This window comes from Musca autumnalis, unplaced genomic scaffold, assembly GCF_047663935.1.
Source record: "Musca autumnalis isolate F117 unplaced genomic scaffold, ASM4766393v1 scaffold_4, whole genome shotgun sequence".
Classification (NCBI taxonomy): domain Eukaryota; kingdom Metazoa; phylum Arthropoda; class Insecta; order Diptera; family Muscidae; genus Musca; species Musca autumnalis.
The window spans coordinates 14,239,592-14,311,680 of record NW_027411977.1 but is presented as its reverse complement, the minus strand read 5'-3'; positions in this window follow the sequence as shown (position 1 = coordinate 14,311,680).

Sequence of the window (72,089 nt, the reverse complement as noted above, 5' to 3'; positions counted from 1 at the left end):
TAAGTGGCTTGACCACCCACCTTATTCTCCTGATTTAGCTCCCAGTGACTTTTACTTGTTCCCAAATCTAATAAAATTCCTTGCTGGCAAGCGTTTTACCTCAAATGAAGATGCAATTACAGTTGTAAACCACTATTTTGAAGACCTTGAGGAAAACTATTTTAATCAAGGGACAGAATTGCTAGAAAAGCGTTGGACTTAGTGTATTGAAGTTTCAGGAGATTATATTGAAAAATAAAAATATTTTTGAAAAACTATCTATTCTCTTTCATTGATAGGCTAAGAAGTTTCCGAACCGCCCTCGTACATTTCGCATCATATCTCCAAAACCTTTAATTTTTTCTTAATGTTTTCTTTTGGAAAAATATTCGCTGGAATGTAGTACACAACTCTTCAGAACATGCTATTGTTGTAAAATGCCTCTATAACGTTGTTTTCAGTTTATTTTTAAATGACGATTTAATAAATATGTCAATAATGTGGTGAAATCCGAAATGCGAAAATAGACTGTTGGTGTGAGCTGTGTTTGAAATGCGTGTTGTAAAATATATGATGCAAAATACCGCTGAGACAAGTGAAGTGAGCATTTTAGAGTTTCAGAATGTTCTGAAGAATTGTTGAGAATTTTATTTGGAAGATTTTTGCAAAGGGTTACTTGGTTCAACTCCCAACAGTTTAGCTGATACTGACCAGAATTTCAGCAATTATGTAAAATGTTCTATATTTATCGATTTTGATGCCCTAGGTGGAGTTTTTCTTATGTGGTCTGTTCAAACGATAAGTTTTACTAGTTTAGGACTACAATATTGCCAAAGACAGCAAAGAGAAATTCCTATGCGTTTCTGAGGTAAAGCCCGGATAAATGCAAAAAACTGTAGTTGATGTGTTTGACAGAAAGATTCTTGGAAAAGATCTACGGCATTGAAGGTAATTATCGACGACGTATGAAGCACGACTTGCATCGGCTATACAACGACATCAGTATAGTTAAACGTATCGAGAAAGATAACGATTACGTTAGCCAGACCATGACAAAAGAATGAGCGATGATGAACCCGCTACAAATGCGTATAAATACATACCACATGGCGGTACACACAGAACCGGAAGGCCAAGGCTTCGATGGAGTAAACAAGTGGAAGACGAGATCGAAAGCGCGGTATTCCAAATTGGAGAACTAAAGCAACAAATAGAGAGGAATGGAAATTTTTTCTTAGTTTGGCTTATATGACAAATGCTCTGTAGTGGGCCTGGTTACCCACTCCCTACCACTCATCTCAAGTTACCATGCACAACAACGACACTTGACAATATTGCGTAAAAAGTGAATGCTTTCCAACTGAACGAAAAGAGGCCACAAGGCAGATATAAATTCTTGGTTAACATCCGCACACCAACCAGGCATAAAATCCCATTATTTTACACAACACTGCTGGCGATCATTGAAATCCTCCCAAAAGATAGATGGAGGAAATATCATGTTGTAGTTTTTGCAATCTGTGTAAAACAAAAATGTATAATATTCGCACTGTTCTTCCGTGCTTTAACTTAAAATTTGCCATTTTTCATAAAATTTGTTTGTATAAAACCAAGCCTTTGGCAGCCGTATAGTGTTACTAGACAATAAAATCTATTTTATTGAGCGTTTTACACAGAATTTTATTGCAAACGAAGTTTGTTAAAGGCAACTAAGAGGCGTAAGTTTTGGTTTTTCCAGCATGAATGCAGATTGACTGGGCACCAACAACTGGGTCGTTGATTTAATTGGAGAAAATCCAAAATCGATAAAAAAAATTGTTGGGAATATAAAATAAACGTTGGAAATATTGTATTTCCGTTATATATACATTGTTGTTCACTTCAGTAGCTCCACACCAACCATTCCAATGGCATATTTTACTAAACCGTTTTAATGTTGGTGCTTGTTTTGCCCGCAAATTATAGTGAAAATACATAATGGGGAGTTAGAGATCATTCCCTTGGACTTACGGATAGAAACGACGTTGTTAACTTATATTTATCCTCGTTAGCCTAATGGCTGAGGTTTTAATTAACTTAAGTATGATGAAGTCCTAATTTACGGGAGTTATCAAAAGTCCAAGCCAAAATAACAGTGATGACTTCCCTAACGAGGGTATATACACTAGGGTTATAACTTTTCTGAATTTTTTGCAAATATTAAGAAGTAAAAAAGTATCAGTCGACTTTGCCTCAGCCTATGTGAATTAAAATTTTCATCTACGGACAAGACAGATCAAAACAATTGTTGAACTTTTGTGGGGGAGGTAACATAAAGAGAAGATCGATATCGGCATTTTAGAAGTTAAACTAAATTTGGACAAAATATTAGGAAATCCAACGTTTGGATAAATTTGGTTGCACCCTTCAACGGATATCGTGCATACCATTTCAGTGACATTTTTTTAAATATTGGAGGGAAGTACAGGACTTTGTTACCAATCTTTAAACTGAAACTAAGTTTGGACACCTTTTGGGCTGTTTTCTTAAATGCTTTGCCCCTGAAAAAGCATTTACCGTCGTAATTGAGGCAGCGAATGCAAGTTGCTTCAACAGAAATCAATATGTTTTGAGAGCAGGTCTTAAAGTGAATTTATCCAAAATTTTGTGTGGGAGATACCCGAATGAGTGGACAAATATAGTCCATATTCTAACCTGATATACATATGGCAGATGTACTAAGATGTGTAAAGTATGGACCAAATTGGTCATTCCCTTCAAGAGTTATCGTGCGCACAATTTTTCCGAACATTTTTGAACTATTGTGGGGGAGGTACCTGAAGGTGTGGACCAATATGGCTTATCTTCGAACATAAACTATATTTGGACATTTTGGACCGAATCGGCAGATTCAGTCGAGAGCTATATTGCGCTCCAACCACTACACACGGTGTCATAGGTTTTTTTTTTTTGCACCTTTCCGGCTATTTTCTCAGGAAGTATGGACTTGCCCCTGATGAAACTTGTATTGTCGTATGGGGGACAGTGAATACAAGTTGTTACACCAAAAATCAAAGCGATTCAGGGCAGGTCCTAAACATAAGAAGTGGACCAAATGAGTCCATATTGGAACTTCATCTAAGTCTGGTAGAAATTTCACGATGTGCAAATTATGGGCCAAATCACAAAATATCCGAACATTTTCGAACTTTTGTGGAGGAGGTACAGGAAGAAGTTGACCGATCCCAGCAAAAATTCGGATCCAGTAGTTAGTAGTGCGACATGCCATTGTAAAAATAATGGGGAAGAAAGGGGGTTTGCGAGTAGGTACGGCTGCCAAAAATCCCTTACAAAACCCATGATTTTGGGAGGACTTTTTTTGCTGGGATATAACCCGAACTTAAACTAAGTTTGGGCAAAATATTACGAAAGCCAAATTTTGAACAGACAGACGGACGGACAGTGCTAAATCAACACCAAATTGTCTGAAACGGATTTCGTCCAAACATACTTGGGTTTAAAACCATTATTTCTATGATGAGGCTCATTTTGCCCAGCATAATGCTGAGGGTATAAAAATACCACCACGTATCCATGTAGAGCATGGAAAAATATTAAGAAGTGCGTTATCAATTTCCCACTCTCGTTAAAATTGAATGTAATCTTCAATATCGAACTATTCTACATATGTCTCATAAAGAATTGTGCTCAAATCGCAAAAATTAAGCGCCTATTAAACTCAAGTAAGTCATTTGTATACATATAAATGTTCATAAAATTAAAATCACATTCTTTACAAAGAAAGAATTATGCGGAGACCTTTAGAAATCTGGGTCGGTACGAGAACTTTTTTGACCGAATCGAACTGACAATGTTCCGCACATGGTATTTTTTGGTTATAGCCCTAATATACACTTTTATACGATCAAAATATTGACTCATCAAAACAGTGGTTTAAAATCTCAGGTATGTTTATGTGAAATCCGTTTCATACAATTTGGAACGATTTGGCCCTGTCCTCCATCTGCCTGACTGACTGATGCACTCGGTAGCTCTTGAACGGATAAACCAATTTGATCTCAATAATAAATCAGATTCGAACATGGATTATATCGATCCACTCAATGGGTACCTCCCACAACATTTCAACAATTTTCGCAAAAATGGAGTTTAATGACATGTTTTGAAATTTTTACGCAGGTTGTATCCGGGGTCCCCATTGCGACGGTACAACTTTTTCTAGAACAAGTTCATGCTTCATTAGATATGAATCAAAAGCTTTAAACTTCTGCACGCACCAATTATATGACACCGGCATGCCCATCTGCATTGCCTCTGTCCCACCAATGCTTTCGGATCTATGTATGCTCTATAATTTTTTCTGTTGAAATACATCAGCAGGAGTCGATGTATGGTATTGACGCGAAATACGCCCACAGAACTCCGACCAGTTGATATATAAATGGTAGTTAAATGGTCTGTTCCTTTACTTAAGAAAAACCTGGCCAAAACTCTAAAAATGAATGGATTTCGACCTAACCTTTGGTTCTTATGTTTTTCGAGCCGCTGATTACATTTTTGATATTATTTAAACCTCAGACGGTCATTTTGGTCTCTCCTCATATAAAATGTGATCTTGTCGGATCAAAATATTCTACAAATTTGTTCGCCAATAATTTTTACTATGGGTCCTAGAATACACCAAAACTCTATACCGTACCCAAACTCCAGAAATATGCAAAATTATAAACACATTTTAGGGTTAAGGGCGTACTTCATGTGAGTTTTGGAAAAATTGTCATACAAAGCATCGTTTTAGAAGAATGCCGTCAAAGACAAAAATATTCTTTAAAGTTGTAAACTGCTACCATATGAATTTTATGGTGCCTGAAGTAAAGGTACGCTTTTCTAGTAAAAAGTGGTAAAACTTGACGATTATGCACGTAAAGGAACAGAGCTAAAGACTTCGTCTATTACGGTACTGCCATAAACACAACAGACAACATCAGTTGTGAAATAAGAAGAAGAATTGTAGGTAAGCACATTAAAAACAAAGCCACAATTCGTCGAACAAAAATCACACTTTACAAAACACTGATGCTCCCTGTGCTAATGTATGGTTCCGAAGCATGGGTACTTGCGCAAGCAGATAAAGGCAGTGTTTGGTGTGTTTGAGAGAAACAATTTTGGAAAAGATCTACGAGCCATTATGAGTTGATGGAAAATATTGACATCGTATAAACTACGAGCTGTATCGGCTATACAACGACACCAGGGGCCTAATTACGTGATTCGATTCGATCGAGAAATTGCTCGTGAATAAGATTTCGACACGATAAAAAAAACGGCATGACAAGACTCGATCGAAAACGTTGTAGCAATGTTATCGATTTTTCGATAGTAAGCGGTAATCGATCAGGTAATCTTCAGGGATAATTATGAAGGTAGACGTCAAAAAATGTGTAGTTGTAAAACAAAAACTAAACTTAAGAATGAAAAAATGTAAATATTTGTGGAATTTGTTGGGCAATACATTGAATAATAATATCAGAATGACGTAGTGCTAAGAAAATAAGAACATTTTTTATGTTTTCAAAACCTTTTTGACATTGTATTAATAGATTGCTAATACACCTACCTTCATAGTTCTCTCTCAAAATAAATGAGAGAGAATTTGGTGGGAATGCTTACCTTTTTTAAATTATTTTTAAAAACAGCTATCAGTAAATTTCGGCTAATGAATGCATACATTTGTATATATTTTTTAATTCTAATTTTATTGCCATTTCTCAAACGAGTGCAAGCAATATTTCCCAATTTTTTCTTGTTATTTTGTGTTAAAAAATTCTGAGATTTTTTAACTAGTTTTATTTTTCTTTTACAAACAACAATTTTTACATTTTATACAAAAATACATTAAGAAGTCTTTCATTTTGTTGGTTTACGATAGACAATTTAGCTACGAGTAATTTCTCGCAAATTTATGCTCAATAACTTGATAATTTTACTCGATAACGAATGTTGTCATCCCAACTTTGAGTACTCGGTTCGAAAAAACTCCATATAGAATCACATAATTATGCCCCAGTATAGTTAAACGTATCGAGATACAACCATTGCGTTGGTTAGGCCATGACATAAGAATTAGCGATGATGAATCCGCTAAAAATGCGTATAAATACATACCGCATGGCAGTACATGCAGAACTGGAATACCAAGGCTTCGATGGAGTAAACAAGCGGAATTCCAAAAGTCCTACGCAACTAGTTACCCTCTCACTACTTATCTCAAATTACTATTCACAACAACGACACTTAACAATATTGACATTGTGTTGCATAAAAAAGTGAATGCTTTGCCACTGAGCGGAAAAACGCCATGAGGCAGATATAAATCCTTGTTTAACATCCGCACACCAACGAGGCATAAAATCATTATTTTGCACAACACTGCCGGTGGTCATTGAAGCCCTCCCTAAGGATAGATAGTGGCAATGTAATGTTGTAGTTTTGCAATCTGTGTAAAACAAAAATGTATAATATTCGCACTGTTTTTCCGGGGTTCAACTTAAAGTTGCCATTTTGCATAAAGTTTGTATGTATAAAGCCATGCCTTTGACAGCAGTATAGTGTTATTTGACAATAACGTCTATTTTATTAAGAGTTTTACACAACCAATTTTGTTAAAGCCAACTGAAAAGGGTATTTTCGGGTCTTTTCATGCATAAAAGCACATTGACTGGGTCACAAGAGCTGGGTCGTTGATTTCATTGGAGAGAAAGCAAAATCTACAAAAGTGTTGGGATTACAAAATAAAAATTTAAAATATTATATTTCAGTTGAATACACTGTTGTTCACTTGAATTACACTTATGGATGGAAACGACGTTGTTAACATATATTTACCATCGTTAGCCTAATGACTGAGGATGTAATTAACTTAAGTAGGATAAAGTCTTAATTAACTGGAGTTATCAAAATTCAAAACCAAATAAGCAGTGCTCACTCGTTGTACCCTCATACACTAGGGTTATAACTTTTCTGTATTTTTTGCAAATATTAAAAATACCACCACATAACCCACTCTCGCTAAAAAAAAGTTCCCGCACCGATTGAATACAACTTTTCCATTGCAGCTATTTCTTATATTTCTTTCATTGTGATAGAAAATTATTCTTAAATAAGACATTTGTTATTAAAACTGAATAAAGTCTTCAATATCGAACTATTATACATGAGTCTTGTATAGAATTTTGCCCAAATCGTGATAATTAAGCGTCTATAAAACTTAAATAAGTCATATGTATACATATGTGTTCAATAAAATAAAATCAAAATTTTTACAAAGAAAAAATTATGCAGAGATCTTTTCGAAATGGTCCTCGAACAGCCCATTAACTGCACCTAAGGAAAAATAGTGAAATTTAATGGGGGAGGACCCGAAAATGTATTCTAATACAGGCCTTCTTGAAACTTAAAGAAATTTTACGATAGGCACAGTTTCAGCCAGATGGAATACTCAATTTCAAAGTTGTCGTCTTTTGCATCAGTCACATGAGTAGGTGCCGGCAGGGTTATTTAGAGCTTTTGGAACATTATCTCAATAAAAAAAACGACCAGCCCCCAAAAAAAATTCCCCGTCATAAAGGTGGCGATCCGACGACGTGTTCTTGAACTGTCCTTGTGCCAACAATTTTGAAAATTTGTGTGGCAAAAATTTTGTGCCCAAAAAGGTGGACAACATGTTTCGAAGACCAAATGTTGACCAAATCAGTTGATCTGTTCGAAAGTTATCGTGTGCTCCAACCAGCCGGACAGGCGGATATGGCTAAATCGGCTCCAAATTGTCTGAAACGTATTTCATCCAAACATACTTGGGGTCCAATGTTTAGACCATTAAAATTTGTCATCATATAAAAGTGAATAAGAGTGAAAGTCAAAAAAATTAATATTGATGAAGCCAAGGTTTGTACTATTATAAAATGCGAAATATTGCAGTATACCATGAACTAGGACCATAGTTGGATCAAACGAAGTGTTTTTGATCAAAGCTCAAAAATGTGGTTAAAAAGTTAATTTGCGCGAAAGCTATGGCCGCGTACATGAATTAAAATAGGTAAAAAAACGTTGAAACAAAAGAGTTTTTATACCCTACACCACACTGTGGTAAGGGGTATTATGTCTTTGTGCATTTGTATGTAACATACAAAAGGAAACGAAATAGACCCATAGTTCCTTTTAGGGATATACATTAGGGTTATGACTTTTTGACATTTTTTTCTCAAAAATGATTTCCTGTAGCAGGGATGATTGAACTTTTGCCTAATAATCACTACGCTATCGTTTATTCCATTCAAATATAAAAAAGTTCACGCACAAATCGATTTTAAAAATATAATTTTTTTAAAAAATTTATGAAATGAAAAAAAAAATTTTTCAAACATTATTTTTTGTTGCACGAATGAATAAATATAAGCCGACTAATAACTATAATAATGTTTATTTCATTCAAATTTTGAAAATGGCCATGCACAAACCACTTTGGAAAAAATTTAAATTTTTTGTTTTTTGTTAAAAAATTATATCTTTAAATAAAAGCGTTTACAACATTTTTACGATTCTCAGAATTGAAGAAAATTAGTGAGAAATAAATGTTATGTCATTTTAATTATCTCATGTGACCAATGAACGGAAACAAACACTTTTCAGCTTCTCTGAATCGTTTCATTCTCACAACCAAAACAAAAACACAAACTTTTCAATGTAAAAGGATGGAAACCGTACGATTGCGGAAATGTAACTTCGGTTATGCTTTGCCGAGTTGTTTCATTCACCACCGAAACAAGAAGTATTTTTGGGAAACGTTTGCCGTGCGTATTGTCAATGACACACTCAGACACACACACATGTGATTGCTTAACAACCCTATAAGATAGCATCAGCATACCACAGTGAATTTTATCAACCACCAATCAGCATACCACAGTGAATTTTATCAACCACCAAACGTTTTTGATTTATTCACATGTGTTTAGTACTATTCCGTTTTCTATCTGTTCTTGTGGAGTTGAGTACTTTTCGCTTTTCGTTTTGTTCGCACTCACGAATATAAACAAAACAAAACTAAACAGCGAGCTCGGCCAACGAGGGTTATGTTTCGTTTTGTATTGTTCCTATGGAAAATACGAAACGAAACGATTGGAAATGTTATTTAAAGTATTTTTACGTACTCTGCATGTGACTCTAAAGTTTATTTTCAATTGTATATCTGCTTACACACACACACATTGTTCCACAACATCCCATACGGGACAAGGGAGACTTCTCTCATATCAATGAGTGCACCCCGATTCATATTTAGCTCAATGATATGGGACCTACTGTTTATCGCCGAGTCCGAACGGCGTGTCTTAAGACACCACTTATGGAGAAGTTTTTCAAGGCTGAAATACTCAGGAAATGTCGCCAACATTACTGAGGGGTATTTTGCCACCGTTGAAAAATGTTTGATGTTGCTTGGCCGGGAAATCGAACCCCCGACCTTATGCGTGCAAAGCGGGCGTGCATACCATTGCACCACGGTGGCTTACAGTGACTTCAAAAAATTGTCCATAATTTTGATAAATTCAAATTTTAAAATCAGTTTTTTCACCGAATCACCTTATAATTATGATTTTATGTAATCTTATGGCAAAACTCATCACGCTATGATACAGGGATGTGAGGTTGTAAAAAAGTCATAACCCTAATATACATATAATCTCTTTTTGAGTTGATTTATGCATGTCCGTCCGTCTGTCCATGTATTTTTGTTCGCAACGTACAGGTCGCATTTTTTGTCCGATACAGGGACTAACATTTTTTAGCAATAGGAGGAACGCTATTGCTTTTGGTGCAAATCGGTTCAGATTTGGATATAGCTCCCATATATATTTTCGGCCGATTTGACGTATTTGCTGCACCAAACGCGCTATATACATCAGATTTTGATGAAACTTTGAATGTGTGACTGAATTCCGTCTAGAAATATGTGTGCTAAATTATATCGATATCGGTTCAGATTTGGATATAGCTCCCATATATATTTTCGGCCGATTTCACGTATATTCTGTACCAAACACGCTATATATGTCCGATGTCGATGAAATTAGAAATGTGTGACTAAATTTGGTCTAGAAATAAATGTGCCAAATTATATCGAAATCAGTTAAGATTTAGATATAGCTCCCATATAAATTTACGCGTGATTTCAGGTATTTGCTGCACCAAACACCCTATATACGTCCGATTTTGATAAAATTTGGAATGTTTGACTGAATTCGGTCTAGAAATAAGTGTGTCAAAGTATATTGAAATCGGGTTATATTTGAATATAGCTCACATATATATTTTCGCCCGATTTGACGTATTTGCTGCACCAAACACGCTATATACGTCCGATTTCGATGAAATTTGAAAAGTATGACTAAATTCGGTCTAGAAATAAATGTGCCAAAGTATATCGAAATCGGTTCAGATTTGGATATAGCTCCCATATATATGTTCGGCCGATTTGACGTATTTGCTGCACCAAACACGCTATATACGTCCGATTTTAATGAAATTTTGAATTTTGAACAGAATTCCGTCTAGAAATAAGTGTGCTAAATTATATCGATATCGGTTCAGATTTGGATATAGCTCCCATATATATTTTCGGCCGATTTCACGTATATTCTGTACCAAACACGCTATATATGTCCGATGTCGATGAAATTAGGAATGTGTGACTAAATTTGGTCTAGAAATAAATGTGCCAAATTATATCGAAATCAGTTAAGATTTAGATATAGCTCCCATATATATTTACGCGCGATTTCAGGTATTTGCTGCACCAAACACCCTATATACGTCCGATTTCGATGAAATTTGAAAAGTATGACTAAATTTGGTCTAGAAATAAATGTGCCAAATTATATCGAAATCAGTTAAGATTTAGATATAGCTCCCATATATATTTACGCGCTATTTCAGGTATTTGCTGCACCAAACACCCTATATACGTCCGATTTCGATGAAATTTGAAAAGTATGACTAAATTCGGTCTAGAAATAAGTGTGCAAAATTATATCGAAATCGGTTCAAATTTCGATATAGCTCCCATATATATTTTCGACCGATTTCACGTATATTCTGTACCAAATACGCTATATAGGTCCGATTTCGATGAAATTTGGAATGTGTGACTGAATTTTGTCTAGAAATAAATGTGCAAAATTGTATCGAAATCGGTTCAGATTTGGATATAGCTCCCATCTATATTTTACATATTCACAGTGATGTAGGGTATCATATAGTCGGCCACGCCCGACTTTGATCCTTTCATTACTGGTTTTACGTTGTATTCGATTGCCGGTCAAAACGTTTAAATTACGGATATATCTAAACTACGGATATCTGGGTGTGCTGGTACGTTAATGCAGTTTTTTGCACACTAAACTGCAGACGATGCTACATCTTAGCGGCCAAAGTAAATCCTGGCAAATGTGTACAAAATAAAGGAGAACAATTCGCTGTATTGATAAACCGCATGCGCATCAAGTGATTTTGAGGATTTAGCGATTTACACGCATTTCAAAATACAGTTTTATTTCAAGAGTATACCCCATTTAAAGGAACCCAACATATATTTTAACGATACCCATATCTTCCGCTGGATGTTAGCGTGTATTCGAGAAGTGATTAGAATAAAAAAGAGTGATTTTTTGCGTGAAATTTAACTAAAATAAAAGAATCACTCCGACCTATTTTTCCCACTTTTTTAATCAACTAACTCACAAAATAAATTTTAATAAATATTTTCTCTTACAAAAATTTTATAAATTTTCTCAATATACTTTTTTGTTTTTGCTATAATATGCAAACCACGGATTTGTATAGCTTTGGTTTCATTTGGATCTTCGCGATGTTTAGATTACGTACATATTTTCTATATATTTTTCAGATGCGTAAACAGGTTGAATTTTATTAAAACATGTTGCAAACTACCAATTGTTTGGAATTCTTTCCTAATTTCCGCGATAATGTACAAAATTATCACTAAAGTTATGGGACCTCAGAAAACATATAGTACGTAGGAAGCCATAAATTAACAATGTTTCTCATTTTTACAAGATTTTTTCTAATAATCAGAATTGAAACCGCCACAACTTTTGCGCGCAATATCCAAAATTAGTAGCTCGAACAGATTTGAGAATGGGAATTTTTTTCTTAATCCATGTACCAAAAATCGTTCATGTAGCGTAAACATTTTTTTTAAATGGAATATTAAAAAATTCTGACTTTTCCTCATAAACCCTCGTTAGCATAAATGATGAGGGTATAAAAATACCACCACATAGCCATGTAGAGCATGGAAAATTATAAAGAAGTGCGTTATAAATTTCCCACTCTCGTTAAAAAGTTCCCGCACCGATTGTATAGAACTTTTCCATTGCATATTTCTTTCATTGCGATAAAAAAATATTCTTAAATAAGTTATTTCTTCTTGAATGTGAATATAATCTTCAATATCGAACCATTCTACATATGTCTCATACAGAATTGAGCTCAAATCGCGATAATTAAGCGTCTATTAAACTCAAATAAGTCATATGTATACATATAAATGTTCATAAAATTAAAATCACATTTTTTACAAAGAAAGAATTATGCGGAGACCTTTAGAAATCGGGGTCGGTACGAGAACTTTTTTGACCGAATCGAACTGACAATGTTCCGCACATGGTATTTTTTGGTTGTAGCCCTAATATACACTTTTATACGATCAAAATATTGACTCATCAAAACAGTGGTTTAAAATCTCAGGTATGTTTATGTGAAATCCGTTTCATACAATTTGGAACGATTTGGCCCTGTACTCCATCTGCCTGACTGACTGATGCATCCGGTAGATAAACCAATTTGATCTCAATAATAAATCAGATTCGAACATGGATTATATCGATCCACTCAATGGGGTACCTCCCACAACATTTCAACAATTTTCGCAAAAATGGAGTTTAATGACATGTTTTGAATTTTTTCCGCAGGTTGTAGCAGTGGTCCCTATTACGACGGTACAACTTTTTCGAGAACAAGTTCATGCTTCATAAGATATGAATCAAAAGCTTTAAACTTCTGCATGCACCAATTATATGAGTCATATAATACACATATTTATACCCTATACCACAATGTGGAAAAGGGTATTATAAGTTTGTTTTGGTAAAAATTCATGTAACACCGCGAAATATTCGTCGGAGAAATATTTATCTCGACGAGATAAAGCGATTTTGAGATGTGTGTCCGTCCGTCCGTCCGTCTGTCCATTATAAATTGTAAACACGCTCCAGGCCGCAATTATGGACCGATCGTCACGAAATTTTGTATGGAGGTCGGGTTCAGATCAGAATAGATCCCTATCCTTATTGGTGATGATCGTGAAATATTTAGCGGGTGAAATGGACCAAAAACATAATATTTATCTAATTTTGTAGCGGCTCTGTAGGTCTCAATAATAGTCCGATCAACGCGTAATTTTAAATAAGGTAAGAGTATATCACAAAGGAGAAGCTTGCAGTTTGAGATGGCGATCGGATAATATTTAGAGGGTTAAATGGACCAAAACTTTTGTGTAAAAATTGTGAAAAATTTTAATATACAGCTTATATCTTAATTGCTGGAAGTGACATTCCGGACAAGTGAGATATACTTGAAAGTGGAACGCTTGACCTTTCAATTGATGCCAATTAGTTACAGAGTTACAGCCTAATATATGCCGTTATTTGTTTGTAGTGTAATAATAAACTCGCTAGAAGTCGCAATTATACATCAATAGTCACGAAATTTTGCACCGGGTAAGAGTATAGGTCGAAAAAGATGCCTACATTTTTGAATGATGATCTGATATTCTTTAGCGGGTGAAATGGACCATTACTTTTGTATGAAAAATATAAACATTTTATTTTTGGTCGATATTTTAATTCCTTGAGGACATATATATTTCGCAAAGTAGCCTACATATGGAAAAAAAACTACTGACCTTTCCTCTGATAAATTGCAATAAAGTGTTTGCTAGATTACAGGCCTACTGCCTAATATATAATGGGTTCTGAGTTAAGAACCACATTTTATCCCTTGCTACATATTGTCTCTCCAAAAGTTTATGTAACACCACGAAATATTCGTCCTAGACCCCTTATTTGGTATGCCAAAATTCATATCTCGACGAGATAAAGCGATTTAGTGATGTGTGTCCGTCCATTAAAAATTTGTAAACAAGCTTTTAAGGTCGCAATTATGGACCGATTGTAACAAATTTTTTAAGGAGATTGGGTTCGGGCCAGAATAGAAATGATTAGTTTTTGGTGATGATCGTGAAATGTTCACGGGATGAAATGAAAAACAAAATTTTAACCAATTTTGTAGCGGCTCTGTAGGTCAAAATAATAACCCTCAAAATTTTAAACAAAGTTTGAGTTTATGATGAAGAAGAAGCGTACAAACCAACGTGAAGATCAGATAATACTTAGCGAGTTAATGGACTGAAACTTTTGTGTGAAATTGGTAAAAATTTCAATAACGTAGCGGTTAAACAACGGAAGTAGTAGTACTACATAAGAGGGTTTCATTACATTTTAGTTTGTGTGAACTAAATTTTCCTTTCCTGCTACAAAAATGTCTTTGTCATGCTAGATAACTTTTTGATTTTGGTAATAAGTATTATACATTACATCTCTGGTATTTGATAATTACATTTTCACAATCATTGAAAAGAAGTTCCGTGGAGAGCGTTTGCCCAGGGATAGTGGTATAGGGTATCCCATGGTCGGCTCCGTCCGACTATAGACTTTTCTTACTTGTTTTGTATTGAAAAAGTGAATTCTAGCAAAGTCCCACACACCCAACCAATATGCTACGACCGTTTCGCTAGTGGTTTAATTCGGCTCATCAGGCAGGGAAAATTACACAATCGATTATCTTGCGATCGATTTTCGAGTTTGGCCATAGATTGTTTACTTGGCTGTTTAAAGTTTTAGCGGTTTTATATTTTCAAAAGTAAAATACGAAAATCGACGAATAATCGAGTTTTAGGATAACTGAAATAATCGCCTGAACGAAAAATCTCATTTTTAGTTTAAGACTAAAGTCGAAAAATCGATTATTGCTTTCCATTACCTATCCCTATGCTGGACCAAACCTTAGTTGTCATCAGTTTGGTGCCGCTGAATGGAATTTTCCAACTCTTCCATTCATGTAGTCAATAAAGTGTATATTCAATTCTTTGCCTTGTCAATATTTGACAGAAGGGCATTACACTGCCATCAACTAGAAAAGATTTTTTATTTCCTCCCATTTCACATCTCTTGCTCTCTCTCCATTTTAAATCAACGTAAACGTGGTATTTAAAATTTATATAAAAGTTCCAATTTATTATTCTCAAATCACTTAAATTGCACGTGTCAAATGTTAACACATTTCTAGTTATTTTTTTTGTGCAATTTGGTGTTTTTGCTGAATTTATTTCACAAATTTTATGTGCAAATATTTTAGTTGAGTTTTATATCAACAGATTTTTAAAGCGTTACAATTGTTTACTGTCATTTTGTTGCTTTAAATGCCATTTGACATTCCAATTGGAAATTTCGACATTTGTTAAACGTGCTCAATTTCCATATCTCATAAAAATGCGCCATGGCAAATTGAGGGAATTTATTTGCACAAATTTTGTTTGTACCTGGGCTGTGCTCTTCAATTTTGAATGTCAAAACCTATTGGCAAAAGTAATGCGGCGGCAGTTGCATTAGCATGATGGCGCGAACCACTCAACCAAGGACCTACCATAAATTCAATTCATGTTCCTGTTTGTGGTGGCCTTGGTTTATGGCCTTATTTGAGTTATTGATTAAAATAGAGGTCCCAATGTTCTCAGGAAATACGTATGTATGTAAGTGGCATTAGTGGTAATTCAGGATTGTGGTATTAAATTGAAAAGAAATACGGTGATTTTATTCTTATTTTTACAAAAATTCTGGTGTTCATTTTTAAATCCCAGGGAAATGGAAGAAGAATGGTTGCACATGAAAATAACCAAGCGAGCAACCTACTCAGTATTTTTGTTTGCTTCTTTCTTTTTTATGATTTATTTTCGCATAAATACGCCGCAAAGTATCGTAAAGCGGATTGGTGAATACCGGTGGCCCGAGGGCCCAACCAAATCCCTTTTGAGTAGTCCATTCTGCATTTATAAGTGGAGTTCCATTTGTCCTCGTCATTTGAACTTTACGACTTGCAAGGCTGACTGTTTGGTATGCGAATGTCGTCTCCACGAGGTCAACAGGCTATGTCACTGCAAAAGTTTCACCGCATTCCTGCTGTTTAAATTGAGTTTATTCGTTGTTTCTCTTTGTCTTCCTTTCCCTTCCTATTGTTTGTTACTTACCGTTGAGACTTTTAACTTCCAGCAGAATGACATGATATTATCCTAATCCGCGCAACATAATTTATATTACGAGTTGTTTGTTGTTGTATTTCTATTTTATCTCCACATGTAGTGAGGTAATATTTGTTTTTGTAGTTTGAATGAAAAAATATTACAAACTTTGTGCATGACATTAAATTTTCCTGCGATATATTATCCAATTTCGATGGAATTTAAAAGAGACTCTGCGTGTTAACTGTGTATTATAAATGAACGAAAAATATTTTATTTTATTTCCGGAAGTTATTAAACGTTGGAATTATGCATTTGTTGGAAGGGCTTTCATGGATATTTTTGCGAGGATTATGAGATAATTTTAATGGCGATTAGGGTTATAATAGGGGATATCTTTCAATACCATTTTCGTAGTTGGTTGTTTGCTTCAAATTTGATAGACCAAAACCCGATAGACCAAAATCTTGACGATTATGACCTAGAAGATGAAGTGTTCTCAAAATTTGTTCTTTATGAGAAGTGCTACAACCTTGCCTCTGATATTTATTCAAATTTTCTAATGGTTCGGAAGATATCGACGCCTCCAAACAATAGTATGCTAAGTCGACTTAGCATGTTTTCAAGTTCTTTACATTTTTATATTTTACGTCCTTTAACTTAAATTCTGTCAAATTTTGGTAATGATCGGACAATCCGAACAGAAGTTATAAACAAATATTTACTAAGCATAGTACTGAAGGTCAAAGAAATTTCCAAACTTTTAGAGCTTGTCCTGCAAAACTCGCTTTTCAGAATTAGGAAACTATTATTTGGAAGTGTCGAACGTCCTTTAACTTAAATTCTGTCTAATTTTGGTAATGATCGGTCAATCCGAACAGAAGTTATAAACAAATATTGACTTAGCATAGTACTGAAGTTCAAAAAAATTTCCAAACTTTGAGAGCTTCTCCTGCAAAACTCATATTTTGGACTTAGCATACTATTATTTGGAGGTGTCGATATAGTCCTGATAAAATGACCCCGTTCGACACTGGGGTGTCAGAATATGGTTAATAAAACATGACTAAAAAAAATCGTGTTATCTTTGATTCAGAATGTCAGAATATATATAGCGCTTGGGTATAATTTAGGGTTTTGATGTATTCTAGGACCTATAGTAAAATTTTATGGCGAACAAATTTCTAGATTATTTTGGTCTGTTACGATCACATTTTGTATTCGATTTTAAAGATTTGTGAAAAAGGGACCAAAAAGACGCCTTTTATGACTAGCACGGGGGTTAATTTTTTTATGAAAAATATTCCTCGTATTCTTGTCAGTTAATGTGCCAAAGACACCATATACCTAAAGTGCAGGATTCCAAGTAATCTTAACTCAAATATTTCCAACACCGTAGAAATGGTAGAAGCTTGCACCCAATTTTAGTTTCTTTTGGTATGTAATGCAAATGGAGATTTCATTTCTTTGGTGACTTATGGTGAAATTTAGCGGAGAACATTTTTGTCTTTGACTCCATTCTACTAAAATGATGTTTGAATGAGAATTTTGCCAAAACTCACATGAAGAACGATGTAAACCCTAAAATGTGTTTTTAATTTAGCATATTTCTGGAGTTTAGTTAAGATAGAGAGTTTTGGTGTATTTTAAGGTCGACAGTAAAAAATTATGGCGAACAAATTTGTAGAATTTTTTGATCTGATACGATCACATTTTATAGGAGAAGCGACCAAAAACCCCCTTTATTGACTGTCAGAAAATAAGTTTTGGCCAGGTTTTTCTAAAATTGACCACTGTGAAAAGTGGTGGCTCCCAAATGCCCGGTCCCCCCTTAACAACTTCGGTGGGTGATGTCGAAGATGTCTGCTTAGGATTTATTATCAACTGGGTATCTGGTGAAGTTTGACGACTCGATGATTGGTATACCGAGGTAGTTGAGTGCCAAACAACGTTGTTGCGGTTGAGGACTGATGTAGGATGTGCTGCATTATGTTGTTGTTGTTGTAACAGTGATTTTATTATATGTTTGTAAGTTCATTATTCTGCTTAATCTGGCTCTGGGTCTATCTCCAGCAGAGCTCCGAATACCCGCTCGAATTCGCTCGAATTCCACTCGCAAGTGAAACTCTTCTCGAATTAGAGCAAATTGTGAGGGGTTACTTGCCCCCTCCCCTCCACCAAAAAAATTACCACCTCACCCAAAAACTTCACTCGCAAGTAAATTGGAGCTCTGATCTCCAGTTCTGGGAATGAGGCTGCTTCGATGGAATGTAACTACAGATCTACTGGAGTTAGTTGAGTAGGCATGTGCCGCATGCTAGACAGCTTTTTTGCACCGTGTCATCGATTCTTGCCCTATAGGAATTTGGACGGCTGCACCATCCCGAGCGTTCTTCAGCCAAAACTACTCTGATTTGTTGTGGCAACTGACGCTTCTCAGCAGCTACAGATGGGAGATTTTTTCCCAAGACAACTTTCACACGATAATTGTTTATGGCATTTGTTCTCTATTGTAACGCTGGACCTCACTTTCTAGATCATGGAGATCCCTCTTGACCTGCCTGGGTGGGGAGGTCCTATTCAACATATTCTGATTAGGATGGTGCTCGCGGTAACATCCGAGCAAGTACTGAAACGAAAGCATGCTATTGTGTTGCTCTATTTGAAGAATCTTTGCCACATCATATAGATGGTCCAGTGGTGACATGGGGAGGCACCCTGTTGCTGTTCTCAGGGCGGCATTCTGACACGATTGAATATCTTTCCATCGCGTTGCACTTATATTCGCGGACTAAACTGATATCACTGTTATATTTAGAGAGGTAACTGAGGCAAAAATTTGAGCTTCCGTCTTTGTGTAACAACAAATCTGTGCATCGCTTCTTCATGTGACAACATTATTTGCAACGATTACACTTTGCAGATATAAAATACCTGCGTATTACTCCCTTACACATCGAACACCGATGTTGAGTCACTGGATGGAATGTGACTGCTTGTGCGAGATGTTGAGTGTTCAGGAGAAGGGCGTGTCGATCGGCACCAACTGACCAGGAATTCAGTATTTCAATCTCGATGTCCGGCAAGGCATCAGAATATCGCCAAAGGTAACACCAACGTTTTCAACCACTGTATCATGTTTATCGTTTTCTCACCTCTGGTATTTAAGACAATTCTTGTGTGTATCAACCAGCTGAAGACTAAGATGGTGGCCATAAAGTGGATTCCGATGATATGGTAGTGTTGATAAGTGCTAGTGATGATGATCCAAAACCAAGATAATAGTCTTGGAGTTAACCCAGAGAAAACGGAAATTGTATTATTCCAAAGAAATGCTGATAAGTGGTAGTGCTGATAAGCTTGGCCTATGAAAATGGTCTTGGATTTAGCCCAGAGACGACGGAACTTGTATTATTCACAAAGAAATGCAGAATACACGATATCCAGCCTCCAGTTTTGGACTAAGTTGCATTGTCACTTTCTCCGAAAGCAAAACAAGTAAGAACGGCGTTAAGTTCGGCCGGGCCGAAATTGTTATACCCTCCATCACAAGTTGTATTGAAGTAAAATGGAATAATTAGTTTCCTTTCGTGTATGCAGAAGACTTAATACTAAATTTCAGCAATTTCAGTAAAACAATGTGGGGCACCATTCTATGGGGGCTATTTCAAAACGTCGACCTATACCGACAAATTTCTGACGGAAAGTTTTTAGGCTCAAAGAAGACTAATTACCAAATTTCCTATATTTCGGTAAGAGAGTGTGGCTAAAACTTAAAAAATACCGAAAATCAAGAAGTACGCTTCTATGGGGATATAGGAGGACGTGGACCTATACTGATAATACTCTTCTGGAATATTTTATAACTCTTGGAAGACTAAATAACGAATTTCAGCCATTTCGGTTGGATATTGACGTCACAATCTTCAGTATTACGAAAATCGGTAGGTACCGTTCTATGGGGGCTATATCGAAACGTGGACCTATACCGACGAATTTTAGTCATAAATGGGGCAATATGAAAGCGTGGACCTGTACAGACATAATTCTGGCGAATAGTTTTATATCACATTGAAGACTAAATACCAAATTTCAGCCATTTTGGTGGAATATTGAAGACACAACCTTCAAAATACGAAAAATCGGGAGGTACCTTTCCATGGGGGCTATATGCAGGCGTGGACCTATACCGACAAATTTAAAGGGGAAGTTTGAGTACGAAGTCTAAATACCAAATTTCAGCCATTTCGCTGGAATATTGAGGCCACAATGTTCAAAATACCGAAAATCGGGAGGTACCGTTCTATGGGGGCTATATGAAGGCATAGACCGAAACCGACTAAGTTCTAAGGGAAAGTTTTATACCACCAACGTAGACTAAGTACCAAATTTCAGCCATTTCGGTGTGATAATGAGGCTAAAACCTTCAAAACACCGAAAATTGGGTGGTACCGTTCTATGGGGGCTATATGAAGGTGTGGACCGATACCGACAAAATTCTGGGGGAAAGTTTTATAACCCTAAAGAAGACTACTTACCAAATTTCAGCCATTTTGATAGGATAATGAAGCTAAAACCTTAAAAATACCGAAAATCGGGAGGTACCGTTCTATGGGGGCTATATGAAGGTGTGGGCCGATGCCGACAAAATCCTGGGGTAAAGTTTTATACCCCAAAAGAAGACTACGTACCAAATTTCAGCCATTTTGGTAGGATAATGAAGCTAAAACCTTAAAAATTCCGAAAATCGGGAGGTACCGTTCTATGGGGGCTATATGAAGGCATGGACCGACACCGTCAAAGTTCTGGGGGAAAGTTTTATACCACCAACGTAGACTAAGTACCAAATTTCAGCCATTTCGGTGTGATAATGAAGCGAAAACCTTAAAAATACCGAAAATCGGGAGGTACCGTTCTATGGGGGCTATATGAAGGTGTGAACCGATACCGACAAAATTCTAGGAGAAAGTTTTGTATCCCTAAAGAAGACTACGTACCAAATTTCAGCCATTTTGATAGGATAATGAAGCTAAAACCTTAAAAATACCGAAAATCGGGAGGTACCGTTCTATGGGAGCTATATGAAGGTGTGGGCCGATGCCGACAAAATCCTGGGGGAAAGTTTTATACCCCAAAAGAAGACTACGTACCAAATTTCAGCCATTTTGGTAGGATAATGAAGCTAAAACCTTAAAAATTCCGAAAATCGGGAGGTACCGTTCTATGGGGGCTATATCAAAACGTGAACCTATATATCCCATTTTCAATACCAACCATCCTGCAAGTAATAGAAACTTCTGTACCAAATTTTAACTCTCTATCTTTAAAATTGCGAGCTGTATCTTGATTTCAACAGACAGACGGACGGACGGACAGATGGACATGGTCAAATCGACATAGAATTTTATGCTGATCAATAATATATATACTTTATAGGGTCTCCGACGAATATTTCGATGTGTTACAAACGGAATGACAAATTTAATTATACCCTCCATATGGTGGAGGGTATAAAAAAGGAATTTTGTGGAAAGGACGAAGAACTCAGTGGAGAAAATTTGGTGACTGAGACCACAAGTCATACACTGGCTGCATGTTACAGTTGTCCTATCCATCTTAATATACAGTGGGTCAATACTGATTATCGGCTCAATTAAAAGCACTCCTCAGGCCGTATTTAATGTAATTCTGGATCTCCAAACTTTGGATAACTTAATGCAGTTTCAGGCAGCGGGTACGGTTTTTAGGCTCCGAGAGTCAGGTTCTTACAGTACCGATGACTAAGCGACCCTCAAGGCTCTTAACTTACTTATAATAAATTCTGGAGCCATCCTTGATTGCAAGAAAGCTCTGCACGGTCTACGCAATTTCTTAAAATTTTGCATTGCGACAATAGGTTGACTTCCGATGGATTGACTTCTTGGATGTCTAAACGATAGCACATGAAGCCCTGACGAATGTGTAGGGAAGGTTAATCTTCCATCACAGTGTGATGACTGGGTTGGTAAGGCAGACTGGGACGGTAGGGTCCTGCCTTACCGTAGCCAGCGACACATCATGTTGTCTGACTGATAGCATCCCGGCCTCCTCATGAAGGTGATCTTCATTAGAAACAATTTGTTGCAACTCGGAGCGCTTTATTCTGCAATGTATGCAAAATTTCTCCAGAGTCGCTGTGGAAAGATATTAGACTGGAGCTTAAGGAAATCACGATGGCTTTGTATATACCAATCAGCAGAGGAATTAGCTCGGGATGGCTCTATATCTATCAACCTACCAGTTGATGAAACTGTCCGGAAACCAATATGCTACTACATCGGCCACCTTCGAGGGATCTACATCGAGAAAGTACATCGAAGATAGCTCTTGGAACCTGGATGTAGGAAATCCATAGCAATTCGGTCGCTGGTCTCACATCGTAGAATGGTCTTTCTCCTATCACTTGACAAGTAAGGAATGGAAATCATTGTGACACAATAACTTTCGAGTAGTTTAACCGATTTATTGCAAAGTTTGGAATCCAAACATTGCATCTGTAATATTTTGTTCAAACTTAAATCTAGTTCGATATGGTCCATATATCGGTAGACTCCTTTGGGTGTCAAAAGTTCACACTTTTTCCAACACATTTCTTTAAATGTGTAGGATCCCTTTGAACATTTTTACAGCAGGTTGTCCTCCCCTCCCTAATACAAAGGTACATTTTTTCGATGGAAAGGTCCAAACTTTCACCAACTAGAATTGCGGATGAGCGCGATAAATTAAGAACTGAGCGAGCATCCATGTAAAACTTCTCTTCAAGTGGTGTCTTACCCACGACGCGCAGTTCGGACTCGGAAATAAACAGTAGGTCCCATATAATTGACCTTAAATAAATTTGGGTGCGCTCAATGATATGAGGGAAGTCTTCCCTGTCCTTTCTGGGATGTTGGTGGCATAATTATATATAATATTTCTCTTAGGCGCAACCGTGGTGCAATGGTATGCGCACCCACCTTGCACGCTGGAGGTCGTGGATTCGATTCCCCGACCAGGCAACATCATCATTTTCAACGGTGGCAGAATACCCCTCAGTGATGTTGGCGGCATTTCCTGAGTATTTCAGCCATGTAAAACTTTTCTACAAATGGTGTCTTTAAGGCACGCCGTTCAGACTCGGCGATAAACAGTAGGTCCCATATCATTGAACTAATATGAATCGTGGTGCAGTCATTGATATGATAGAAGTCTCTCTTGTCCCTTTTGGCATGTTTATGGAACAATTATAATATAATTATTATATTTCTCTGAAGCTTAAATATATTTTGTACTGTCTCCAACTCGTCATACTTTCCTCATAACGGCAAAGAAAATGCATCATAAAGGACGTTAAAACTAAAACTTTATTGAAAGTCTATTAACGATAAAGGAAAATATCGATTTTATTTTGGAAGCCAATAAAAAAGTTGAAAATAAATTGTTGTCGGCAAGAGTTTTCATTTTCTTAATACGGGAGACAATATATGTACATCTACCATGACTCGTGACCAATATGTACATTGTACAATATACATAAGTATGTATGTACACATGTGTCGAAGTGAAAATATGGTCCAAACATAACTTTTCAATTATTAACGCCATAATAAAGATATATAGTTATTGGAAAAATACACCCACACATACATACATATGTATGGTTGGCGTTATATATGTACATAAATACCCAACATATATGTACATAAATATCCAATACCCAACAAACCAAATGCCGGATGTCCGACACATCTGAACAATTTCGGAAGCAAAATCCTTCAGATCTCGTTCCGATTTCTATACGATTTTTCGTAGCATAATTCGTTCAGATTTCATTCCGAATTCGGAGCGAATGTCGAAAGTGAATTTCCCTTCGAATATACAAATGTTTTTCTACCGATTTCGGAGCGAAATGTCGGAAACAAATTTTCCTTCGCTCAACAACCACCGCTGTACCGTACACAAAGTATCTAACAACAACAAAGGGTTGGTTTCATTTTAGTTTGTTCCGAAAAACAAAGTGATTAGATATAAAATTCGCATATACAATTTTTAAATATTTTAAATATAAATGCAAAATATAATAACTCTAGCTAGTGCTGATAGACTACATACTCGTACTCAAAGTTTACATTGTTCAACTATAACTAGAAAAATATAACAACAGTGAATATAACAATAAACATGTAAGAAAGTATCAGTCAGTTGTGCTCACGGAGATATATCTTCAACTTATGACCAAAAAATATATTGATTTTGTATTACGAGTTTGCTTCAATATAAGCGAAATTTGTAGGTACCGAAATGTGGGGACCAAATCTTTGATATATATCAAAATTGTTAATGAGCAAACCTCTGATTCAGAGAGAATTCGAAATATTAAATAACGTTAAACTAAAGGCCTCGGCACATAAGAGGATTTCTGGCTTAATTCATTAAGTTGCATGTTCTTCCGGCTTTAAGTCAAAAGTCAAAGCATACGAAAATCGTGTTTCAGCACACATTCAGCCGCTTGGAGATGTAGCAACTCTCTGGCACCAGCCAGACAGGCATACTGACGGGTATGGCTAAAACGATTCCAAATTGTCACATTTTTGGTCGTATAGAAGTGTATAGGAGTGAAAGACAAAAAAATTTAGTTTCCATGAAGCCAAGGTTTGCACTATTATAACACTATGCAACACTGAAAATGCAAACAACTTCTAGTATGCATTTTTTGAAAGTACATATTTAGACTACAAAAACCATAGTAGGGTTTTGTCCTGTCAGATCCAGTTCGGATTTTATGGCCTCATCTAAACCGGGCTAAATCTACCCTTTTTTGCATTTTTCAGGCCTTTATCTCAGAAACGAATAGGAATTTGGCCTCCATCTAGGGCATCAAAATCTATAAAATATAGAAAATTTTACATAATTGCTGAAATTCTGGTCAGTATCGGCTAAACTTTTGGGAGTTGAACCATGTAATCTTTTGCACAAATCTTCCAAATAAAGTTCTCAACGATTCTTTAGAACATGCTGAAACTCTAAAATACTTACTTCATGTTGTTTCAGCGGTATTTTGCATCATATCTTTTACAACACGCATTTCAAACACAGTTCACACCAACAGTTTATTCTCGCATTTCGGATTTAACTACATTATTGACACTTTTATTAAATCGTCGTTGAAAAATGTACTGAAAACAACGGGATACAGGCATTTTATAACAATGACATGTTCTGAAGAGTTGTCTATTACATTCCAGGGAATATTTTTCCAAAAGAAAATATTCAGAAAAAATTAACGGTTTTGGAGATACGGTGCGAGATATATAAAAATTATGACATTTTTGCATATATTTTGAAATTTGAGGCAATAAATATAGTTTTTTGAGTTCATTATTTCTCCAAATATTTTATTCTTGTCCATATCTACAAAATTTGCTTCAGAGGTCAGAAGAAGATTCGCATTGGTTTCAGAGATATAGCCCTGAATTTCTTTAAAAACTCAATATTTAACGATGTTTAGATGGGGCCATAAAATCCGAGCTGGATCTGACACAACAAAACCCAACTTGGGTTTATTGTCGTTTGGGTCTGTACTTTCAAAAAATCCTCAGTTCGAATTGTTTGCACAAGATCACCTTAAAAATGTTGCACAGTGTAATACGCGAAATATTGTAGTTTACCGGTAACTATGACAATTGCTGGATCAAGTTAAATGTTTTTGAACAAAGCTCAAATATGGCAAAACAAATTAATTTACGTGGAAGTTATGACCGCATAAATGAATAAAAATAGGCAAAAACACGTCGAAGTTAACGATTTTGGGACCGCAGTAGTCATATAGTACGAAGGAAGACATTAATTTACAGTGTTTCTCAATATAATGAGTAGCGTTTTTTTAAGATTTTTTTTATTAACAGAATTGAAACCGCAAGAACAAATTTGAAAATGGGAATTTTGTCTCAATCCATATGTACCAAAAATCGTAGCTTAATTTTTTTTTTAATTTTTCCCCGATGGAAAACATAAAAATTTTGTCTTTTCCTTATATACCCTTGTTATCATAAATGCTGAGGGTATAAAAAAAAAATAACAAAGAAAAATTGATCAATAAAAAGGCGTCAGAGAGATATCGATACGATTTCGGATCCGACATCAGATGTGACGTCCAAATTTCATACCGATTTTGTTACAATGTCGGTACGATTGGTTTGCTGGGTACATACATGTATTTTGTATTTATATTAGTGTGTTTTTTGCAGAGCACTGGTCATACTTTCGATTTGGTTTCAAATAAAATATTAATTTTTGATTTATGACAAATTAAAAAAGACCAACAAACCAAAAACACACAAAACTTTATTTTTATTAAATATTTTTACACAGCTGCCGGCCGCCAGTAATAAAACACAACCATCTACAACCAAAATAAAATAAACAACCAAAATTAACTCACGTGTTTATTCAATTATTTATAAATTGTATTCTTTTGGTATACAACCTCTGACTGTTGCGGCTGCTGGACCCACCAAATACGCCAACGCCAATGAAGTAGCCTGAACCATAATCAACTGACGCACACACGAATATTTATGATGTCATATATACCAAATAATTAATATACACCAAATAATAGCTAATATTTTAATGTTGACATATCTCATTTCAGAAGATGTTTTGCGACAGGAAGACTCGAGTAGTTCAGGTGAAGACCAAATACGTAAATCAATTCAGAGCCAAAAACGGGAATTTAAAAGAAAAAGTGTGCTAAAATCAGCATATAAAAGAGGAAAGAGTGTGCTAAGATCAGCTTATAAAGATTAAACATATGGTTAAACCTTTCTTTCTATATTTTTAACTAATGGAACAAAATGAATTTATATTTTTATTAGCCAAAGGAAATTCGAAATTGTGTATTTATTTTTATATTATTTAATTTTACAAAAATATACAAAAAGTATACTATGTATACATATTATAAATGTGAATAAAAGATGAACTATAAAATTCACTATATAAAAGTAACTGGTTATTTTATTTGCTACAGAATACTAGTTATTTGGAATGATGACTGGGTGACGTAGGGGATGGAAGATACCAAGGAACGGTCCTGACCGGCTTTAATATGACAAAGCCCAGGATTTATCTTGGTCCCTCTTTCATCTCAAGTGGACACTGACCTCCCCGTGGTGTCACCTGGGGAGCTGCCTTTAACACCCGTTAAAGGTAGTGAGGTAAGATGTGCGCGCGTTAACCCATAAGAACGTAAAAAACTTGGGTTTGGGCGTCGGGTTAGTAACAACCGCCTACTATGAAAAAACGAAAGAAAAGAAAAACAACCCCCTCTAAAGTTGACGAACCCCGCAAATGTTTTAAGGACCATGATCTGCGAATATGCAACTGGAGTGCTCGCACTCGTTATAGAGAAGGTGCAGTTTACGCATTGACGGATGTACTTGGAAAGTACAAGGCCGACATTACCGCCATACAGGAAATACGATGGATTGGGTAAGGCGTCACAACAACATCTAAAGGTTGTATTATAGCTGCCATGTAAAATAGCATGAGTTTGGTAGCGCATTTGTAGTGGGTCGGAGGTTAAAACATCTGGTCTCCACCTTCACCCCAGTGTATGAAAGAATCGCTGCAATTCGATTAAAAGATAAATTCTTCAACATCAGCTTTTTTGCGCTCATGCTTCCACTGAAGACAAGGATGAACAGACCAAAGATATATTTTACGAGCGCTTAGAAGAATCTTATGACCGTTGCCTTGCCCATGACATTAAAATCATTCTAGGCGATTTTAATGCCAAAATTGGAAAGGAGAATATCTTTGGCCCAACAGTCGGAAAATTCAGTCTCCACAGTGAAACATCTGACAATGGTATGAGGCTGATAGACTTCGCAGCTGCAAAAAACATGGAAGTTATCAGTACCAGCTTTAAGCATCTCGATTTTCATAAGGGCTGTCTCCAGATCAAAGAACAAATAATCAAAGTGATCATGTTGTGATAGATGGAAGACATTCATCGAGCGTGTTGGATGTACGATTGTTCCGAGGAGCAAACATAGATTCGGACCACTACCTTGTTGCAGAAAAGGTACGTACCCGTCTAAACGTTGCAAATAAAGCACGAACAGATACAACGCGGAAGTTGGACATCGGTGAGCTGCAAAACACAAAAGATAGCCAAAGCATATTTCACTCAACATATCAGCACAATGGCAAAATATTGCCCACTCCATCCAAACAGCCGCAAAATCCATACTTGGATACCAGTACCTCCAGCAAGGAATCCATGGTATGACCAAGAGTGTCGTGCTGCTACCGAAGAAAAAATGAAGCATATAGAGCTACTCTACAATCAGTAGCAACGCGTAGCGCACGAGAGAGATATCGGGAGAAAAGGAGAGAAGAGAAACGTTTTTTCCGCAGGAAAAAGAGAGAAATGGAAAAGCGGGAGTGTGAAAAAATCGAGATGTACAGGAGCCAGAATGAAGTCCGAAAATTCTACCAAATTCTACCACAGGTCCAATCCCAGAACCGGAGGCGACGCGCTGATAAGGTGTATGTATCAGCTAGCTAGCACCATCTGGCAGAAAGAACGCGTACCCGACGATCGGAACCTAAGCATCTTATGTCCCGTCCACAAGAAAGGAGACAAGACTGTATGCTCCAACTATAGGGGCATAAGTCTTCTCCCTATTGCCTATAAGATAGTGTCAGGGATATTGTGCGAACGACTAAATCAATGGTCAACGAAATAATTGGACCATACCAATGTGGCTTTAGACCTGGCAAGTCCACCATTGACCAGATATTTACCCTGCGGCAAATCCTGGAGAAGACCCAAGAGATGCAGATCGACACCTACCACCTTTTTGTCGATTATAAAGCAGCCGTCGACAGCCCGCTACGTTCAAAGGTATTTCAAGCAATGTCTGAATTTGGTATCCCCGCAAAGCTCATTCGGTTTTGTAAAATGACTCTAACTGACACAAGATCTTCAGTTAATATAGGAAAGAACCTCTCCGAAGGGTTTTGTACCAAAAGAGGTTTCAGGCAAGGAGACAGCACAATCTACACCAATAGCCACATGTTACTTGCTTATGCTGATGATATAGACATCATGGGACGATTAGTAAAAGAAGTAACCGATACCTTTATGAAGGTCGAAGGAGAATCTGCTAAAGTGGGTCTGGCGGTAAACGGCGAGAAGACCAAGCTGATGGCGTCGACGCGCAATACGTCCATTGAGATCGGACCAACTGTTGAAGTTGGTTCCTATAATTCTGAGGTAGTTGGTTCCTATAATTCTGAGGACTCCGTATACTCGGCACCGCCGTAAATACAACAAACAACATCAGTTGTGAAATAAAAAGAAAAATTGTATTGGCCAACAGATGCTACTTTGGTTTAAGTAAGCAGTTTAAAAACAAAGCCACAACTCGTCAAACACAAATAACACTTTACAAAACACTGATACTACCCGTGCTGATGTATGGTTCCGAAGTCTGGGTACTTGCGCAAGCAGATAAGGCAGTGCTTGGCGTGTTTGAGAGAAAAATTCTTCGAAAGATCTATGGACCAATATGCGTTGACGGTGAATATCGACGTCGTATGAACCACGAGCTGTATCTGCTATACAACGACATCCGTATATATAAACGTATCGAGATGCAACGATTGCGTTGGCTAGGCCATATCATAAGAATGAGCAATGATGAACCCGCTAAAAAGGCGTATAAATACGTGCCACATGGCGGTGCACGCAGAATTGGCAGGCCTAAGCTAAGATGGAACAGCCAAGTGGATGAAGAGATGAAAAGGCGCGGTATACCAGAAAGCGAAGCAGTACACAGAGAGAGTTGGAGATCTTTTCTTAGTTCGGCTTATGGAACAAATATTCTGTAATGGGCCAGCTAAGTAAGTACTTAGGACTGAATATTTCGCCTATCACAAAATTCTAATTATTTGGTATGCTACGTCGGACTATCGAAGTAGGTGGCTACTGGTAATGCAGAGAGTAGACAATTGTCTACCTACAATGTATTCCCCACTTTAAATTCTCCAGTTTAAAGCATTGCGAGTAGATTGGAGGGTAAGTAGTGGTGGTAACAAAAAGACCAGAGAAATGGCAAGTTCGTAAATAGTTTCTCGAACAAGCGGGTAATAACCAGCTGAGGAAACGCACTCAGTGGTAGGTAGGGGTAGGTAGTGTTTACTAACACACACCCACGTACATGTCAAAATTATTTAACAAGATTTTAATGAAAGCAGTTTGAAAGGGAATTTCAAAGTTTTTTGTTTTATGATAATGATAGGGAACTGATGGCGCTTACATTTAAAATTATAAAATGCGTTGGGTATCGAGTAATTTTATATACATACATATTTGCAAATATATGTATGTATATTAGCTTTATTTGATGAAACTGTCTTCACAAAACTACAAATTGTATTCAATTTAAATAGTTGGAAGGAGTGAACATTTGAGAAGAAAAACAAGTAAAAAAACGGAAATTTTTATGAAAAAAATTGATCTGGAGTCGGAGTCGACCCAAAAATACCTCGACTCAGAAACCCTGCTTTTTATACCCTCCACCATAAAATATTCTGAACTAAAACGGAATAATTATTTTCTTTCCTGTCTACAATTTTAGGCGAAGATATTTTGTGATCACTGATTTCCTAAATAAGGTAAAAAGGACAAAAAAATGTATTCAATTGGTCGGGAACTTTATATGAGGCTATATCAAAGTGTGGACCTATGTTTTTGGTGGAGAAGTTTGTGACCACTGGGAACTTCAAATGTCGAATTGCAGATACTTGGGTCAAAATTTTAGCTATAATCCAAAAAACCGAGGTACCGTCATATGGGGGATCTACCAAAACATGGACTTATGTTGACAGTTTTTCATATTACAGATAGATCGGTCAAGATACCGAAAATGGGGAGGCACCGTTATATGGGGGCTATACCAATACCTGGATTTATGTTGACAATTTATTTGGGGGGGGGGGGTGGGCTATACAAAAACATGGACCTATGTTGACAGTTTTTGGTGGAGATGTTTTGTGATTACTAGCAACCTCAACTGTCAAATTACAGGTAGTTCGGTCAAAAAATATAGCTAAAATCCCCAAAATACCGAAAATCGGGTGGTACCGTTATATACCAAAACATGGACCTATATTAACAGTTTTTGGTGGAGATGTTTTGTGATCACTTGGAACCTCAACTGTCAAACTACAGGTAGTTCGGTGAAACATTTTAACTAAAATCCTCAAAATACCGAAAATCGGGAGGTACCGTTATATGGGGGCTATACCAAAACATGGACCTATGTTTACAGTTTTAGGGGTAGATGTTTTGTTTTCTAGGAACCTCAAATGTTCAATTGCTTGTAGTTCGGTCGCAAAATGTGGCTACAATCCTGAAAATTCTGAAAATCGGGAGGTACCGTTGACAGTTTTAGATGGAGATGTCTTGTGATTACTAGGAACCTCAACTGTCAAATTACAGGTAGTTCGGTCAAAAAATGTAGCTAAAATCCCCAAAATAGCGAAAATCGGGAGGTACCATTATATGGGGGCTATACCAAAAAGTGGCCCGATATAGCCTATCTTCGAAATTGACCTGCCTGTGGAAAAAAGACACTCGGGTGCAAAAATATAGGGCTCTAGTACAATTATTGCGAACTCTAGAGTGATTACAACAAACGGACATGGCTAGATCGTCTTAGAACTTTATCCTTTATATGGCCGCAAGTGATTAGTTCGATGTGTTACAAACAGAAAAACAAAGTTAATATAACCTCCATACTATGGTGGAGGGTATAATAAACCATACCTCTCTCCCTACACCGTTATATACATAATTTGAATGCCAACAGAAAGGGAATTACTTTTAAAAGAGGAACATTTCCAAGATAATATCCTTGTGAAAAAAATGTGTGTTCCCTGAATAAATGCAGAGAGAAATATGAAAAAATTTAATGAAAATTTTTGTATGCAAGTACATTGATAATAATGGAGCCATTGAGAAAAACAACAACACAACAAACAACAACAAACAAACATTAAAATAAAACCACTCCTTCAAGAAGATACAAAACAAACAACAACAAAAAACACAACTCAAACATTTGGCACAATTTCGTAAAAATTTTACATACCGCAATATTTGGCACACTCACCACAAAGCCGGCTCGTTATTTTATTACATACCATAATTTCAATGAAATAAACATACATATGTTTGCTTTTGGGATTATTATATATTCACAATGTTTCCGTGGAATGCAGTCGTGTCTTTGTGGTTAAGTGAAATCTTAATTTCAAATTTTTACAAATTATAAGCCAATGCACGTGTGAGAAGGGTGTTTTATTTTAAAACAAAATAAAACAATTCATTTCAGCAAATATCTTCATTATGGCTTTGGTATGATGTACCGACCCATAAATATTCCAGTAATCAATCATTTAAGTAATCGCCCATACCTACGTTACTTACAACAAGGGTTTTAAACTGCTATTTAATAGCTTTTACATTAAATTTCAATGTTGTCTATACAAGATGTGCTATGATTCGAATAATAAACGAGTTATATGGCGCACAGTGTGTACAGTATCTAGCTCGTAGACTTTGGAAGTTGGGACAAATGAAAATTATATGGTAAGAATTTATATTTTATTATACCGTTACCATTTGTGCTAACGAGGGTATATGGCAAAAACCAAAAATCATTTGCAATTCCATTTGAAAAAATTAAAATATTTTTTTGCGAGCACATCTACAATTATTGCATACAGGTTAAGAAAAAAATTCTGGTTTCAAATCTGTTCGCGGTCACAAAATTGGACGATGCGCGCAAAAGTTATAGCGGTTTTTATTCTCGTGTAAAGAAAAATATTTAAAATTAATTAAATCTCACAAATAATGGCCTTCGCCCCTAAAAAGGCAAAAACTTAAAAATAAAACATTCAGCTGAGCCCAGCTGGGATTCGAACCTGGGTCGTCGCCAACTAACAGACAATGTCGCTGACGTCTTAGCGTTCTAAACCACAATCCACTTAAAATATCGATGTGAAAGACATATATACAGTCTACGATGGAAAAAAGCCATCGACTGTAATATGAATACAACATTGAAAAAAAAATTGATTTCTGGAACAGAGGGGGGACAAATGAGTCGTCTTTGGAAATAAGAAGCTTCAATTTGAACTTCACAAATGCAAAATTGCAATCTTGGATGTATAAATAGCAGCTCCAAATGGCGAAAATTGTCTAGCAACAACAACAACATCTAATATGCCTGATGATGTTAGCCTAACCAGCTAACGAAACGATCGTCGCATAGTGGTTGATGTGTGTGTGTGTAGGACTTCGCTAGATATCAATTTTTCAATGTAATATCCTTAGGTCATAAAAAGCTCGCTTAATTAAATTAATTAAATCTCACAAATAATGGCCATCGCCCCTAAAAAGGCAAAAACTTAAAAATAAAAATATCTTATTTGTTGTTATGAGAAAATGTACATATATCGTTAACACCATTCCATATCTATTCGCAGATATTTAAATAGTTATTAAATTTATTATTATTTTTGCGGCAAATCAACAAATAATAAAAAAAATGTTGAAGTAAATCCAAAAAAATACCCCTCAATAATGTTGGCGACATTTCCTGAGTATTTCAGCCATGTAAAACTTCTCTACAAGTGGTGTCGTAGGACATGCCGTTCGGACTCGGCGATAAACTGTAGGTCCCATATCATTGAGCTAATATGAATCGGGGTGCACTCATTGATATGAGAGAAGTCTCCCTTGTCCCGTATGGGATGTTGTGGAACAATGTTTTTTTTTTAAATCCAAATTATCCTGTCCCAGAGTCCGTAGAAACCCTCAAAAACTAATTTAAAAAATATATGCGGAATCTAGACGATGCATAGAAAAATATGATATTAAATTTATAGAGATTGGGTACACAAATTGCATATAATAGCAACAACAAAAGAGAAAAACTTATTGTTGGAAAATATTGTTGCAAATATATTTTTTGGTTTGATTCGAAAAAATTGAAAAAAATATTTGGGAGTTCTCCAACTATTTCGTTTAAATCCCATACAATAATTGATGTTTACTGCTAAAACTTCATCAATAAATATGGTTTACCATCGTGAAAGCTTATTTGCTTACTGTGATAACCTTTAAGGATAGGAAATTAAGAGTAATATTGAAATTACAATCATTCAAAAAATGTGAAAACTAAAAAGCCTATTATTCGCATATTAGTTCAAATCTGTTGATGCGCATCCGTTTTTAAATACAGCAAATCAATCTATTTCAATATTTATGCATATTTCGATGTTTCACTCAGCGATCAAAGTGTGCCGCCAGTTGCATCACACAATGCAAAAAACCTTAAAGTGGGTAAAAGTCGCGCAACTTGCATACGATTTTGGTGCGCATGCGGTTTCAGTAGCACCCATCAAAAATACGTTTATATACACATGTTTCAAACAGATTCCTCAAGAACCGCGGATGTGCCTTCACATTCTTTTTTTTGTTAAAAAAACCATATTACTCGCGAATCTCTGTAAATTATCACACGCGTTTTCGCACATATTATAATCGCGTATTAAGGATTCCACAATCGTTTAATACGCCGATTTGTCAAAATAAATTTTTGCCGATTTTCGTATTTCCAAGGTATCTATATCCGCGGTTTTAGTGGATGGATTCGATCGCGGAAGGTCTCATTCGATCCGTCGGGTAAAAAAACTAAATTCACGCGGGGTACAAAGGAAATTGAATGGCACTTATAAATATAGATTTTTTAAACAAATTCACGCATCAAATATTGGCTTTTAGACTCCAATTACTAGGATGCTGTAAGGAGCACACTCATGAGATATGCATTAAACGACGTAAAATCACGAGTTCTATAATCTTATTATGTGTTGCGCGTCCAAATTATTAAAAAAATTCAGAAAACCCCGAAATTCCGGCTTCAAAATGTCAACATCAATTTTAGGTGGATGCAGTGGATATATCGAAAAATTATACACTAGTATCATATTGCCCATGAAGTAGTCTTTGAGTCTTTCTTTTGGTGTAAGGTTAAGCCATAAATCGGAAGGGAACATAAAAAAAAAATTGGCTTCAACCCATTTTTACCTATTTTTCTACATTGATGCCAACACAGCTTCCACGTAAATAAATTTTAATGGTCGACCTTATGAGATTCCTCCTAAAACACTTCGTTTTAAAGAATTCCAGTCATACTATATAGAATATGTTAACAGTTCGCGAATTCTGAATGGGTGAAACTCGGATTCATCAATTGTAAACCATTTTTGGTTTTTGCCATATACACTTTCATAACGGCAAAATGTGACTCATCGAAATAATGGTTTTAGACCCTAAGTATGTTTGGACGAAATCCGTTTCAGACAATCCGGAGTTGACTTAGCCTTGTGCGTCCGCTTGTCTGTCTGGCTGGAGCGCAGGATAACTCTGGAACGGACCAAAATTTGGCTTTCGTAATAGCTCGAAAATGTTAGGAAAATTTGTGCACACGATAACCCTGAAGGTAGTAACCGATTTGGCCCATACTTTGCACATCATGAAATTTCTACCAGATTTAGATGACATTCCAATATGGACTCAATCGGTCCACTCCTTCGTGTACCTCTTACACAAAATTTCGGAAAAGTTCAGTTTATGACCTGCTTTCGAATCACTGCCCTCACTAAGACGATGAAAATTTTATCAGGGGCAAGTCCATACTTCCTGAGAAAATAGCCTGAATGGTACAAAAAACCCCTGTGACGTCGTGTGTAGTTGTTGAAGCTCAAGATAACTCTCGAAAGGACCTGCCGATTCGGTCCAAAATGGCCTTCGTAATATTTTGTGAAAATATAGTTTAAGTTTGAAGATAGGCCATATCGGTCCACTCCTTTAGGTACCGGTCCACAAATTCCGGTACTTCCCTCCAATATTTAAAACAGTCACTAGAATTATATGCACGATATCTCTTGAACGGGGCAAACAATTTTGTCCAAACTTTGGATCTCCAAATTTAGTTTAACTTCCAAAATGACCCATATCGGTCCTCTCCTTCAACATTTGTGTCTAAGTGCAGTTTAGGGTCTGTTCGAAGATACTTTGGAAATGTATACCGATGCTGTTCGTTGTGGTCCTTTTAAAGCGATATTATGTTTTCCGTGGACAAATCCATGCTTCCTGGCATACTGGTACAAAAGTTATGCGATGACCCACTAAAATGACTAGTGGACGCAATATCTATCGAAAACAAGTAAAAAAGTGTCAGTCGACTTTGCCGACAGATATATACCCTCAGCCGGACAGGTCGAATGTATATAAGCTCTCTTCAGAATTTGTGGCCCTTTTTGGACATTTCAAATTGCCGACAAAAATGTGGATTAGGAATTAACTGCACTAATGTTAGGGAGGACCGATATGGGCCATTTTAGAAGTTTTTTTATTATTTATTTCAATTTCAGTTTTATTACAATAGATTCAAAGTTTAGGAGATCCAAAGTTTAGACCAAATTGGTTGCCCCATTCAAGTGATATCTCCCTAGGATTTTAGTGACATTTTTTAAATATTGGGGAGAAGTACCGGAAGTTGTGGACCGGTATTGCCCCAAGAAACTAAGTATGGATCTAATATGACGAAGACCAAATATCGTGCTCTCCGACAGCCACATATGGTGACATAGGGATTTTTTACACTTTTCGGGCTGTTTTCCTAAGAAACATGGACTTGCCCCTGAAGAAACTTTTACCGTCGTAATAGAGGCAGCGAATGCAAATCGCTTCAAAAAAATCAAAGTGATTCGAGAGCAGGGTTTGAAGTGAACTTATCTGAAATTTTGTGTGAGAAGTACCAGAAGGAGTAGACAAATATACTCCATATTCGAACCTGATCTATATCTGGTAGGTATATTAGTAAGTGTAAAGTATGGACCAAAGAGTTATCGTGCGCACAATTTTCCCGAACATTTTTGAACTTTTGTGTGGGAGGTACCTGAAGGAGTGGGCCGACATGGCTTATCTTCGAATTTAAACTATATTTGGACAAAATATTTCGAAGGCCAAATTTTGGACCGAATCGGCAGAGCCGTTCGAGAGTTATCTTGCGCTCCATCTACTACACACTTGCACCGTCGTAATGGGAGCAACGAATACAAGCTGCTATAACAAAAATCGAAGCGATTCGAGAGCAGGTCCTAAACTGAACTTTTCCGAAATTTTGTGTGGGAGGTACCCGAAGGAGTGGACTGATAGAGTCCGTATTGGAACCTCATCTAAGTTTAGTAGAAATTTCACGATGCGCAAAGTATGGATCAAATCGGTTATTTCCTTCAAGAGTTATCGTGCGCACAAACTTTCCGAACATTTTCGAGCTTTTGTGGGGGAGGTACCGGAAGGAGTGGACCGATATAGCCCATCTTCGAACATAAACTAAGTTTGGGCAAAATATTACGAAAGCCAAATTTTGGACCGACTCGGTTAATCCATTCGAGAGTTATCGTGCGCACCAGCCAGCCAGACAGACAGACGGACGGACATTGCTCAATCGACTCCAAATTGTCTGAAACACACTTCGTCCAAACATAGTTGGGGTCTAAAACCATTATTTCAATGAGGCACATTTTGCCCGTCAGCATAAATGCTGAGGGTATAAAAATATGACTCCCAAAATCAAATCCACTTCCATGATGGACCAAGTCGGTAGGTCCATTCCTTTGAGTATCTCCTCCGCAACACTTTTGAACTTTAATCCTAATCCACATTTTTGTTGGCAAGTTCAAATGTCCAAAAAGTGCCAATATTCTGAAAAGACCCTACATTCGATCTGTCCGTAGACGAAAGTTTCAATTCACATAGGCTGATAGTATATCTCTGCCGACAAAGCCGACTGATACTTTTTTACTTGTTAGTTGTTAAATACATACACAAAATGACAGTGGTGGTTGTTGTGCGAAGGGGCATTTTTTCTAACATTTCGTATCGAAATCGGAAGAAAAACATTGGTACATTCGAAGGCATATTTATTTCCGACATTTCGTTCCGATTTCGAAACGAAATACGAAAGAAATCCACTACTAAAAATCGTAAAGAAATCGCAACGAAATCTTAACGATTTTGCTTCCGAAATTGTTCAGACATGTCGGAATTAGACATTTGGTTTGCTTGGTATGTATGTCTTGTTCATGACAGCTGTAATACAGTGCCTTAAGGGGTTACCTCTACCTGTCACTTTCAAAAAATCGAAAAGAAAAATTTCGGCTTATTTTGAAGTACAGGTCGTATAGATTATGCCGCAGAAAATTTCAAGTTGGTCGGAACAAAATTGGCTGAGATATGAGTATTGGCAGAGAAACTTTAAACGCGTGTTTCTCGAAATGGCATTTTTGAAGTCGGTGCCAACGATAGCTCGAAAACGAATTGAGCGATCTTTATGTGGTTTGGTGAGCTTATTAAATACATAAAAAGCTTGTTTTGAAGCAACACAGATTTTTTTAATTTTTTGTCAGATTTTTTGACAAAAAAGGCCAATTTTTTCATTAAAATCTAAATTTTGACTTTGACAGTTCACAATCTTTTTAAATGGATTTTTAGGTTCTTAAAACGCCCACAAAAATATACGAAGATCGGCCCATCAGTTTTTGAGCTTTTGTTGGCACCGCAAACCGCTTTTACAAAAAAAGGTTTTCGCATGTAGCCATTTACCACAAAACTATGCAATATTTTACAAAAATTCCACAAGTAGTTTAAGATGTGCTCTTTCAGGTAGAAGAAATGTCTACTTAAAATTATTGGTAGTTTATTTGAAAAAAAAAACATGAACAATTAATTTTTTGTCTGCACAATTAGGGTAACCCCTTAAGATTTTGTTGGGTCGCCTTTCATATTGTATTGCACTTCCTATAAAGCGGTAATGCGGGACTTGTTCCTTTGATAAATTTGCACCAAATTTTCTTTGGTATAGAATCCGAACTTTCTAAATGTAGACTCACAGATCATGGAGCTTAAAACGTTTCAACAGGTAGTCAACATTAAGATGGCTCATCTGTCTTCTTCTGTATTCCTAAGAGTGGGTTAATAAATGACTTTGAAGGTACTTCTATAACGTGGCGTTGGATATACAAGGAGCGCCAAGGACTCTCATCGTCATCATTGGCACTGGAATATTTACTGCGATATTTAATTTACAGTTAGCCACAGCTAGGAATCTACTGATTGTTGCAATATCCCCAACCTGAGGAAGCGTCCGGTAGCACCCAGCTGAGATTCCCCGGAGCGGATACTAAATATCTATTGGTTTCTGTGATTTGTTATTTACATATATTTTGCTATTTATTTGCTTGGCCTTTTGTGGTTACAAGTCGTTGCTAATTGTCTGCTTAATTGTGGTAATTAACTAAAATTTAGTAGGCCTAGTTACTAAATAATTGTGGGAATTTAACATTTTGTGTGTGTGTGCGTGAATGTGTGTATTTTTGCGGATGTTTTTTATTTCAACCAGACACCTTATTTGCAAGCAAATGAAATAAAAAGAAAATCGGAAGGCAAAAATTAAATGAATGACCAATAATCATCATCATCAGTGTGCAGAGCAGCCTGCTCGGCACACAAATTGTATATGTGTGATTTTCCTTTTATGTATTTATTTACTTTTTTGTTCTTTTGTTTGCTCGTTGCTTAGTTTTTTCATTTCATTTTCATTCATATCAAATGAAAGAGGAATGTCGCAAATCCATTCAAAATGAGCTGAAAGCTTAGGCACAACCATTATTATTAGCGTTGGCGGCGACAATGACAAAGCCATCCGTCCGTCAACAGTTACTATTGCCGACAATTAGGAACATGATGATGCTGTGCCGAATGAATATGAAGATAGATCTGAGGATGAAATAAATTTACATTAAAATTGAAATGTAGGCATTTCAATCTAACGAAATTGTTTGTGATTCTTTTGTTTCTGATCGTCATCCATCCATCCGTCTTGTCACAAAAGAATCTATGCCAATTTTGCTTTCGAAGCAATATCAAGAACTTAAGCTCATCCTCTTAAATTCATCTCGAAATGATTAAATGCTCGCAATAAAATGTTAATAGCCAATGTTATCGTCATCGTGTTTGAATATGATTTCGGAAGGTGAATAAGAACTAAATTTATTTCTCATTCCAAATTTATAAAAGAATAAGAAAGAATTCATAACAGAATAAATTGTGATGGGAAACGAATTCGTTGGAATTTGGTTATTCATATCCATGTAACCAGCACGTGTAGTCTTCAGGGATTAATGAAAATTACTTTCCACTGAATCAATTACGCACTGATTGATACTCCGAAAATTAACTTTAATTTTGTTTTATGGTGCGTGAGTATTCAAGAAAATCAATACCCAGGAGAAGGTGTATAGAAAGTGAAAACAAAATGCGAGAATGTAATTAAGCGAAAAAACTGCTTCATTAGCATGAAAAGCTGGAAAAAGTTTTTAAACGATAAAAACACGTAAATTTCAATAGAAAATACACTACCTTTCATCTTAAACTTGTTGGCAGTTTATGAAAATTGCTTTCACTCTCTTTTTCGGCAAAATAAGCAGCGCTGTTTACATGAATGTCAAGTACTTATCCTGATTCCTCTTCCTTCATTCCAAGTGGTCTAAACCTTGGGAATGAGAGTTATATGAGTTTTATGAAAACCCAACCAGTACTTATTTGTAATTTGGGGAAAAAATTTAAATTTTTTTCATTTTTTTTTTTTACTTTTTTAAATATTTAGAACATATGAAAAACTCAAAATCGCTCATGTTTTGATGCAAAATATGAAAGAAATCAAATTTTTGACTGTGACATTGAATTCCTCTATCTGTTCAACAGTTACAGAGTTTTGACCAGAAAAAAACGATTCTGCACAACTGTGCGACGTCGATATTTACCGTCAACGCATATTGGTCTATAGATCATTCAAAGAAAGGTTCTCTCAAACACACCAAGCACTGGCTTATATGCTTGCGCAAGTACCCATGCTTCGGAACCATACATCAGCACGGGCAGTATCAGTGTTTTGTAAAGTGTTACTTTTGTTAGTCGAGATGTGGCTTTATTCTTAAATTGCTTACTTAGCCCAAAGTAGCATCAGTTGGCTAACATTATTCTTCTTCTTATTTCACAACTGATGTTGTTTGTTGTGTTTGTAGCGGTGCCGAGGTAGACGAAGTCCTTTACTACCTCAAAATTGTAGGTACCAAAATTCACAGATGGTGCGAGATCTGTGGACGTATTACGGGTCGGTATCATAAACTTGGTTTTATCGCCGTTTACTGCCAGACCGAATTTAGCAGATTCCATTTCGACATTTGCAAAGGTATCAGTTACTTCTAGAGATGGACAGTTGGTAAATACCCAATGTGTTAATACCCGGTAAATTGGATAAATATCAATTGTGGGTATTTACTGTATTGAATTGCAAATACAGCATTTTACACGTTTTTATTAGATTTCGGTTGTGAAATCGTTTCAAAAATTACAGTTTTATAGTATTCTGAAAACGTGGGTAAATACCCGAATGGTGGGTAAAAACTATTTAACTGCCGTACCAATTGCCATGTTTTGATATAACTCCCATATAACCGTAACTCCCGATTTAAGGTATTTTCCCCAATTAACCACATATTACAATCATATCGGCTGTAATTTAGCACAGTGAGTCCTCAATATACAAAAAATGTCCCCGCAAAAATTGGTCAACGTAGGTCCACATTTGGGGATAGCCCTCATATAACCCCCAATTTCGAATGGTGGGTAAAAACTATTTAACTGCCAAACTAGTTGACGTAGGGTGCCAAAATTTAGTTCAAATGTTTTTTATACCAACAGAACTTTAGGAATTGCAAATGGGGGTATTGGGTCCATGTTTTGATATAACCCCCATATAACCGTAACTCCCGATTTCAAGTAGGTTTTAGCTATTAGCCACATTTTAAAATCATATTGGCTGTGATTTGACACAGAGAGATTTCAATAAATAGAAAATATCCTTATTATAATTTGTCAACGCGTGTCACTGTTTTGGGGTTGGTCCCATATAACGATATCTCTTGATGGCAACGTTGATGGCCAACGTTGACATTTGTTGGAAAAGACATTATGTGTTCTCTTAGAACGACAGTAGCCAAATTACAGCTTATTCAGTGTGAAAATATTGCTAAAACCTTCAGAATACTGGATATCTGGAGGTATCCTTATATGAGGGCTCCCCAAAACTGGGACACCATTGACAAATTATGATAAGGGTGTTTTCTAGTTATTGAGAAATCACTGTCAAATCACAGCCAATATGATTTTAAGATGTGGCTAATAGCTAAAAAAGTATTTGAAATCCGGAGGTACGGCTATTTGGGGGCTATATAAAAACATGGACCCAAAACCCCCATTTTCAATTCCTAATATTCTATTGGTATTTAAAAGATTTGAGGAAAATTTTGGCACCCTACATTAATTGGTTCGGCAGTTAAATAGTTTTAAGCCACCATTTGGTAAAATACTTGAAACCGGGGTTATATGGGGGCTACCCCAAACGTGGACCTATATTGACAAATTTGTGCTAGGATATTTTGTGTATAACAAATAACAGCCAACATGATTGTAAAATGTGGCTAATTTGGGAAAAATACCTAAAATCGGGAGGTACGGTTATGTGGGGGCAATATCAAAACCTGAACCCAAAACCCCCACTTTCAATTCCTAATATTCTATTGGTATAAATAGGATTTGAGGACAAAATATGGAAGGTTTCGATCTGCAATATCCGGTCAATGGTGGATTTGCCAGGTCTCAAGCCGTACTGATTGGGTTCAATTATTTCATTGGACATAGGTTTTAGTCGCTCACACAATATGCGAGATACTATCTTATATACAATAGGGAGCAGACTCATACCCATGTAATTGGAGTACACAATCTTATCTCACTTCTTGTGGTCTGGACGTGGGTTTACTAACCCGACTCCCAAACCCAAGTTTAACACCACGGGGAGGTCAGTGTCCACTTGAGAAGAGAGAGGGACCAAGATAAATCCTGGGCTTTGCCATGTTAAATCCGGTGAGGACCGTTCCTTGGTATCTTTTATCCCCTACGTCACCCATTCCGTTTATTATCAAGATAACATCATTACGCGTAGAGGATGAATATGCCGCCGTTTGTTAATTGAAGTTTTCTCTCTTTTTCTTTTTTAACGAATTATCCTTTAATTTAATTAGGTTTGACTTGTGTCTTCTTTGAATGGAAATATGATATGTCTTTATGTCGTTTCGGGGAATTTGGCAGATGTTTCAAAAATAATGGCAATTAAAATAATAAGGCGAATTATATGCATAAAAGCTTTGTGGAAGTGTTCTTTGAATTGGTATACAAAAATCTATTCATGCAATTTTGCAAAAATTCAAATTTACAAAAATCGTTAAATTATATATGAAAGTGAACGTAGATAAATTTAAACAAAAAAATATTTGAAACAAATAAGAAAGTAAAAAAAACCAAACACGATAATTATGCCGTATAAAAAATATATTAATTTTGAATCAAGAGTTTGCTTTCAAATCTGTAGGTACCGTAATGCGGGGCTATACCAAATCATTGACATATACCAAACATATTTAGTAACCAAACTTCTTCATAAAGAACTTACTTACTTAGAGGGCCCTTTACAGAACATTTGTTCCATAGACCGAACTAAGAAAAAATCTCCAATTCCCTTTATTTGTTGCTTCGCACTCTGGAATACCGCGCCTTTTCATCTCATCATCCACTTGTTTGCGCCATCTATTCCTTGGCCTGCCAATTCTGCGTGCACCGCCAAGCGGTCTGTATTTATACGCCTTTTTAGCGGGTTCATCATCGCTCATTCTTATGATATGGCCTAGCCAACGCAATCGCTGCATCTCGATACGTTTAACAATATTGATGTCGTTGTATAGCAGATACAGCTCGTGGTTCATGCGACGTCGATATTCACCGTCAACGCAGATCGGTCCGTAGATCTTTCGAAGAATTTTTCTCTAAAACACACCAAGCACTGCCATGTTTGCTTGCGAAAGTACCCAGGCTTCGGAGCCTGGCTACATCAGCACGGGTAGTATCAGTGTTTTGTAGAGCGTTATTTTTGTTTGACGAGATGTGGCTTTATTCCTAAACTGCTTACTTAAACCAAAGTAGCATCTGTTGGCCAATAAAATTCTTCTTTTTATTTCACAACTGATGTCGTTTGTTGTATTTACGGAAGTGCCGAGGTAGACGAAGTCTTTTACTACATCAATATTATAGGAACCAACTTCCACAGTCGGTCCGAGCTCAATGGACGCATTGCGCGTCGACACCATCTATATCATCAGCATAAGCAAGTAACATGTGACTATTGGTGTTGATTGTGCCACTTCTTTTGACGTTTGCCTCTCGTATAACCTTTTCTAGCAGGATGTTGAAGAGGTCACACGAAAGGCTGTCTCCTTGTCTGAAACCTCTTTTGGTACCAAACTCTTCGGAGAGGTTCTTTCCTATTTGAGCTGAGGACCTCGTGTCAGTTAAAGTCATTTTACAAAGCCGCATGAGCTTTGCGGGGATACCAAATTCAGACATGTCTTGGAATACCTTTGAACGCAGCGGGCTGTTGACGGCTGCTTTATAATCGACAAAAAGGCGGTAGGTGTCGATCTGCATCTCTTGGGTCTTCTCCAGGATTTGCCGCAAGGTAAATATCTGGTCAATGGTGGACTTGCCAGGTCTAAAGCCGCATTGGTATGGTCCAATTATCTCGTTGACCATAGGCTTTAGTCGTTCGCACAATATCCCTGACACGATCTTGTAGGCAATAGGGAGAAGACTTATACCCCTATAGTTAGAGCATAGAGTCTTATCTCCCTTCTTGTGGACGGGTCACAGGATACTCAAGTTCCAATCGTCGGGTACTCGTTCTTCCTGCCAGATGGTGCTAACTAGCTGATGAATACACCTTATCAGCGTGTCGCCTCCGGTTTTGAACAGCTCGGCTGGTAAGCCATCGGCTCCTGCTGCCTTATTATTCTTCAGCCGATTTATTGCTGTCTTTACCTCATCTTGGCTGGGCGGTATACATTCAATACCATCTTCTGGGATTGGGACTGTGGTATCTTCGTCGTCTTCGCTGCTATTGGATACCAACAGTTTTGAAAAATGTTCCTGAGTACACTATCTGTATCAGTTACCAAATGACCTTGCTGGTCTCTACAGGAGGATGTGCCTGTACCAAAGCCATCAGTTTGATGCTTGACTCTTTGGTAGAATTTTCGGACTTCATCTCGATTTTTTCACACTCCTGTTTTCCATCTCTCTCTTTTTCCTGCGGAAAAGACGTTTCTCCTCTCTCTCGTGCGCTATGCATTGCTACGGATTGTAAAGTAGCCCTATATGCCGCATTTTTCGCTTTGGTAGCAGCACGACACTCCTGATCATACCATGGATTCCTTGGTTGAGGTCGTTGGTATCCAAGTATGGATTTTGCGGCTGTTTGCATGGAGTGGGCAATGCTTTGCCATTGCGCTGGTATGTTACCGGGATGAGGAGTGCTTTGATTAAGGAATTGGGCTAGTTGAGTGGAATATGCTGTGGCTATCTGTTGTGATTGCAGCTTTCCCATGTCTAACTTTCTTGTTGTGTCTGTTCGTACTTTGTTTGCTACGTTTAAGCGGGTGCGTACCTTTGCTGCAACAAGGTAGTGGTCCGAATCAATGTTTGCGCCTCGGAACGATTGTACATCCAACATGCTCTATGATTGTCTTCCATCTATCACAACATGATTAATTTGATTTCTTGTTTTCTGATCTGGAGACAGCCAGGTGCCCCTATGAATATCGAGATGATTAAATCTAGTACTGCTAACTACCATGTTTTTTGCAGCTGCAAAGTCTACCAGCCTCATACCATTGTCAGATGTTTCACTGTGGAGACTGAATTTCCCGACTGTTAGGCCAAAGATATTCTCCTTTTCAATTTTGGCATTAAAATCCCTATGAATATCGAGATGATTAAATCTAGTACTGCTAACTACCATGTTTTTTGCAGCTGCAAAGTTTACCAGCCTCATACCATTGTCAGATGTTTCACTGTGGAGACTGAATTTCCCGACTGTTAGGCCAAAGATATTCTCCTTTTCAATTTTGGCATTAAAATCGCCTAGTTTAATTTTAATGTCATGGGCAGGGCAACGGTCATATGTTTCTTCTAAGCGCTCGTAAAATATATCATTGGTCTGTTCGTCCTTTTCTTCAGTGGGAGCATGAGCGCAAATAAAGCTGATGTTGAAGAATTTAGCTTTTATTCGAATTGCAGCAAGTCTTTCATTCACTTTCATTCATAAAGAACACGAAATATTAAATTAGTTTTAGAGTTATCTTGCGCAATAGCCATTTAGTATGTGCCGCCAGGGTTTTGGGGCTTTTGGGCCATTATCTCAGGAAGTATTGACTTACTCCAGAATAAGTAAAAAAGTATCAGTCGGCTTTGCCGACAGAGATATACCCTTAGCCTATATGAATCGAAACTTTCATCTACGTAGAGAATGTTGTGGCTCTTTTTGGACATTTGAACTTGCCGACAAAAATATGGATTTGGATTAAAGTTCAAAATGTTGCGGAGGAGGTACTTGAAGGAATGGACCTACATAGTCCATTATGGAAGTTGATCTTATTTTGGAGGTCATATCTTTTCTTTGATATAGCGCCCACTAGTCACTTTAGTGGGTCATAGTATAACTTTTGGGTCAGTATGCCAGGAAGCATGGACTTGTCCATGGAAAACATAATCTCGTTCTAAACGGGACAACAACCAACAGCATCGGTATACATTTCAACATAAATGTTGAACTTTTGTAGGGAAGGTACCCTAAGGAGAGGACCGATATGGACCATTTTAGAAGTTAAACTAAATTTGGACAAAATATTAGGAGATCAAAAGTTTGGACCAAATTGGTTGCCCCGTTCAAGATATATCGTGTATAACATTTTAGTGACATTTTTAAATATTGGGGAAAATACCGATATTTCCCATTTTCGAACCGAAACTAATTTTGACAAAATATGACGAAGACCAAATGTTGGACCAAATCGGTTGATCCGTTAGAGAGTTATCTTGCGATCCAACCACTACACACGGTGTCATAGGGGTTTTGTGCACATTTCAGGCTATTTTCTGAAGAAGTATGGACTTGTCTCTGAAAAAACTCTTGCCGACGTAAAGGAGGTACCGTATGCAAGTTGCTTCAACATAAATCAAAGTGATTCGAGAGCGGGCCTTAAAGTGAATTTATCCGAAATTTTGTGTGGGAGGTACCCGAAGGAGTGGACAAATATAGTTCATATTCAAAACTGATTTATATCTGGTAGACATATTAGGATGTGTAAAGTATGGACCAAATCGGTCACTCCATTCAGGAGTTATCGTGCGCACAATTTTTCCGAAGGAGTGGACCGATTTAGCTTATCACCGAACTTAAATTAAGTTTGGACAAAATATTACGAAGGCCAAACTTTGGACCGAATCGGCAGATCCGTTCGAGAGTTATCTTGCGCACCAACCACTACACACTGTGTCATAGGGGTTTTTTTTTGCAACCTTCAGGATATTTTCTCAGGAAGTATGGACTTGCCCCTGATGAAATTTGTACCAACCTATGGGGGGCAGTGAATACAAGTTGATACCGCAAAAATCAAAGCGATTCGAGAGCAGGCCCAAAATTTCACTTTTCCGAAATTTTGTGTGGGAGGTATCCGAAGGAATGGACCGATTGAGTCAATATTGGAACCTCATCTAAGTCTGGTAGAAATTTCACGATGTGCAAAGTATGGACTAAAGCGGTTACTCCCTTCAAGAGTTATCGTGCGCACAAATTTTCCGAACATTTTCCAACTTTTGTGAGGGAGGTACCGAAAGGAGTGGACCGATATAACCCATCTTCGAACTTAAACTAATATTACCGTATTAATATTACCGTACCCAAAATTTGGTTCCTTTTTGTGCGGAGTCCTAACGGCTTGAAGAACATGGTACGCCACCACTTATAAAGAATGTTGTTTACAGCCGAAACGCTATGGAAATGTGAGTGTGGATGGTTGTGCCACTGATCGATCTTACATTCGCAAGGCAGACCTGCTAACTCCGCACAGTATGTGCGTGTGTGCTATTTCCACTGCCACATTACTTTTTTATTTGCAAAATACGCCCATCATTAATTTCACTTGCTTTCAATTAGAAAAGAATAAAGGACATTTTAAATATTTATTGAACTCAGGCAAAGATAGGCAGTTTTGTATTAGTCATAAGTAGATTAAAATGTACTACATACCTACGTACGTATGTACACATGGAAATATAACAATATGCTCACTTATATATTATTAAAATCTTCATACAAAGGCATTCTGCATTAGAATTAAGTCTTAAGTATTTTAGAAATCTTTATAAGATTTTTGAATACTCCTCTTATTATTACACATTGATGATATTCAAATTATGTCCCCCAAACCTCGAAGGATTGATTGATTTATTATTTTTTTTTTTTTTTATTTCCCATAAAAAATAATGTTCTGGAGAATTGATTCTTCAAGCCATGCCATTTAATGTCTCTTTCCGCCAATGAAGAGAGCATTTGTATGGGGAATTGTACGAAAAAGTAAAGGCGATTGCTCATCTTGTTCATCTATGTTTTCCGCCCACTAACAGAATATGCGTCAAGGGAGAACAGCCTGAAAGCGTGTGTGAGTGTGTGTGCGCCAACATTCAATCTACATACATAAATCAATTTTAGCTGCTCCTTGTGCATGCAGAGTTCTGTTTGTTTTCGTTTTTCTTGGTTACTAAATTAACATCTTAAGTATCTGTCAAACATGAACACATAGAACATCATTTATCATTTACAAATTTACAATGTTTATTTGTACTCACTTCCTCTTCACTTTTGCCATTTCTTCAAATACTGTTTCGTTTTCTTCTTTTTTTTTGTTTTTTTGACAAATTTTCTTATATACTTTTGTAATTATCTTGTGAAAATATTTATGTGTTGGTAGAGGTTTGTGAAGGCATAAAAATTCGTGCTATACTGTGACGCTTTATATCGGAGATGCTAGGTAGGGTATTTGCATTCAGTCGGAGGTGATAAAGTTAGGAAAAATAAGTGACAGTATTAAAACAATAAAGCCTAAATAAGGGAGACTTTTCTCATATGAATAAGGACAGCCAAATTATATTTTGGCACAAACAAAACACCGATTTCGTACAGGGTATGGAGCATAGTAAGGACTTGTAGAGAAGTTTTACAGGGCTGAAATACTGAAATACTCAGGAAGTGTAAGCCAACGTTAGGCTGAAGGAATTAAGAACCGCTGGGAAATGTGATCTTGCCTCACAAGTGATTCCGAACGTCAGTATGTTGACAATTGCAACTTGGTGGCAAAATTTATATAAAGGAGGTGAAAATGGATCAACGCCCTGTAAGAAGCAATATTTTTTGAATTGTATATGCGCTGGATAACGTTCAAAATAGCCTTAAGCAAATGAAGCTGATGGATTAGGTGTGGTTAGGTCTAAGTATGGCTACCGGAACAGCAGAACATAGAAATGGAAAGTACAAGAATTATTAGGAATTTCCGACCAAAATGGGAATCTATCCCTTATCTATAAAATAGACGACGCACAGTGGTTCAGGAATCGATTTTCCAGGCCAAACCCCTAGTTTTTTGTTGTTTGGAATTATATGGGTAAAACTGTGTGTTTTTCCATACCGTTTCCCATATAAATTATAGTTTTTTTTTTACACAAATGGATTTTTTTTAATATATGAGATTTTATAAGAGTTACAGTTTTATGAAAACCAAATTAGTGTTTTTTTAATGTTGGAAAAAATTAAATTATTGAAAAAAATTTCTTTTTAAGTTTTTGTATTTTTGTGGGTGTTTATTTATTGGTGTTTGACTTTTTAAATAGTTAGAACATATGAAAAAGCTCAGAAACATTGATATTATGATGCATTGGAAAACTGATTTTGTTATCTGTCGAACAAAAAAAGAATTATGAAAATATCTCTATCCGTTCAAAAGTTACAAAGTTTTGATCAGGAGAAAACGATTCTGAACCACTATGTGACGCCTTTTTGCCTTAAAAATATGCTCCATCTAGTAGGAAGTTTTTATTGCTGTTCATTACACTGTGCAACATTTTTAAGGTAATCTTGTGCAAACAATTTGAGCTGAGGATATTTGAAAGTACAGACCCAAACGACAAAAACCCTAGTTGGGTTTTGTTGTGTCAGATTCAGCTTGGATTTTATGGTCCCATCTAAACATGCTTAAATATTGACTTTTTAAAGCAATTCTGGGCTATATCTCTAAAACCTATTTGATTTTTCATCTGACCTCTGAAGCAAATTTGTAGATAAGGGCAAGAATAAAATATTTGAAGAAATTATGAACTCGAAAAACCACATTTATGGCTTCAAAATTTAAAAAAATATCGAAAATTCCATTTCGCACCATATCTCCAAAACCGTTAATTTTTTCTTAATGTTTTCTATTCGAAAAATTTTCGCTGGAATGTAATACACAACTCTTCGGAACATGTAATTGTTGTAAAACGCCTCTATCATGGTGTATATTTTTCAACGACGATTTAATAAATATGTCAATAGTGTGGTGAAATCCGAAATGCGAGAATAAACTGTTGGTGTGAACTGTGTTTGAAATGCGTGTTGTAAAAGATATGATGCAAAATACCTCTGAAACAACATGAAGCAAGCTTTTTAGAGTTTCAGAATATTCTGAAGAATTGCTTAGAAATTTATTTGGAAGATTTTGCAAAAGGTTACTTGGTTCAATTCCCAATAGTTTAGCTGATACTGATCAGAATTTCAACAATTATTTAAAAATTTCTATATTTTATCGGTTTTGATGCGCTAGGTGGAGTTTTTCTTTTGTGGTCTGTTAAAAAGACAAGTTCTACTAGTTTAGGGCTACAATATTGCCCAAGACATCAAGTCCAAATTCCTAATCGTTTCTGAGATAAAGGTCCGATAAATGCAAAAAACTGTGGTTTTAGCCCGGTTTAGATGAGGCCATAAAATCCGAACTGGATCTAACGGGACAAACCCCTACTAGGGCTATTGTAGTCTCAATATGTACTTTCAAGAAACGCATACTAGAAGTTGTTTGCATTTTCTGTGTTGCATAGTGTTCTTAGAAGGACAAAGCAAACGGTCGGTTAAGCTAATAGCTCATTTAGACTAGCCGTAAATCCTCAACTGGATTTAATAAATCCAGTACAAATCTCATTGCATTTAGATATACCTTTGGAAGATTTAAAAGTCAGTCAGCTGTTTTTTGTCATAGCACAATTACCAAGGTCGATGCATCTGCTCATCTGATTGAATTTGAAACGTCAAAAGAAGTTTTTTTTTAAATTGAATTCGTCTCAAAAAACATACGGCAAATTACACATTTATTGTTTAATATTGGAATTTTTAGCAGATTTTGACAGTTGTATAAAGGAAAAGTTGCTGAAAAATGTTTTAGCAACGCTAACTAAAGAGCAAATAAAGAATTATTTTATCGGTAAGACATCGTAAATATTCGTCTTGGTTGATTTATACCAACTTTGAATATCAAAGCAAATTTAATTTTTCCGACTGGTTCACAAATTTTGACATTTTTAATTATTTTTATTGTCGCAATTAACCGACGCATCTACCTTGTTTCTTGTGCCAGCTTGCAACTTTTTGTATTTTCTAGCAACATGTTGTAAAAAAAACAGAGTTGTATACGAGGATTTATGGAGGATTTAAAACAAATCAACTCAATACGAGGATTTATTTTTGTATGGGAAATCTGGTAGTTTTTGACCGGATTTAGCAAATAAAACCTGATAATGGGCTAAATCCGGCTAATGATGCCATATCTACATGACCTATAAGTTCGGTTGTACACATAGATAAAGAATAATAACAATAGTTAATGTATAACTTTAGAGCGATATTTGTTGACGGCAAACATATTATAATTGTTGCGCAAACCATAACATAGTTGCCGCAACCATATATATTTTTATATGATCACTATATCTATACTATTGTAACATAGTTGCAGCAACCATATATATTTATATAAAATCACCATAACTATACATTACCTATTTAGGTGGCTTTTATTCTAAACATTATCCCAATTAAGAATATATCCCTTCTCCAATTTTTATACTCTCAGCATTTATGCTAACGAGGGTAATATACACGAAATTTTGGTTGCTTATGGGGGTCCCAGAGAGAAAGAGGCATATTTTGTTTGGTGGTAGTCGGATTATATTTCCTAAAAGAAATGTTTACCAGTGAAAAGCTTATGCTTAAGGGTCGGCCCCGTCCCGACTATAGCCTTTGCTCACTTGTTTTACTCTTCATACAGTCTTCCGAACATTTTTTACAGACCATTTTCTTCACTGACCATCCCTGCTTCTTCATTCACTATTCTCGTTACCACCATGCTCACCATCATCACCATAATCACCATAAACGGCTTCTATAGCAAATCATTTGCTTGCTCCCTGCATGTCTGCCCGCCTTTTACTACAATACCATTGCTTCTTAATGGCTTTTAGCCTATTCGGAAGGTTGTTTTTTTCTTTCGTACATCATCGAAGTGGCATATCACCATGTTCTAAATCAAGATTTATGACTATTTCCAAGCTGGACAGACATATATGGTTATTGACTGACTGAACAAGGAAGCTGGACATGGAGAGGAGACGATTAACGTAGGGGGATGTATGGTTGCGATGGGATGGAAATGCCATAAAAATTCAACTGACCATCATCTTAAAGAGCAAACGGCGTTTTTCTTCTTGTTTGTATAAATATCATCAATTTCTGCCATTCCCTCCATTCCATACTAAGAATATATTCTTTTCACCATTGATACATTCGACAAACTGTCAGTATCAATTCATGCCTATCCCAAACATAATACAGATATAGAGATTGTATAAATATTGGCCGATTTAAATTGCTTATTCCCAGTTTCACGGCATCCCCGTACCGTCGTTGTCAACAGCACAATCATCCTACTTACATTATTATGATGGTTGATGGTGCGAATGATATTGATAATGCCCTGATATAATGTCGCTGATTCCTTTGCTGCGAAAGCCGTTGTTGACAAACGAACAGACAATTGAATTGTAGGCGTTCTATGTTAAAAGATTTTGCGTTTGTTGTCGTTGTCAACGTTCTACAATGGTCGTTTATCTTTAGCTTAAAACTACTTAGAACGACGTTAAAACACTAATTCTTTGCAATTTCTATTTTGCACTCTCTTTCCTTATGATCTTAGCACGTGTTAAAAGTGCTTCTAAAACAATTGTATTCCATCATGCATTCAATTGCTTACCACGGCCTTATTTCTGATAGAGATATAGTAGGTCGCTGGCAGATGGTAGGATGATGTATTCGGCAAACATAAACGCGTTTACAACGAAATTCTCATATGATTTAAAGCTTTCTGTGAAAATGCTACAAATGTGTGATGCATACTTTTAGGGATTAAAATATGAATTATGTATTTGTTATAATGGCTTTAAATAAAATAAATGTATTATAATAATGCCTGAGATTTTCACTAAGTTCACATACACTGATTGCCTACATTGTTTGTGAATGAAGTCATTTATTTATTCCTTCTAATTTTATGTTAGCTTTACATTTTCAATATGTGTGATGCATACTTTTAGTCAACCCAGCAAAATTTGAAGGAAGGGGTTCTTTGCGATGACGTGATTTCATGTCATCTTTTGCATTGGTTCAAAGGAAGTCGTGAAAGATCCGATCTTTTCATTAGGATTTGAACCAATGCAAAGGAAGTCGTGAAAGATCCGATCTTTTCATCAGCATTTGTACCCATTCCATCGTTCCACATTGGGGCAAGATTCCAAAAAACGGAGATTAATTCAGGGAAGCATTTGAGTGATCTAATGTTAATATTTTTTCAATGTTTACACTTCAATCAATATAACGCAACACAGTTTTGGTGCAAATTGAGGGATTGGAGAGGTATATTGGAAGCCCTCATAAATGGGTACCTACATTTCTTATTTGATGAATCTAAAATGTTCTAATATGATAAATTATTGGTTAAGCTAATATTTGGCAAAAAAATTATTAAGTTAGGTCAATATTTTAGTGTAGCTCCCATACAAGGGTATCTCCCGATTTTATGTATTCCGAGGGTCTTGACCACATTTTTTAGTACATTTATCTGTAAATTAGGATTTATAGTTCTGAATGCCTAAGAATTCATAGTGTGGAAATTTGTCAATATAGGTCAATGTTTTGGTATAGGCCCCATATAGAGGTACAGTCAAATTTGGGGGTTTTCGAATATTTTATGCATATATTGCAACTAAACTAGTTCAAATTGTGAATTGTGCATTTTGAAGGGATTGAAAATATTTCTATCAAACATCATCTCTATATATTCTCGTTTTGGAATAACCTCCATATAAAATATTCTGCTACTTTTTATACCCTATACCACAATGTGGAAAAGGGTATTATAAGTTTGTTTTGGTAAAAATTCATGTAACACCGCGAAATATTCGTCGGAGACCCCCAATGTAGTATACCAATCTTCATATCTCGACGAGATAAAGCGTTTTTGAGATGTGTGTCCGTCCGTCAGTCCGTCCGTCCGTCTGTCCATTATAAATTGTAAACACGCTCCACGCCGCAATTATGGACCGATCATCACGAAATTTTGTATGGAGGTCGGGTTCAGATCAGAATAGATCCCTATTCTTATTGGTGACGATCGTGAAATATTTAGCGGGTGAAATGGACCAAAAACATAATATTTATCCAATTTTCTAGCGGCTCTGTAGGTCTCAATAATAGTCCGATCAACGCGTAATTTTAAATAAGGTAAGAGTATATCACAAAGGAGAAACTTGCAATTTGAAATGGCGATCGGATAATATTTAGAGGGTTAAATGAACTAAAACTTTTGTGTGAAAATTGTGAAAATTTTTAATATACAGCTTATATCTTAATTCCTGGAAGTGACATTCCGGACAAGTGAGATATACTTGAAAGTGGAAAGCTTGACCTTTCAATTGATGCAAATTATTTTGGTGTGCATGATCAGATAACAGAGTTACAGCCTAATATATTCCGTTATTTGTTTGTAGTGTAATAATAAACTCGCTAGAAGTCGCAATTATACATCAATAGTCACGAAATTTTGCACCGGGTAAGAGTATAGGTCGAAAAAGATGCCTACAATTTTGAATGATGATCTGATATTCTTTAGCGGGTGAAATGGACCATTACTTTTGTAAGAAATATAAAAATTTTATTTTTGGTCGATATTTTAATTCCTTGAGGAATTAACTCGCAAAGTAGCCTACATATGGGAAAAAACTACTGACCTATCCTCTGATGTAAATTGCAATAAAGTGTTTGCTAGATAACGGGCCTACTGCCTAATATATAATGGGTTCTGTGAGAACCACATTTTTATCCCATACATATTGTCTCTCCAACATTTTTTGTAACACCACGAAATATTCGTCCTAGACCCCTTATTTGGTATGCCAAAATTCATATCTCGGCGAGATAAAGCGATTTAGCGATGTGTGTCCGTCCATTAAAAATTGTAAACAAACTTAAGGCCGCAATTATGGACCGATTGTAACGATTTTTTTAAGGAGGTTGGGTTCGGGCCAGAATAGAAATGATTAGTTTTTGCTGATGATCGTGAAATGTTCAGGGAATGAAATGGACCAAAAACAAATTTTTAACCAATTTTGTGGCGGCTCTGTAGGTCAAAATAATAACCCGCAAAATTTTAAAAAAAGTTTGAGTTTATGATGAAGAAAAAGCGTACAAACCAACGTGAAGATCAGATAATACTTAGCGGGATAAATGGACTGAAAGTTTTGTGTGAAATTGGTAAAAATTTCAATAACGTAGCGGTTAAACAACGGAAGTAGTAGTACTACAAAAGTGGGTTTCATTACATTTTAGTTTGTGTGAACTAAATTTTCCTTTCCTGCTACAAAAATGTCTTTGTCATGCTAGATAACTTTTTGGTTTTGGTCATAAGTATTATACATTACATCTCTGGTATTTGATAATAACATTTTCACAATCATTGAAAATAAGTTCCGTGGAGAGCGATTGTCCAGGGATAGTGGTATAGGGTATCCCATGGTCGGCTCCGTCCGACTATAGACTTTTCTTACTTGTTTTACTCTAAATACTTTTCAAAAATAGGTGTTGATGACAACGGGAGAGTTGGACCTGCGGTTGAAACAGAACACAATGATCCCAATACAAAGGCAAAGCAATAAAATTTGTCTTTGTGATTCCAATCGAGATTGTGGGAGGTATCTCCAGCAAATTATTAGAGGAAGAAACAAAAACAAAAACAGGTTTGTGTTTTCAAGATTGGTGGACAAAATGTGGATTTATTGATGACTTCTTATGTCTTACCAGTATGGCAGTTGGTGTCGAACAAGAACGAAGTTCTTGCGCACCGGGCGGAAGCTGTCAAGATAAGTTGACAAAGATATTTCTGTTATTAAAAATCCAAGTTAACAGAAGAAATGTTGTCAACTTATAACTAAAAGGAGTACTAAAGTAATTGGGTATTTTTACATAGAATGGAAATTAGGGTTGTAGGCGTGGGGAAAAATGTGTTGTTTGGCACAAACATTGCCGCCCCACCCTCGGCTGAATAGCAATTTTCAATTCTTGACAACTTCCGGTATATATATTTACTTAAATAATTCAGATAAGAGTATTTCATGGATTAATTTGGTTACAATTTATAATATAAGATACGTATATCTATAAGGATACTATAATTACATTAGTTCAGTTATATTCAAAATGTATAGGAAGTTAAGTTAGTTTACATTATTTCAATTGCCCAAGTATGTTATAGAATCATTTAAACGATTAAAATTTCATAGAACGATAGAGAAGCATTTAAAGAGAACAATTGCCGTAGATACACCAACCAAAAATTGTATTCTGCGCGGTAGGAAGACCCGCTCTGTTAATGATGCCTTCATTCAGAATGCGTGAGTAGATGTCTGCACCAAGAACCACGTCGATTGGTCCAGACTTGAAAAAAGTAGTATCCGCTAGCATCAGATTTTTAAAGTGGCCTTTAAACGAGTCTGGTAGGGACTTATGTGGTATGCGTGTGGTAATTCTATTGGTCATACGCAATGTGGTTTCTATTACAGTATCGGTATCGTAAACCGAATGGAGAGTAAGAGGACAAATAGTTTCAGCGTTCAGTGTCAGAGTTCTTAGACCACACTTTTCGACAGTCTTGGAAGATATACTGCTGTATCTTGCTCCAGAGTCAAGCAGACAACGCACTTTCATATTTCCTTTTTGGCTATCAATTTGAACGACAACAGTTGGGAGCAAGGTAACTGAGTTTCCTTTTAAAATTGCAGTTAGTGAGGTCGTTGTAGCATGAGTTGTGGATGGGGAATTTCGTTTGCTGGTGTATGCATCACCACCTTCGGTACTATTCCTCCTGGATTGGGTTCTGGAATTGGCGCTCATTGATTGTAAGGGGCTTTCATTTGAACGAGCTCGGTCTTTAAGAATAGGATGAATGTGCAGTAAAGAGTGATGTTGGTGGTGGCAATATTTGCATCCAGTTTTCGTGAAACAGTTTCCTTGAGAATGAGAATGGGCAAGGCAGTTTTGGCAATAGCCATAGGTTTGCACAATTTCTCGGCGTTTCGTTGTGTTCATGTTTAAAAACCGCTGGCATTTTCTGAGGGCATGTCGTTGGCGGCATAGTCTGCATGTAAATGTTTGTTTACGCACATTTCCTTTGGTGTTGTTGTTGTTTGGATGATTCCTAGTATTCGATTTGTGGCTTGGCATGTTGACTAAAAAAGGATTCGGAGTGTGAGAAGGTACAATTTCGAGGATAAATGTAGATTTAGTTATTCGTTTCGCATTTGAGCAGCTGTGTCTTCCAAGGGAATCACAACAAGTTTGGTAACAGGCCTTGTGACTGTGCCTCGTTCCGTTTTAATTTCGACTATTCGAACAAGATTATCACGGCCAGAAAACGCTTTTGTAATCCTGCCTAGTCGCCATGAATTGGGGGGTATATTGTCCTCTTTTATAACAACCATCATGCCTTCTTTTAAGTTTTCCACACGATGTTGCCACTTGTGACGCTTATGGAGTTCCTTCAGGTATTCATCCTTCCACCTTTGGCAGAATTGTTGATGAATTACCTTAAGACGTTGCCAACGATTGACAATGGACATTGGACTGTTGCCAATTTTTGGATCTATCGGAACGAGTAGTGGAGAACCAATTAAAAAGTGGCCAGGGGTGAGTGCCGATAAGTCCGAAGGATCGGTGGACATAGGAGATATTGGACGCGAATTTAAACATGCCTCTATTTTGGAAAGTAATGTTTGAAATTCTTCAAAAGTATGCTTGAAGGTTTTCGCGACTTTTTTAAAATGGGATTTAAAGCTCTTTACCCCAGCTTCCCAGAGCCCACCCATGTGAGGTGCTCCGGGTGGGATAAAGTGCCAAGACAGATTTTGGTGAGCATAACCGGATATAACCGCTTCATGAGACGTTTTAATAAATTCTTTGACCAGGACTTTGGATGCGCCCACGAATGTGGTACCATTATCGGAGTGGAGGTGTAAAGGGCAACCGCGGCGGGAAACGAATCTGCTGAAGGCGGCTAAAAACGTTGGAGTGGAAAGGTCGGACGTTGCTTCTAAATGAATGGCTTTTGTGGAGAAGCAAACAAAAACGCATACGTACCCTTTTGTTACGACAGTTTCTGCCAGAGTAACTTTTGATATCAAAAGGTCCGGCAAAGTCTAGCCCCGTATGTGTGAACGGTCGTGAAAGTTGAGTTCTCTCTGGAGGCAAAGCAGACATGAGTTGTCGTTGGCATTTGTGTTTGTACAGCACACAGGGCTTACAATTATGGATCGTTGTTTTAACAAGGTTTTTCCCCTTTGGTATCCAATACTTAGATCGAATCAACTTAAGGACCAGCTGATTTCCACCATGAAGGGAAAACTCATGAATAAATTTCACTAAAAGTCGGGCGAACTGGCATTTATAGGGAAGTAAGATTGGAAGTCTCTCGTCCTCAGACAAATCTGGACATGAGGCGAGTCGACCACATACCCGCATAACTCCTTCACCGTCAAGGATTGGATTGAGACTCAGCAGTGGACTATTGGATGGTATGTGGCCTTTAGTGGAAAGAACCCTATATTCGTTGGGGTAGCATACTTTTTGACTCAAGGATATTAGTCGATTTTGGACTGCTTGCATTTCGGGACCGGTTATAATTTTGGAAGAAAATGTAAATTTCGATCTATATTTTGGGTGAGTTTGGAGAATAAACCTGTATATGTACGCCGAAACCCGTAAGGCTTTAGGAAAAGAGGAGAATTTATCGAGTATATCCTCAAAATTTTCGAAGTACGCAAAGTGTACTTTGACCGGCTTCCGTTCGAGAGCAGTTTCTTGGATAACGGTACGGCTGCCAGACAACTTAATGGGATTATCATTGAGCCACTGCGGGCCATGCCACCATAAACTATTGTCGATTAATTCTTGTGGAGGTAAACCCCTGCTGGCCAGATCTGCCGGATTTGATTCGGATTTTACGTGATACCAATTGGAAATATTTGTGGATTCGATGATTTTGGAGACTCTGTTGGCTACAAATGTATTCCAACAGGAAGGAGGTTTGGAGAGCCAGGACAGAACAATGGTGGAGTCTGTCCATAAGAATATTGGATGTTTGGGAACTCGAAGTTGCGGAATTATAGTGTCAACAGTATCAGCGAGCAATGTAGCACCACATAGTTCCAATCGGGGAATAGATAGGGTCTTGAGTGGTGCTACTTTTGTTTTGGAACATACTAAGTGCGTATGAATGCCAGTTTGGGTTTTAACACGGATATAAATAACGGCGGCATATGCCTTTTCTGAGGCATCACAAAATCCGTGAAACTCAATATCGCTATAAGAATCATAACCAAACCATCGAGGGATTTGTATGGATCGGATATTAGGATATGAAGCTTCGAAAAATTTCCACTTTTGTAAGGAGTCTGGAGATATGACGTCATCCCAATCGGTGCCGTCAATCCATATTTGCTGCATAATAATTTTTGCTATTATTATACATGGTGAAAGCCACCCAACTGGATCGAATAATTTTGAAATTTGAGAAAGAACTTCTCTCTTTGTGTATTTTGGTGGATTAGGAAAAGGGATTGTCGAGAAGTAGAAGATATCGGAGAAGGCATTCCAACGGATGCCGAGAGTTTTAGCTGTACTTCGGTCATCAAACTCGAGAAAGTCTTCGAACAATAGATGATCCGGTGGAAAATCAGAAAGAATTTCTTTGGAGTTGGAAGTCCATTTCCGGAGAGAAAAGCCAGCTGAATCCAAAGCCTTAATTAATTGGTCTTTAGAATCTCTGGCTGTGGATACAGAATGAGCTCCAGCTAGGATATCGTCAACATACATAGCATTTTGGAGTATTTCACTAGCGAGGGGGAAAGTGGATTGGACATCTTCAGCTAATTGCAACATTGTGCGTATAGCCAAAAACGGGGCACAATTGACCCCAAAAGAACTGTTTTTAGTTCATAATCTTGGACCAATTCATTAGGATGCTTACGGAAAAGTATCCTTTGAAAAGAAGTTTGACTTTGGTTTACTAAAATTTGGCGGTACATTTTAGTAATGTCCGCGTTAAAAACGTACCTATAAAATCTCCAGTTAAGAATGAGAAGAATAAGATTTTGTTGTAGGACAGGACCTGGATAAAGGACGTCGTTAAGACTTAAACCATTGGAGGATGCTGAGGATGCATTGAATACAACTCGGACTCTTGTGGTTGTACTCTCGGGCCTCACGACAGCATGATGCGGCAAATAATAACACGGAACCGAATTTGAGTCATTTGTAACCTTTGTCATATGACCAAGGGTAATGTATTCGTTGAGAACCTCGTCATATTCCTCTTTAAACTTCGGTGTACGAATGAGCCTAGCTTCGTTCCTGAAGAATTGAGCCATAGCACTATTCCTGGATGATCCAATGTTTATTTCATTGGGAAAATTCTGTTTGAATGGGAGGAATACTTCGTATCTCCCATCCTTGTTTCTCTTTGTAGTAGACACATAGAGATCTTCGCAATACTTTTCTGATGGAGATAGGACCCTTTTCCGTGGAATGTCCTCCACCTCCCAAAACCGTGAAATAGCTTTATCTAAAGTTATTTCACAGAAATTCGAAACAATTGTGGATGTCCTAGAAGTCGACTGGCTTGGGGCGGGGCCGGAGAGAATCCAGCCGAATATCGTCTCCTGAGCCATAAGTGATCCACAAATGCCTCTCTTGACCCCGGCCAACATGATGACAGGGAGGACATCTGCCCCGAGCAGGATGTCAATTTTTAAGCTTTCATTAAAACGGGGATCCGCTAAAGGAATATTAGGAAGGTTGACGAATGAAGTGGAATCTACAGTGGTAGATGGAAGATTGCTGGATAAGTAGGGAACCACTAAGGCGGAAATGGGTACTTTAATGTTGTTGTTCTTGGCTGGACTTAGCACAAGGGAACATTCTTTATGAACGCTAGCCGATATCTTATGGTTCAAACCTGATATCTGAGCAGAAATATTCTTGAAAGGAAGGCGTAGGGTGTTGAACATCTTTTCAGATATAAAGGAACCTTCCGATCCAGAGTCTAGCAATGCGCGGGCCATATAATCGATCCCATTATAGGACACATTAACTAGTGCAGTGCTCAATAAGACGCCTTTAGAATTTGTGGAGAAACATGTCTGAATGGTACCTCCATTTGGGACAGTGGACTGTATGGTGGAAGAAGTTGGAATTGAAGTAGAAGGAGCAGTAATAATGTTAGAGTTATTGCGTTTCTTTGAGGTGTGCGTCGTAGATGGTTGGACTACCTCTTGGTGGAGTAAGGTATTATGCCGTTTGTTACATTTTTAACAAGAAAACTTACTGGTGCAATGCTTCACCGTATGGACTTTTGAAAAACAGTTCAAACAAAGGTTGCTCCTTTTAATTTCGGAGTACCTTTCATTCGGATTCATTTTTAAGAACCGGGGACCCTTTCGGATTACATGGACTCCAGCCGAGCACAGTTTACACTGGTCTTCGGAGACATTGTTTTGGAATGTACGAACGTGTTTAGAATTGGTTGGACATTTAGGCAGACTGCGAGAGGAGCCACTGGGATTGGAATCTTTCTTCCGAATTTCGGATACAGATTCCAATGTTCGGTAACGGTTGGTTAGGAATGAATCTAAGTCGGACCAATTTGGAATTTCAGACTTATTAGCCAATGTGTGTTCCCACAAAGTCAGTGTAGAATCTGGGAGGCGATTGCAACAGATATACACGAATATGGGTCCCCAACTTTCGACGTCAATGTCGTATAGTTTTAAGAGGGATATACAGCTGTTTATATCTCGTTGGAGGGTTTTGATGGCATCTACGTTTTCATTGACAATAGTGGGGAGATTAAACAACGTTTTTAATTGGATGTTAACAAGAACCCTTTTGTTCTCGTAACGTGAACTCAAGTTTTTCCACGCTATTTCGAAATTTTCATTTGTTAGAGGAACTTTGCTAACTATTTCATGGGGTTCCCCCGTGGTCCTTTGACTTAGGTGGAACAATTTTTCTACCGAACTAAGTCTGGAGTTTTTATAGCAAATGGCTGTGAAGATATCCCGGAACGTGGGCCATGATGAGTAGTCGCCATTGAAAATGGGTATCTCACAAGGGGGTAACTTGAAGCCGTGCGGCACCACGGCCATCGGGTTTGAAGAGGCTTCTGGGATGGGGGCAGTGATAGAAGTAGTCATGGTTTGAAGTAACTCCCTAAGTCTTGCGCTACATCGACAGTATGTGGCGTATGCGCTGCTGAACTTCCCTTTAACCGTAATGAGAACGTTATCATCGCCATCATTTTCATCTTCGTCTCCTTCTTCCTCCCCTTTCTCCTTTTCTATATCCACCAGACACTGACTGTAAACTAACTTTAGTTCATTCCATATAGTTTTCAATTCATCTTGATGGGTTTCGATAAAGAAGGTGGAGGACAAAGGAGTATCCTTATCGTTTAGGTTGGCATCAAATTCAACCAACCTGTCAGCTATTCTTATGAAATTACTTAAAGACATGTTTGTGAAAACTTTAGGGCGGAAGCAAAACGTTTGAGATTCCGCAAGATGAAAAATCTGATAAGTGAAATCAGAAACTACAGACTATAAGAGGTATGGTGGAGAAAGTTTTTGCTTCTAGGATGTAATATTTAAGACGGAGAAAGAACCAAAGTAATAGTCTTTGAGGTTGAGGATAAACAATTGATTGTATATGGAGTAGAGAAAGTGTGCAAATCAGTTATAGGAGGAAGATAGCTTCTGTTCGAAGACTATGGATCACAAAGGGTTGTTCGTGCTGTTTGGCTAATATATAAGGCATGTATTAACCAAGCTCACAATACTCGGAAAGTGGAAAATTAATGTGTTGTTAGTGTGTTTGAAATTTTGAGCTAGTCCCCACAAGTTAGTAATGTATTTGGTGATTGAATAAAACGAGAAAATTTCTTGATTGGGAAAATTAGCTAGGAATCTAAATCTAGTTTCCCAAAATTGTGTTTTTAGACCTTTTACAGAAATTTTCTTCAGTTATCGAATTGTATTTTTGTGTGAAAATCTAGGAAATGTGTACATGTAAATACTTTGAGTTGATGCTGAATTACTGTGATGTTTAGAAATGCGGGTTTTTTAATTTAATGACATTAATCAGCATAAAATCCTGCATTTAATGGTAGGTCACGTTTGTTTCAAGAGGTTTGTTGGGCATCAGTCAGAATATTTCGGTCGTTGCTTTCCTTTCTTTACAGATATCAGCTGTTTTGATAGTAATTGGAAATAAAGGTCATTGACCGCCTTTGTTTGAAACTTCCAGTGTAATATTTGGTTAGTAAAGAGAAAAGTTGTGGAATGCAAAGAATTGAGCACAGGGCGACCAATACACAAAACCACATGTGAGAATCGATGCTCTCTGATTGTTAATTGCGATCCACAATGTATAATTAATGGGAGTCAGAGGAATGTAAGAAACATAGGAACTAATGAGAACGGTCCGTTCTGAGCACCCACAATGTCTAATTGTTTTTGGAGCACAACAATCGATAAAGGAGATCGATTTTCAATGATAAATCAAGAGAATATGTAAAACAATTAACAGATTACTAAATTGTTAAGAGTTCACAATGAAATCACTGTAACATAACATAGCAGAATGTAAACTAAAAGAATGCTGTAAAAGAGAGAAGGGTATGAGATTACAATGTATAAAACATGTAATCATCGGCATCCATATACATACATACAGGTTCAGAAATTCAACATAAAACGTGTTTCTTTTGTAAATCAGATGGTTGGATGTTTATACGAAAGAAATGTCATTACATATGTATGTACAAACATACATTACGAGCACTTTTAAATATTGTACATTCAATAATTCTAAATGGACTTTTTCCGGGGATTTCTTTACCAGATAATTTTACGGATTATATTCTTATTATTGACTCACTCAGTGTTCCACAATAGATTTAGATTCAATCCGATGTATGATTTTTTTAAGAGGTTGTTCCTTATATGGATGGCGATTTACTCCGAGGTGTTATTTTCCTTTTTTTTAGATAGATTTTTGTTGGTTGAATTAGTTAAATTTTCTTCTGATGCGATTCTTTTTCCTTTGTGATTATTTTAATTCTTGTGCGTCTTTTTAATTTTTAACAACGACTAAATGTACACACGCTTCTCTATGCTTGTTTTGCGAATAACTGGGCAAAGTACGAAACAATGTAAACTAACCTGTTTTCTCCGAATTCTGGATGATGGTAAACAAATTGGAATTGAAATATCAGCGTGTTCTCCGAGTAAGGTAATCCGTCTCGAACTGGACCAAAAAATGTTGATGACAACGGGAGAGTTGGACCTGCGGTTGAAACAGAACACAATGATCCCAATACAAAGGCAAAGCAATAAAATTTGTCTTTGTGATTCCAATCGAGATTGTGGGAGGTATCTCCAGCAAATTATTAGAGGAAGAAACAAAAACAAAAACAGGTTTGTATTTTCAAGATTGGTGGACAAAATGTGGATTTATTGATGACTTCTTATGTCTTACCAGTATGGCAGTTGGTGTCGAACAAGAACGAAGTTCTTGCGCACCGGGCGGAAGCTGTCAAGATAATGACAAAGATATTTCTGTTATTAAAAATCCAAGTTAACAGAAGAAATGTTGTCAACTTATAACTAAAAGGAGTACTAAAGTAATTGGGTATTTTTACATAGAATGGAAATTAGGGTTGTAGGCGTGGGGAAAAATGTGTTGTTTGGCACAAACAATAGGGAAAAATTAAATTAATCTTTAAATTAATTTTTAATATGCTTCTAAACTTATTTTGCCATAACAATATTTTTCTAAGACTCAGATTTCTAACTGAAGTTGACGATTCCATACTAAAAAACGCACTTTTGATGCTTAAAAAATATTACTCTTTATACAATTTAAAAAATTTAATTTTTTATGGTGCTCTTTAAATTATTAAAAATTCTTTAGCTTTATCACAGTGTAACTGTAGAAGTAAACAATATATGATCTTGACATTTTGGTTAAAGACTTAGAATTTTGTACCATATTACCATGTAACGACAGTTATACCAAAAACCGAATTTAATTTTTTTAATTAATCTCCATTTTTTGCGATTTCACCCCTTGCGCATCGCCACCATTTCATACAAATCTTTATATATAGTAACTATAACATAATGGTGGACATGCACAAAGTGTCTTATGTAGGGTGACCACAGACATTAAACCAAAAACACGAATACTGAACAACAATAACAGGGAAAATGAAGACAAAAGCCCCAAAATGCAAAAATTTGACCCACAGCTATTTCCACCATTTTTGACATAACTCAAAATGCGCATGCAAGACGCAAGTTTTGTTTGCGCAATATCAAAGACAACAATCAAGAGAAAAATAGAAAAAAAGTTCTCACGACCTTCTCGACACTCTTTTTTGTTATACTCCAATACAATTCAAAATTATGCAAAATCTGGACACAGTTTGACGAATTTTTTAAACACATTTCTACAAGACTTTTTCAGTACAATTTTTTCCTAAAATATTAAGAATTACCTCTGTTTGAAATATCCATTTTGAAAATGCCAAGTTTATGTAGCAAAAACTACGTTATGGCGATTTAAAAGCAGCAAAATTTAATACTTTGCACCTGTTTCTTAAATTTAAAAAATATGTTCAACTTTAACACTGTGCTACACGAAAAGTAAACAACATACGACTTTGTTATTTTGGCTAGTGAGGTAGAATTTTGTACTCTTTAACCCTGTCATTTTTCAATTAAGACCCGTTTTTTTCAATCTTGCCCCAACGTGCGTTGCAATAGAGATGATGTTTGTGTTTTTATTTACACACCTGTTTATTTTCATTTTGATATGTTCCAGTACTGCAAAAATCTACTAATTTCTACTTTTTTTTCCGTTGACATAAAGGAAATATGGTTATAGTAGTAAAAATTAGTAGATTCTTGCAGGTTCTGGAACAAACCAAAGTTGATAGAACTGTCGTCGTGATGTTGTCCTGCATATTAGACAACTAAAACTTCTAAACATTTGGTATTGTATGAAGCTCGAAATGTCTGCAATAAAAATGAAGCCCCAATCATCGAGCTAAAAATAGAATCGGACTGCACACATTGCTATTTTAAAAGTTCCCTTCTTGTCTGTTCTAAATCTGACATACATAGAACGAAATCAATCAAATCTCGCTTCTTGGAATTTGAAAAAAGTCCGAAACGAAAAGGAACAAGAATCTGAAAATAAAGAAGAAACGACTTTGGGAAAGAAACAATTAAAAATTAATTAATTAAGCAAAAATGGTATTTTCCAGAAAAAGGCTCTCCTCCCCGTTCGTTACATTTTGTTCTTAGAGATCCCTAAAGCAAGCCGGGTTGTAGATCCCTACATATTTTCGTCACTAAACAAAAGAGTATAAATTTCCAAAATGTTGTTATAAAATAAGAAAATTATAAAATAAAAGTAATTTACGAAATAAAAATACTTAAAGTAGTACTTTTGGAGTCCATGTCGAAATTTGAACTGGTGATGGGAAGATAATAGAAAAAACCTTTTGTACCGCGTTGCAGCGGTGGTGATTACATTGCAATTTTGAATGTAAACTTTTTGCTGATCAATTAATTGTAGTTATTTCGTGAATTCGTTTGAATTAATAAAGAGTTTTGTTTGTCCATATTTCCATAGAGCATTTCTCCAAACAAGACATGAAAATGTCATGCCAAGGGGTTGGTGAAAATGACATGTCAAAGCATTGGTTAAAATGACATGTCAAAGAATGGGTGAAAATGACGTTCAATGCATTGGTTAAAATGACATGCCAAAGCATTGGTGAAAATGACATGTCAATGCATTGGTTAAAATGACATGTTTAGGATCCAAAAAAGTACCTCATCTTTTGGGGGTCACGCTCATATAAAATTCATGAGTGAAGATGACAAAAAGATGACATGCCAGATCACTTGCACCGATGATTCAACTCATGATTTTGCATCGAAGATTTTACTGGGCAATTAAATATTAAGCCTATCAACTTATTTAATGCAGCTGAAGAGAATGAGATTAAATGATAACAATTTAAATTATTATTACTTTTAATAAAAAATAAAACAATAAAATACAAGAATGCATATTAATTATTCTAAGAAGTTGTATTAATTTGAATATAAACCTCTTAGCCATAATCATGCCAAAATTCGAGGAAGTTGTAAGAAAAAAGTCAAAAATAATTCCTGTGCATACATATATCAACATAAACATGTGTCCACAGCATTATAGCGGGATAACAATAACTATTTTATATAAGGAACTAGCCGACCAAGTCCGCGTTGCTGGCCCTTGAAACAGTTTTATGTTACCTTTTCTTATGTCAATTATACCTTCGAATTTCAATTTTATCTAATATTCGAAGAAATATTACGATATGCAAAGTGTGAACCAACTCAGTATTTGGTTCGAGAGTTGTCATGCTCTCCAGTCACTACATATAGAGGGTTTTTACACCTTTAGGGCTGTTTTTTCAAGAAGTATGGACTTGGCCCTGAAAAAAACTTTTACCATCGTAATTGAGGCAGCGAATGAAAGTTGCTTCAACATAATCAAAGTGATTCCAGAGCAGGTCTTAAAGTGAACTTATCCCAAATTTTGTGGGAGGTACCCGAAGGAGTGGACAAATATAGCCCATATTCGAACCTGATATATATTTGGAACAGATATTAGAATGTATAAAGTATCGACCAAATCGGTCACTACTATCAAGGGATATTATACGCACAATTACTACACACGGTGTCATGGGGTTTTTATATCTTTCAGGCAATTTTCTCAGGAAGTATGGACTTGCCCCTGATGAAACTTGTACCGTCGTATAGGGGACAGTGAATAGGATTTGCTACAACAAAAAATAAAACTATCCGCGAGCAGGTCCTAAACTGAAGTTTTCCGAAATTTTGTGTGGGAGGTACCCGAAGGAGTGGACCGATTGGGTCCATATTTGAACATCATCTAAGTTTTTTTTAGAAATTTTCTCGATGTGCAAAGTGTGGACCTAATCGGTCACTCCCTTCAAATTTTCCGAACATTTCCGGAGTTTTTTGATGAAGGTACCGGAAGGAGTGGACCGATATAACCCATCTTCGAACTTAAACTAAGTTTGGAAAAAATATTACGATTGCCAAATTTTGGACCAAATCGGTTCATCCATCATTGCTTAATGGACTCCAAATTGTCTGAAACGGATTTCGTCCAAACATACTTGGGGTCTAAAACCATTATTTCGATGAGGCACATTTTGCCCGTATGAAAGTGTATATACCCTCGTTACGATAAATGCTGAGGGTATAAAAACTGAATGAAATAATCGCTGACGCTTCTCCTTAGTTTTGAAATAAAACACATTTCCTCAAACTTGAAATCATCAGCTGGAAATCGGCATCCGGAATCAAATGATTATATAATATAATAAATAGGTAGGGAAAAATGTATTGATGTAATTACCAATACTAAATTCGATTTCTTCCTCTTCCAATAAAATATTTCCATTCACCTTTTTGATTCAATTATAAAATTTTGCATGTAAAAAATGTATTGGGAATTTATTTTACTAAAAAGCACCATTTCTTAAAAAAACACAAAACACTGATTTATTCACTCACTTTACCGTCTTTACTCAACGATTGCATTTAGGAAACTGAAGAAAAAGGAACAACATAATATAATTGTTTTCTTTTCCTCTTCGCTTGCAACATTGGTTAACAACTACAAAGCACGAAACACACGTGTTTGGCCGCAAAGCTTCTGCGTCTCCTATTACCAATGAACGGAAGCAAACAAAACGATTCCCGTACCAATCACACAAAGCCACAAACTTTTCATTTTCTTTGAATCGTTTCATTCTCACAACCAAAACAAAGCCACAAACTTTTCAATGTAAAAAGATGAAAACTGTACGATTGCTGAAATGTTGTTTCATTCACCACCAAAACGAAATGAATTTTTGGCAAACGTTTGCTGTGCGTTATGGTCAACGACACACTCAGGCACACACACACATGTGATTGCTTAACAACCCAGTAGGATATTGAATCTGCGATGACCATTTCATCAACGAAAATTTTCAAAATTGTCTTTAAACAAGGGTGCCACCGTGGTGCAATGGTATGCACGCCCGCCTTGCACGCAGAAGGTCGGGGGTTCGATTCCCCTGCCAAGCAATATCAAACATTTTTCAACGGTGGCAAAATACCCCTCAGTAATGTTGGCGACATTTCCTGAGTATTTCAGCTTTGATAAACTTCTCCACAAGTGGTGTCTTAAGACACGCCGTTCGGACTCGGCGATAAACAGTAGGTCCCATATCATTGAGCTAAATATGAATCGGGGTGCACTCATTGATATGAGAGAAGTCTCCCTTGTCCCGTATGGGATGTTGTGGAACAATGTTTTTTGTTTGTCTTTAAACAAGACGGTGTCACCAAATTTGTCACTCTTCCATGTGCGATGTGTGACATTCTGAACGAAAATGTCTTGCAATGTGCCTTGGTACAAGTTAATGTTCATTCTACCGTCCATGAAGACAACATCGCTTACCATGTCGCTCAACTTATCGTGCACGAGTTTTGCGACATTTGTGTAAAAATGTCGTCGATGATCGCAAAGGGCTGTCGTCGAGCCGTCTTCAATGGATTGGAGACAACTTTGAAGACACATAGCAGACAACTTCCAACTGGGACCCTATAAGTTAGCATCAGCATACCACAGTGAATTTTATCAACCACCAAACGTTGTTGATTTATTCACATGTGTTTAGTACTATTCCGTTTTCTATCTGCTCTTGTGAAGTTGAGTGCGAACAAAACGAAAAGCGAAACGTTTTGTTCGCACTCACGAATGTAAATAAAACGAAGCTAAACAGCGAGCTCGTCCATCGTGGGTTATGTTTCGTTTTGTATTGTTCATATGGAAAATACGAAACGAAACGATTGGAAATGTTATTTAAAGCATTTTTACGTACCCTGCCTATTATTATAAAAAGCATTCCGCAGCCGCGAGAGTCCTGTCGTTACTCTCTTTGACAAAAAATCCACTCTCCACCCATAAAAAATATGTTGGTACCCAAACAAATAAAATTGAGATATCTTACAAAATGTTGCAAACATATACATATTTGTTTGGACACCAACAAACTAGGTTTGGATCCAAATATATATTTGCTTGCAATCAGGCCCAAACAAATATTTGTTTGGATCCAAACATATTTCTAAATATATTTTTCTGCGTGTACATTTGGAAAAAAATTACGAGATGCAAAGTTTGGCCAAATTGGTGGACCCGTTCGAAACTTATCGTGCGTACCTCCCAAATTGTCCCAAACGGATTTCACACAAAATAAAGTAAGAGGTATGTTAAGGGACCATGCTAGGGTCTGGTTCGTGGAAAATATCATGGAACTAAGTGATCATTATTTTGTAAATAAATCCAACTATCGGCATAAGACATTGTCAAGTCCATCATATGTTTAATATGAAAATTAATGAACTAAACATTTGCTTCCTTCTTAATTCAACACACATTTCTTGTCCATTAGTTCAAAATCGCGTAAAAAATCAGAAACCAAAAGGAAACAAATAACTGAAAGTCTGCATACACAAACATTGTTTTGACATGTCTCTCTCTTTAATTTTGAAAATAGAAACATATACATAAAAATATATTGAAAATACAAAATTATTCAGAATTTATGGAAAAACTGAATGAAATGTGTGTAATTAAACATAGAAGATACATTTGAAGGAAAGTCTATTGATTTT